Source organism: Apium graveolens, chromosome 9 (genome assembly GCF_009905375.1).
Source record: "Apium graveolens cultivar Ventura chromosome 9, ASM990537v1, whole genome shotgun sequence".
Classification (NCBI taxonomy): domain Eukaryota; kingdom Viridiplantae; phylum Streptophyta; class Magnoliopsida; order Apiales; family Apiaceae; genus Apium; species Apium graveolens.
The window spans coordinates 19,786,319-19,858,407 of NC_133655.1; the positions used below are offsets into that span (position 1 = coordinate 19,786,319).

The 72,089-nt window shown below is 34.3% G+C and overlaps 4 protein-coding genes across 4 annotated transcripts; 1 reads left to right on the plus strand and 3 right to left on the minus strand.

Moving 5' to 3' along the window:
- Positions 1-25,048: 25,048 nt before the first annotated feature.
- LOC141684778 (transcription termination factor MTERF5, chloroplastic) lies at positions 25,049-28,884 on the plus strand. Its single transcript, XM_074489897.1, has 4 exons — positions 25,049-25,321; positions 26,861-26,910; positions 27,017-27,217; positions 27,542-28,884. Exons 1-4 carry the CDS (start codon positions 25,251-25,253, stop codon positions 28,657-28,659), a joined length of 1,440 nt encoding a protein of 479 aa, XP_074345998.1. The 5' UTR covers positions 25,049-25,250; the 3' UTR covers positions 28,660-28,884.
- Positions 28,885-32,524: 3,640 nt separating this feature from the next.
- LOC141682808 (uncharacterized) lies at positions 32,525-36,378 on the minus strand. Its single transcript, XM_074487500.1, has 9 exons — positions 36,105-36,378; positions 35,809-36,026; positions 35,097-35,211; positions 34,834-34,923; positions 34,472-34,645; positions 34,218-34,337; positions 33,618-33,728; positions 32,823-32,904; positions 32,525-32,736 (listed from the first exon to the last, which is right to left on the minus strand). Exons 1-9 carry the CDS (start codon positions 36,255-36,257, stop codon positions 32,672-32,674), a joined length of 1,128 nt encoding a protein of 375 aa, XP_074343601.1. The 5' UTR covers positions 36,258-36,378; the 3' UTR covers positions 32,525-32,671.
- An 842-nt stretch (positions 36,379-37,220) lies between these two features.
- LOC141682480 (sister chromatid cohesion 1 protein 2-like) lies at positions 37,221-44,318 on the minus strand. The gene is made up of 14 exons (XM_074487174.1): positions 44,003-44,318; positions 41,485-41,749; positions 41,350-41,393; positions 41,230-41,267; positions 40,812-40,873; positions 40,348-40,721; positions 40,101-40,215; positions 39,828-39,926; positions 39,534-39,652; positions 39,086-39,456; positions 38,889-38,928; positions 38,580-38,601; positions 38,334-38,466; positions 37,221-37,641 (listed from the first exon to the last, which is right to left on the minus strand). The coding sequence occupies exons 1-14, from the start codon at positions 44,124-44,126 to the stop codon at positions 37,525-37,527; spliced, it is 1,923 nt and encodes a 640-aa protein (XP_074343275.1). The 5' UTR covers positions 44,127-44,318; the 3' UTR covers positions 37,221-37,524.
- A 1,893-nt stretch (positions 44,319-46,211) lies between these two features.
- LOC141685083 (uncharacterized) lies at positions 46,212-54,125 on the minus strand. Its single transcript, XM_074490210.1, has 24 exons — positions 53,728-54,125; positions 53,457-53,567; positions 53,049-53,124; positions 52,845-52,922; positions 52,672-52,759; positions 52,363-52,582; positions 52,127-52,242; positions 51,793-52,013; positions 51,654-51,685; positions 51,447-51,552; positions 51,235-51,343; positions 50,986-51,154; positions 49,800-50,240; positions 49,547-49,657; positions 49,176-49,251; positions 48,315-48,392; positions 48,144-48,231; positions 47,833-48,052; positions 47,573-47,688; positions 47,148-47,368; positions 46,965-46,996; positions 46,778-46,883; positions 46,584-46,692; positions 46,212-46,503 (listed from the first exon to the last, which is right to left on the minus strand). The coding sequence occupies exons 1-24, from the start codon at positions 54,043-54,045 to the stop codon at positions 46,332-46,334; spliced, it is 3,414 nt and encodes a 1,137-aa protein (XP_074346311.1). The 5' UTR covers positions 54,046-54,125; the 3' UTR covers positions 46,212-46,331.
- Between the last annotated feature and the right edge of the window lie 17,964 nt (positions 54,126-72,089).

A 72,089-nucleotide genomic window follows, 5' to 3' on the forward strand; every position in this document is an offset into this window, starting at 1 on the left:
ATGGAGACAACATGGATCATGGGGGAGCATCCAGTTCTAGAGAAAACCTTCCATCTGCAAGGAAGTGGATTAAAGCACATACACCTGACTTAATTATTGGAAATCCTGATGCAGGTGTCAGAACTAGAACAGCTACATCAAATGAATGCCTCTATCATTCTTTTCCTTCTCAGACTGAACCAAAGAAAGTGGAAGAAGCACTTCAAGATGCTGATTGGGTGCAGGCAATGCAAGAAGAGTTAAATGAATTTGAAAGAAATAAAGTATGGACCCTAGTGCCAAGACCAAAGAACAGGTCTGTTGTTGGTACAAAGTGGGTGTTCAGAAACAAAACTGAAAGTGATGGCATAATTACAAGGAACAAAGCAAGGCTGGTTGCAAAAGGATACTCTCAACAGGAGGGAATTGATTATGATGAAACATTTGCACCAGTTGCTAGATTAGAAGCCATAAGAATATTTTTGGCTTATGCTGCTCACAAGAAGTTTAAAGTCTTTCAAATGGATGTGAAAAGTGTTTTTCTCAATGGAGAATTGGAAGAAGAGGTATATGTTGAACAACCTCCAGGCTTTGTAGATCCCAAATTTCCCAATCATGTCTACAGGCTTGATAAAGCACTTTATGGCCTTAAGCAAGCTCCAATAGCATGGTATGAGACATTAACTCAGTTTCTTCTAGAAAGTGGATTTAACAGAGGGACTATTGACAAAATATTGTTCTACCTCAACCATGGAAAGGACTTACTTTTGGTGTAAATATATGTTGATGATATCATTTTTGGTTCTACAAATGACAGACTTTGTAAGAAGTTTGCCATGCTGATGCAGTCAAGATATCAAATGAGTATGATGGGAGAAATTAACTATTTTCTGGGCCTTCAAGTCAAACAGAATGAAGAAGGAACTTTTATTTGTCAATCTAAGTACACCAGAAATTTGTTGAAGAAATTTGGAATGCAGGATTGTTCAAGTGCATCCACTCCTATGGCCACTGCAACAAAGTTGGATAAGGATACTAGTAAATCAATAGATATTATTGATTACGGAGGTATGATTGGCTCTCTACTCTATCTAACTGCAAGTAGACCTGATATCATGTATGCTACCTGTCTTGGTGCAAGATTTCAAGCAGATCCAAGAGAACCTCACTTAACAGTTGTGAAAAGAATTTTCAAGTACCTTAAGGGTACAGCTAATCTGGGATTTTGGTATTCTAGAGAATCAGACTTTAAGCTAATAGGTTACTCACATGCAGATTTTGCAGGATGCAAAATTGACAGGAAAAGCACAAGTGGAAGCTGCCAATTTCTTGGAGCCAGATTGGTTTCTTGGTTTAGCAAGAAACAGAAGTCAATTTCCACATGAACTGTAGAAGCAGAATACATTGTTACAGGAAGCTGTTGTGCACAGATTCTTTGGATGAAGAATCAGTTACTGGATTATGGGTTAGAATTTTCTAAAATCCCTATTTACTGTGATAATCAAAGTGCTATTGCTATGACAGGTAATCCAGTTCAACACTCAATGACAAAGCACGTCATCATTAGGTACAACTTCATAAGGGAATATGTGAATGAAGGTACAGTGAAATTGCATTTTGTTCCCACAGATCAACAACTAGCAGATATCTTCATAAAACCACTGTGTGAAGCTACTTTTACAAGATTGGTAAATGAATTTGGAATGGTTTCAGGTTCTTTCTCTAAATCTGCTTAGTTTATGTTCTGATACATCAGACTTTATGATCAGTATTTACAGATATTACTATCTTTGTGTATTATGTGCTTAAATTGAAAATTTGCTCAAGTGTTGATTGTTGTCTGATGTGAATTTCTAAACTCTAATAGTGATATGAATGTTTATGTGACTATTCAATCCAATGAGGATAATTGTGCTAGATGTTGAACTAGTAGTCTTTAATATACTAAAGATCCCATGTTTGAAGTAATTGTTTATGTGGAAAACTTTTAACACAAGCAAATTCTGATATTGAGCTTAGTTAAGTTTACTTTGTGTATCTTATTACTAAGTCAAAAACTAGAATAATGCTTCTTATCTGTTAAGTTCTGATGTTAGTAAATCTGGTGGATGTACTAAGTGTTGATAAGCCTCACTTATCAAAAGAAAAAGAAAAGAAAAGAAATAAAAATCAGGTACTCCTTTGAGATCTAGAGTAAAAATGTGGAAGGGAAGACCCAAGTGCACTGCTAGTATTAAGTAATATGCATTAGAAAAGCAAAATAAAATTTTCTTGGTGACTTTTCACACTCTATGATTACTGGAGAAATACTCTGATAGCAGCATAAATTCTGATAAGCAGTCGTGACTCACTTACACTGAGAAGCCACTGTAAAATGGAATTTCAAAAAATGCATAAAATGAGCACAAAACAGTTGAGGTGGACTCATGCATGAACTCATTCTAAAGTAGACTTCAGAATAATGACAGATTTTGAGTAAAGTTCTCAGTTATACCTTATTTCTAAGATGTACTGAAGTGAATCAGACTTTACTCTTTGTCTGATATTTAGCTTAATGCACACACATACACTCCATATAAATGATGAAAATTACTGTGGTGATAAATGTTATTTTAGATGAACAGTTTATGTGTCAGATTGCATAAATTCTGAGGACAAGTTCTGATGGAAGTTCTTATGATTAAGTTCTGATGAAACCATATCAGTATTTGTGTGAAGAATTACAGGAATACACATTCACTTTTCGAGTTAAGGAGCCATATTCTGATGACTTTTAAATCCTGATAATAATCAAGTTCTGATGCTGACATGGCAGTATTTATTTACTTGGTTTATTTTTGGTCATTACTTGAACGATAATATTTTTACAGAATATTGGTTAATGTAAGATAAAACAGTCATAATCATTATGAATTAGTGGTTAACGTGTATGTCCTGAAAAACTGCATGTGCACGGTAATTATTGCTTATTTTACGTGCCCATTAACTCTTTTTCTAACCGTTTATTGACTGTTCACATGGTGCCAGGTGCTAAGTGTTTGTAAATTAAGTAAATCAGATACTGAGGAACAGGTTCCCATATCAGAACCTGTTGTTGTAGAAGCTGAGAAGGTTTCTTCCCAGAAAGATACTGTAACTAGGAGTTCTAGGCCCCTCAAAAGGCTTAGAAAGTTAAAATCTGATGATAAAGCTCATACAGTGTCTCCACCTTTGAAGAAATTAAAGAAACAGAGAGCTCATAGGGACATAGTTGAGTCATATTCAGATGTAGTGGAACCAGCTAAGGAATGGGATCAGGAATCTCTGATCTCAACAGAACCAATTGTTATCGAATCACTTCCTTCTGCACAACATGAAACTGCTCAAGACAAAATTCCTACACCTCATATGTCACCTATAGTTGATCCAGTACATACTGAAGAACCAGGTAAAAGTGCTGAAATTGATATTCATAACTTGATTGTGCCTGAAGTTTTGTACTTGGAAGCTCCACCAATTCAACTCACTCCACCAACAACATCAATTTTGGATGTTGATCAGAACCTGGCTGCAGATCAGAATTTAGAGGATGATGATGAAGCCTCTATAGCCTCTCATACTGTTGTTTTATCCGAGGATGCTGATACTGCAGGCACTACAAGTTCTGATGCTGCTAATGAAGAAATTACTGGTGAAACTGCTGCTAATTTAGATGTTGATGCAGCTGGTCCATCAGGACATGCACCTCAACAAACAATTACTAAAGCTGAATTAGTTAAAAAGTTTGTTATAGGGGAAGCACCGGTACCTTGGAGTGAAACTCCTAGAGGAAAGGAGTGGACTAAGGAATGGAACACAGTTAGTTTTGTTCCTTCTGAAAAGATTCTTGCTGAGCATCTGGCAAAAGCTGATGAAATGCTGATAAATGATGATTTCAAGGCACAGCTGAGAGTTACTGCATTGAGTACTAGGCACCTTCAGGGTCAACACTCAACAACTCATGCCAAGGTGAATAAAATTCAAGAAACTTTGACCAGCAAGATATGAATGTGAAACTTGAAAAGAACAGAATTTTCAAGCCAGCCTTTGACATAATTGCCTACATTGAGAAAACTCAGGAGAAGCAACAAACTCAAATTGAAGAAATTCTGAAGAATCAAGCTTCTCATCAAAATTAACTCAATGAGATCCAATCCTCAGTGGAATTGCTTGTCTCTATTCTTTTACCTGCTGATGCCAAAAAGGGGGAGAAAGTGATTAAGTCCAAATGCAAATCTATTCAGACACTGAAAGGAAAGGATGATGGAAATGATGACCAGGGAAACTCTAACAAGGGTAGAGGTCAAGGTCAAGGCAAAGGATTTTCATCAAGTAAAGCTAGAATTACAAGTCGAGGAACAAGTTCTGATACTGGGAGAAGAATAAGTTCTGATACTGGTAAAAGGATAAGTTCTGGTGAACATCTGGAACTTGATGAAGAAATTTCAAAACAGTTATTTCTTAAAGAAAATCCAGGAATGGACTTTGAGAGTCTAAAGGAAGAAGAAGCTAGACTCAAAGCAGAAGGTGTCAAGACAAAATCTAAAACTTATGTTATTGAAAAGAAATTTCCAAAGCCTAAGGGTATTGTGATAAAGGAAAGAACAAGTTCTGAGGCACCCAAAGCCAAATCACAAGTGGAAATTGATCCAAGGTCCAAGGGCAAAGAAAAAGTTGATGAACCTGTAAAGGTTTATATGCCAGTTATGGATGAAGAAATAATTGATGATGAAGAAGATGCTAATCTTACTCTGATGCAAAAGAAGATTTTTCAAACAACCTCTGACATGGCTCATATTGTTCAAAGTCAAGATATAGTAAGTTCTGATATGACAGTGAAGCAAGCAACCTCTGCATAGTTCAAGTTGGCTTGATATCAGAAGATAAGGAAAAGGAAACCTCTGACATTGCTCATGTTAAACCTTCAAAGATACTCCTACCATGATTCACCAAAGCTAAACAGACTCAACCTTTAAAGACTGCAACAAGTGATTTTGAAGTAAGAGTTGTTACAGGAAAGGAAGCAAGAGATAAATCTGGGTTGTGTAGTTCTGATGAAATAAGAGTACATAACACTACCAATGATCCGACTTCCTTAAGTGAACCAAGTGTTGGAGCAACTCCTGAAAGATTGAATCGACTTGAATCTGTACAAATGGTTTACCATACTTTTTTGAAAGAACATATCTTGTTATATTTTATGACAGATGGAAGGGTATACCAGATTAAGCAGAATGCTATACCACTGAAGTATTTTGAGGAACTGGAACATGTTCTATTCCTACTTCAAGTGAAAGACAGATTAACAGATAGTGCTGCAGGGTATTTAAAGTCTCAAATTCAAAGACAGAAGAAGCTTTATTCTGTAAAGTCTGACAGCACATACTGTCCCAAGTACAGAGATCACAAAGGTGATATTGTCGAAATGAAGCCTAACTCTGCTAAGATTATAACTACTTTTCTGGGTTACAAAGCTATGGAATTCAATCTAGAGTCTGACAAGGCATATCTGATCAGACTAGATCAGGAGATAAGAAAAGCTAAGATAAATGATCTCAGAGCAGCTATTTTTCAAACTGGAGAAGATACAGCTGAATTGATAAATGCTAAAAGGATGATGGTTAATGAACTTGAATATGTTGAGAGATGTTTGTTGAAAAACTATCTCAGAACAACTCCTGATATCAAAGAGATCAGAAATTGAAGTCAAGTCAAAGATCAAAGATCTACAACTGCTTAAATTCTGAAGTGTATACAGACTGAAGCTGTTATCAGAAGTTTAAGATGGTAAAGCTGAAAGGACTGTAAATTGTAGTTATCTAGTCAAATTCTCATGCATTTGTACTTAATGTTTTTGACATCATCAAATATCTGTTGAACTTGTATATTATGCTAATTTACAAGTTGGGGGAGATTTTTAGATATATTTGATAATGTCATGTGTAATATGATTTGTGTTTTATTTTCAGATCTTACTTAACAGGACAAATCAGTACTTAACTGGAAATCAGCACTTATACTGAAGACAGAAATTAAGTTATCAGAACTTAAGTGATCAGAAGATATTTATCAGGAGATAATATCAGGACTTAAGATGACTTTCAGATAAGACAGGCGGCTGATTGAAAGGAAAGAAGATCGAGACTAAGACTGAAAGAATTATGCATGAAGAAAGAATTCTATGAAGAATAGAATACTTGGAAGAAAAGATAACTAGTTGATATATTTTAGGAAGCAGAATTATATTCCATATCAATTAGAATTTATCTTGTAACTGTGTAGTATATAAACACAGGCATAGGGTTTACACTATAAGTATTATCATTATCGAAGTTACTATTCTTTGTAACCCTAGCAGCTCTCGTGATAATTTATTCATCACTGAGAGAGGACAGTTCCATATTGTAACAGAGTTTATTGTGTTGAATAAAATATGTTTTCTGTTACTTGAGTTCTTATATTCGATTTGATTGTGCTAAACACTGTATTCAACCCCCTTCTACAGTGTGTGTGACCTAACAAGATTGATAAGGCAAGTGCTTCTGATCTCTCTGGTAATGTATTGCAAGTACTTTTGAACTCTCTTCATTATATTGCAATTATTCCCAATAGTTCTTGTTCTATATTGCAAGTACTCTGAAGTACTTAACTCTAAACCCTGATTCTTATTGATCTTGAGCCGCAAGCCTGAATTCTTGTAAACCATTGATTATTGAATTCTTGGATATGAACCACACATATATGATACTAGTCCACAAATACATATCTATCACATACTGATTCTTAATTTGAGATTGCTTAACACACGAACCTTTATGCCTTGTATAACATAAGACCATTTCTTGTAACATTTGAAACCTCGGTCTTCTACATTCTGATTCTTTCCCTGGATTGAAAGTCAATCTTCATGTTATACCTTCATGGTATTGTGAATCACCTTATGCTTCAAGATAAATGTTGTTTATGATTCTGTTTATTGAATTACATTGTTTATCATGTTTCTATTATAGAATTGGATTGTGTTTAAATATGGATCAGATTCATGGTCGGACCAGATTCGTGGTCATGATAGGCCAATGTGTGCCTTGGATCCAGTATATAGAGCAAAGCTGAGAGCCTTGCTCGGGGTTAGTGTGTGACTGATCAGCAGCCTAACCTTGGTTTTTAAAAATGAAAGTGAATATCCAATTCTAACCATTGTTATCAGGAAACTTGATTCCTTATATCTTTTCAATTGATCGTTAATAAACTCAGTGACTGTCATTATGACTTGCTGAGCTAGTTAGCTCACTCTTGCGAATCTGTTTATGTTATTTTCCAGTTAAAAAGGAAACTGGTGGTGGCGAGGATCCCCAGTCGAGTGCGCAAGCTAGGTTTTCAGGTTGAAATGGAATGAGCTAGTGGAAGCTGTGTGGCTTAGTATGTGTTAAAAGTTTGTAATAAAGCTTGACTTCAGATGTAAGATAAATAAATTTGGGATTTGGTACATTTGTAATAAATAAGATTGTGGCTTGTGGATATACTTTGAACTGTTGCGATCCGTGGATATGGTAAGTAGGGTCATTGCATATATTGTTATTATATAAACAGGTTTATATATGGTGTGTGTGCGTTGTGGACCCCAAACGTCTAACCCGGGTTTGGAGAGCGCCACACTATCCCTCTTGGAACCCCTGTTTTTATCCCACGTTTCGTGTTTTAACGAACAACTTGCGGGTGAAAACAAATCGAAATAATTTCAAATAAATTTTAAAATTTCCAAAATAATCAAAAACTAATAAAATAAAATTTTCATAATTTTTAAAGTATTTTTGAATCGCGCATCATACCTGCATTTTATGATTAAACGAACAAACGTGCGGGTGAATATAATCCGAAAAATTTCCTTAAAAAAATTTAAAATTCTCGAAATATTCAAAACTGAAGAAAATATGAGTTTCACGATTTTTGAAACATCCTTGAACTTAATACTGAATTTACACTTAAATACAATCAGAAACTCGTTTAGGGATAAATAATTGACGAATATTACTTTCTAAATTTTATAAATTTCCATAAATATTTATGGAAATTATAAAGCCATCAAAATAATTTTAGAGATGACTCCAATATTTATAAAAATAAATCTTCCATAAAATCATTTTTAAAAGCAAAAACAATCAATACGACTCAACAATTAATAGTACAAATAATTGTCAAACACAACTGAGTTAAACTTCACATAACCACACCTTCCTCAATAGAAGCTTCATGCTTCCATTTAATTTTCATATTAGATCCTAAAAATTCTCACTTTCCCATTTTCGTTATATATACAAAAATCTGATATCTTTATCGGTCACATCTTCACTTTATTCATTTAACCGTATCAACATATACGGACCACTTAATCAGGTACTCGCATATATATTTTTATTTTCTAATACACATTTATATATAATATTCATAAATAAAAGTCGCGAAATCCTTGGATATTACAACGAAATAGTTAAATTTATCATTATTAATATTAAATTTTTAATTTAAAATAAACATAACAAATTATTATTAGAGAAATCACCAAAAATAATAACTTTTCTAAGCTTTTTTGCGATTTTACTATATTCTGAATTTTTTTGCAAAAATACGGAATCAACCAAAATCAAACAGATATGCAACTAGTTGAATCGAGTTTTTTTTGTTACACTTGAGGTTGCATGTAGTTGCAGAAACTCGTCGAAGGTTGAATTCAGTTGATTCGACTTGCAAAAAACCGTATTTCTTTTGCAAAAAAAATCTGAGAAATAGTATTTTTGCAAATAAAAAAGTACTTTTGTAAAATAATTTAAAAAAAGTTAGTATCTTTGCAAAAAAAATAAATTAACGTTGGATCTATTTTAAAAAGCCCTTGTTATTATCGATTATAATAATAAGATAAGTCTTCGGAAAATTTTAGAATAACGCAAATTACTTGCGTGGAATTTGGATTTGGATTTCATTTGAAATTCAGGACATTCAAATATTAGTATAAACATGAGAATTTGAAATGACAACTCAAATCCTGTAATTTGAAATCCCTCGTTTGAAATGAAATCCAAGTTTCCAAATGCCCTATAAAGTTAATTTAACTTTCAGCTCGCATTCTTGAAAAAAAGAAAAAACTTTCAGCTAGCCTTTTTGGATCACAGCAGTAAATTCCTTCTAGCTCGACCATTCATGGAAAAAACAGAGTAATATATCATGATGATATGAAACAAGAAGTTGTGAAAATGAATGTGTCAAAAATCGCAGGTAGAAAAACTTTAAATGCAGTAAACTTCAAATGCAGTAACTATTCGACGAAACACATCTTTGCATTTCAGGGTTGATTAGACTGTTGGAAACAATTATCCAAAACTTATGCAGACTTTTAGAAAGGGGTGAGCAGAATTAAGATAATTTGACTTTGGCGAGCCAGTTTAGGGGGGCTTTTTTTTTTTGATCGTTCCTGGATGATCGGGCGGCTTAGAAATTATTTGCGAGATAATGCCAGAATAACAAGTAACTGCTGTATTTCCAAAAAAAAAAGGAACAAGTGAATTAAACTGATGACCATCAGTAATTAGGATCTTCCACCGATAATTAGGAAAGAATAGAACTGCACTCTTCGCAACATCTTCTAAATATATATATATATATATTACATAAACGAAATGAAGATATTTAAAACAATATTTTCAAATGACATGTAATATGCCGGACTATCAAAATTCAATATATAAACGAAATGAAGATCTTCAACTGCAATTCAAGTCAAATTCATCACTTCAGCATAAATTGACTGTTCGTCACATACTATTATCATAATTTCACTTTAGAACTCATTCCAGATAGTAAAGTAATCAATGACAAACACCAAACATCAAGAATACGGTGAATCAATTTCCCGCAGCAGATCATGACAACGGAGGAAACGAGCAATTTCGCATTCAAAACAGGAGTTACTAAAATCCTTTAGCAATCGCCTCTGCCTTTTATTTGCATATATCTTCAATCGACTTGATATACTTCTTAGTGATTTCATTGACCTGAAAAAATATTTTTCAAATGAACACTTCTTTCTTCCATAATTTTTTTGGCTTTCAACTGTTTCACTATAAGAAAGATAAACCAAACTCTCATTCAAAAGTTATTATGATACTTACTTCCTTCTCTAGCTTTTTGGCATCACGGTCTGTAAAACTCGAAATTAACAAACTCGTTTCCTCTTTCTCCTTTCTCTTAGGTATTGATTTTTTTATTGTTTCCAGTGCCTGAAGGACGTGCATTGGAAGTTTGAGTAACAAGAGTAAGCTTGGAAATAAGGGGTGGATTCTTTTTTATTTTTCTATGTGCCCGGAAAAGTGCATTCAGAAAGTGAAGCAACAAGAGCGAGTTTGATAAAATCATAAACTCGCATACCTAACACTCCCCACAAACAGAATTACTAGTAACAATTATCTTGGGAGATCAAAAGTTAACGAAAGTTATAGATATATGTAATTGCTCAAAAAAAAGTTGCACTAAATTCACTTTAACATTCAGCTTGCAGTATGGGTCAAAAAAAAAACAAATTTCTGCTAGCACCGGCAATTTATGGAAAAACAAACAATACATCATGATGACTTGGAATAACACTTATAAACTTCAATCCACTTCTTTTGGCCAAGTACCTTCAATCCACTTAAATACCTTAGATAGGCAAACTTCATTTACAGTAAACATTAACTCCTCATATAATATCCATGGCAAAGCTATCTCCTACATCTATAACCTGTTAGTGTAGGTGCCCTAGAGGAAATACATTATTCTTTTAAATCTTTATGTCAGTTGATCATTCAATAAATATATTTATTATGCCCTTAATTACTGCGATATTTTGTTAGCATAATAAATGTCCTTAGAATCATGATACAAATTGTATAGTTTAAGTACATGACTTGAACTTGAGATTATATAATATATCATATTCTTAAAGGTCCCTAGTCGAGTATTATTATATAGGACAATAATAATACATAGATAGACTAGTATGTTGTTTGACAAGATAACCACATTTCATTGGTTATAGGTATGGGGATACCAAAGTCAATACATAGGTACATGTGAGAGTACATGGTACTGGACAGACCCACGGTGAGATTCTTCATGTTTAATAAAGTCATAAGAAAGACTCATAGTGATAATGGTGTAACGATCCTTTGACTTGAAATCATTATATTTCTATACGAGGATTAATATACTTTGACTACATTAAAAGTTACTTTTGATCGGGTGATGATAAAAGTGGACATCGGGTATATCATGAGTCGTATGAGAAATATGAATGATAGATAAAGGACTTAACCCTCCTATAATTAGGAGAGATATTATTGGCCTCTTGATTGAGTGAGATTATAAAAGCATGGTCATGCTCAAATAATAATTTGTCTTGATAATCTACTCATGGATCAAGTAAACCCGGATTAAATGTTGAAGAGGATGACTAAATACATGCCTCGAGTTTAATCTATAATATGTATGGTTAAAGGGATTATATTACATGAAAAACATTAATCACGAAAGGTTTTATCTAATCACGATTTAATTATTGTTTAATTGGGTAACAATGATGTATTACTAGATACCGCTCATTGTTTATAATTTTATTAGAGAATAAAATTATTGTCAATTAAATAATAGCCTATAGGGTCACACAAATAGAGCACTTAATGGAATAGTTAATTTAAATTATGGATTTAAATTAATTGATGATTATTTGAATTTTATTATAATTAAGTAAGACTTAATTGAGATAATATAAATTCGAATTAAAAGGAATGTTTTTGCCCATAATAATTAAGTATGACTTAGTTATTAATTAAAGTAATAGAAATTCGTTTTTATTATTTAATCCAATACCTACTAGGGTTGGGCTTTGCTGTTATAGGCCTTTTTTAATCAGCCATTATAAATACATAATGATAGGTTAAAGAGTCTTGTACGTTTTTGAGAAAACCCTAGCAGCAAAGAGAGGCAGAGGCAATTCAGATCGTCAAGAAGGAGGCTAGTACATCCATTCCATAGTCAAGTTCGTGAGACGTTCTTGAAGGTGCTCGTGTGGATACCATAGAGGTGTTTCTCCGAGAGGTACACACAAAGCGTGATAGCTAGGATCTCCGTTGAGTTCGTGAAAGTTAAGCTCTTGAAAGGTATGATTCGTTATCTCCATAATCTGCCCATAATTATACATGGATCCTGTTTTTGGGTTTCGAAATTTTTTGTTTTATTTACGTTTATCAGCTGCATTTTATGCCTTCGAAACCCAACATAACCATCATGACAAAGAACAATAACAGTTTCGTGTTGCAGCATAATTGTGCTTTAATTGTTTAATAAAACACATTCGCATACCAGGGTTGAAAACCATTTCGATAGAATATCAAAACTATACTCGGCCTGAAAAGGGGCGAGAAAGCTATTATCATCAGAATGTACCTTATGTCTGACTCTTCTTATGCTTTGCTTGACATGTTCACAAGATTTTCTTGCCAATCTAATAACTTTCTGATCAGAAGTAATGTCTTATTGGTTAGTCAAGTGTATCACAAGCTGAATGACATGAAGCAAATGTTAGAGAATAAATATTATTTACCTTCTTATATTCCTTGGTGAATTTGGTGAAACATACAAATGATTAAATTAGTGATCTGGCACATTTAAGTGATTGTTATTCTAATACAGATTGAGCACTGAGATCACTGCTTATTATACATAATATGACAAACAAATTTTTTTCGAAAAAATGGATATTAATCACCTCTTATGTATTGAAACTAGATAAATTAGGTTCTTACCCAGGCATATAAGCAGTTAATTTTCCATCTTTTGGTGGATATATTTCAGCCGCGGTAATAGTCGCAGTAATAGCTTTCATCAATATCCCTTTATTTTCTGAAAAAAATATACTCGTCAGAAAACTATTCAACCCAGGTGACTGATTAGCTTCTCGTACGTCCAAATTAAATATAGCTGCACACAACTAAAATATAGGGTCAATTACTAATTAAAATTGATTGAAAAAGGAAAGCGCCCAAAGGGTCAATATGATTGTGAAAAAGCTGCAGACGAGTTGCTTATATGTATAAGGTTACCATCTTTAATTCAACTTAATGAAAAAATATAGAGAACATAGTAATGACCTGACATGGTTTTCACGTTCGTAGAGTTGGAGAAGGCATACCATAGTGTACTTCGTGAAGTAATTTGGAAGATTCCAGGTACAAAATACGTTCGGAGCCTAGTGGTGACACTCAATGTATTCAAGTTGAGGTAAGGTTTAACACCAGTGATCGACCTTTAAGTTCCTTTCTCTTTGCACCAATTTTAGATGTAATCTCTAGAGTGATTAAAGAAAGTGTCGTATAGTGTTTATGTTTTTTGTTGACACTACTATGGAAGAAAAGGTGATGAAGTTGGAGCATTGTGGAGAAACACCGGAAGCACAAGGTTTGTGTGTGTGCTTAATGAGTAGTCTAACGAAGAATATCTACGTAGAAGAGATTAGTTTTGGAGAGCAAATAGTATCATGGAAGAAAATTTATAGTTTCTAAGTTTGATGATCAAAATTGATCATCCACAGGGAACACTTGAGGAGGATGTCATGCGTATCAAGACATGCTGACTAAGGTATATGGGTGCCACAAGAGTGTTTTGAGTCAGGAATATTTCACCAAAAATGAAAGGAAAATTGCATAGAACAACCATCAGCAATTGATATCAGACATGGAGACTTTAAATCGCTCCAAGGACATGATTTCATATAGAAATTTTGGGAGACAACAAGTGAGAGTATATGATCTTCGTGCAGGGTTAAGAGATTTAACAGACAAGATTCAAAGTTCATAGTATAGGGGTGGTGGGAATTAAAGACATATATGTTAGTTTCTTTAGTGTTTGTTCTAGTTTTCTACATGTTTTATCCACGCCTTTACTGTTAGATATATATTTCATCTTGTCTTTTGTAAGTTATTACTTTATGTTTGTTCAGTAATATTCTTATAGCACTAATACATAATGCCAGGGTCGTTATTGAAACATGCTCTCTACTATCAAGCTCTAAGAGCATGATATGCAAGGCAAGTTTTGTTTGGTTTATAAGTTTATAACACTTATAAACTTCAATCCACTTCTTTTGGCCAAGTACCTTCAATCCACTTAAATACCTTAGATAGGCAAACTTCATTTACAGTAAACATTAACTCCTCATATAATATCCATGGCAAAGCTATCTCCTACATCTATAACCTGTTAGTGTAGGTGCCCTAGAGGCAATACATTATTCTTTTAAATCTTTATGTCAGTTGATCATTCAATAAATATATTTATTATGCCCTTAATTACTGCGATATTTTGTTAGCATAATAAATGTCCTTAGAATCATGATACAAATTGTATAGTTTAAGTACATGACTTGAACTTGAGATTATATAATATATCATATTCTTAAAGGTCCCTAGTCGAGTATTATTATATAGGACAATAATAATACATAGATAGACTAGTATGTTGTTTGACAAGATAACCACATCTCATTGGTTATGTGAGAGTACATGGTACTGGACAGACCCACAGTGAGATTCTTCATGTTTAATAAAGTCATAAGAAAGACTCACAGTGATAATGGTGTAACGATCCTTTGACTTGAAATCATTATATTTCTATACGAGGATTAATATACTTTGACTACATTAAAAGTTACTTTTGATCGGGTGATGATAAAAGTGGACATCGGGTATATCATGAGTCGTATGAGAAATATGAATGATAGATAAAGGATTTAACCCTCCTATAATTAAGAGAGATATTATTGGCCTCTTGATTGAGTGAGATTATAAAAGCATGGTCATGCTCAAATAATGATTTGTCTTGATAATCTACTCATGGATCAAGTAAACCCGGATTAAATGTTGAAGAGGATGACTAAATACATGCCTCGAGTTTAATCTATAATATGTATGGTTAAAGGGATTATATTACACGAAAAACATTAATCACGAAAGGTTTTATCTAATCACGATTTAATTATTGTTTAATTGGGTAACAATGATGTATTACTAGATACCGCTCATTGTTTATAATTTTATTAGAGAATAAATTTATTGTCAATTAAATAATAGCCTATAGGGTCACACAAATAGAGCACTTAATGGAATAGATAATTTAAATTATGGATTTAAATTAATTGATGATTATTTGAATTTTATAATAATTAAGTAAGACTTAATTGAGATAATATAAATTCGAATTAAAAGGAATGTTTTTGCCCATAATAATTAAGTATGACTTAGTTATTAATTAAATAATAGAAATTCATTTTTATTATTTAATCCAATACCTACTAGGGTTGGGCTTTGCTGTTATGGGCCTTTTTTAATCAGCCATTATAAATACATAATGATAGGTTAAAGAGGCTTGTACGTTTTTTAGAAAACTCTAGCAGCAAAGAGAGGCAGAGGCAATTCAGATCGTCAAGAAGGAGGCTAGTACATCCATTCCATAGTCAAGATCGTGAGACGTTCTTGAAGGTGCTCGTGTGGATACCATAGAGGTGTTTCTCCGAGAGGTAGACATAAAGCGTGATAGTTAGGATCTCCGTTGAGTTCGTGAAAGTTAAGCTCTTGAAAGGTATGATTCGTTATCTCCATAATCTGCCCATAATTATATATGGATCCTGTTTTTGGGTTTCGAAATTTTTTGTTTTATTTACGTTTATCAGCTGCGTTTTATGCCTTCGGAACCCAACATAACCATCATGACAAAGAACAATAACAGTTTCGTGCTGCAGCATAATTGTGCTTTAATTGTTTAATAAAACACATTCGCATACCAGGGTTGAAAACCATTTCGATAGAATATCAAAACTATACTCGGCCTGAAAAGGGGCAAGAAAGCTATTATCATCAGAATGTACCTTATGTCTGACTCTTCTTATGCTTTGCTTGACATGTTCACAAGATTTTCTTGCCAATCTAATAACTTTCTGATCAGAAGTAATGTCTTATTGGTTAGTCAAGTGTATCACAAGCTGAATGACATGAAGCAAATGTTAGAGAATAAATATTATTTACCTTCTTATATTCCTTGGTGAATTTGTTGAAACATACAAATGATTAAATTAGTGATCTGGCACATTTAAGTGATTGTTATTCTAATACAGATTGAGCACTGAGATCACTGCTTATTATACATAATATGACAAACAAATTTTTTTCGAAAAAATGGATATTAATCACCTCTTATGTATTGAAACTAGATAAATTAGGTTCTTACCCAGGCATATAAGCAGTTAATTTTCCATCTTTTGGTGGATATATTTCAGCCGCGATAATAGTCGCAGTAATAGCTTTCACCAATATCCCTTTATTTTCTGAAAAAAATATACTCGTCAGAAAACTATTCAACCCAGGTGACTGATTAGCTTCTCGTACGTCCAAATTAAATATAGCTGCACACAACTAAAATATAGGGTCAATTACTAATTAAAATTGCTTGAAAAAGGAAAGCGCCCAAAGGGTCGATATGATTGTGAAAAAGCTGCAGACGAGTTGCTTATATGTATAAGGTTACCATCTTTAATTCAACTTAATGAAAAAATATAGAGAACATAGTAATGACCTGACATGGTTTTCACGTTCGTAGAGTTGGAGAAGGCATACCATAGTGTACTTCGTGAAGTAATTTGGAAGATTCCAGGTACAAAATACGTTCGGAGCCTAGTGGTGACACTCAATGTATTCAAGTTGAGGTAAGGTTTAACACCAGTGATCGACCTTTAAGTTCCTTTCTCTTTGCACCAATTTTAGATGTAATCTCTAGAGTGATTAAAGAAAGTGTCGTATAGTGTTTATGTTTTTTGTTGACACTACTATGGAAGAAAAGGTGATGAAGTTGGAGCATTGTGGAGAAACACCGGAAGCACAAGGTTTGTGTGTGTGCTTAATGAGTAGTCTAACGAAGAATATCTACGTAGAAGAGATTAGTTTTGGAGAGCAAATAGTATCATGGAAGAAAATTTATAGTTTCTAAGTTTGATGATCATAATTGATCATCCACAGGGAACACTTGAGGAGGATGTCATGCGTATCAAGACATGCTGACTAAGGTATATGGGTGCCACAGGAGTGTTTTGAGTCAGGAATATTTCACCAAAAATGAAAGGAAAATTGCATAGAACAACCATCAGCAATTGATATCAGACATGGAGACTTTAAATCGCTCCAAGGACATGGTTTCATATAGAAATTTTGGGAGACAACAAGTGAGAGTATATGATCTTCGTGCAGGGTTAAGAGATTTAACAGACAAGATTCAAAGTTCATAGTATAGGGGTGGTGGGAATTAAAGGCATATATGTTAGTTTCTTTAGTGTTTGTTCTAGTTTTCTACATGTTTTATCCACGCCTTTACTTTTAGATATATATTTCATCTTGTCTTTTGTAAGTTATTACTTTATGTTTGTTCAGTAATATTCTTATAACACTAATACATAATGCCAGGGTCGTTATTGAAACATGCTCTCTACTATCAAGCTCTAAGAGCATGATATGCAAGGCAAGTTTTGTTTGGTTTATAAGTTTATAACACTTATAAACTTCAATCCACTTCTTTTGGCCAAGTACCTTCAATCCACTTAAATACCTTAGATAAGCAAACTTCATTTACAGTAAACATTAACTCCACATATAATATCCATGGCAAAGCTATCTCCTACATCTATAACCTGTTAGTGTAGGTGCCCTAGAGGCAATACATTATTCTTTTAAATCTTTATGTCAGTTGATCATTCAATAAATATATTTATTATGCCCTTAATTACTGCGATATTTTGTTAGCATAATAAATGTCCTTAGAATCATGATACAAATTGTATAGTTTAAGTACATGACTTGAACTTGAGATTATATAATATATCATATTCTTAAAGGTCCCTAGTCGAGTATTATTATATAGGACAATAATAATACATAGATAGACTAGTATGTTGTTTGACAAGATAACCACATCTCATTGGTTATAGGTATGGGGATACCAAAGTCAATACATAGGTACATGTGAGAGTACATGGTACTGGACAGACCCACAGTGAGATTCTTCATGTTTAATAAAGTCATAAGAAAGACTCACAGTGATAATGGTGTAACGATCCTTTGACTTGAAATCATTATATTTCTATACGAGGATTAATATACTTTGACTACATTAAAAGTTACTTTTGATCGGGTGATGATAAAAGTGGACATCGGGTATATCATGAGTCGTATGAGAAATATGAATGATAGATAAAGGATTTAACCCTCCTATAATTAGGAGAGATATTATTGGCCTCTTGATTGAGTGAGATTATAAAAGCATGGTCATGCTCAAATAATGATTTGTCTTGATAATCTACTCATGGATCAAGTAAACCCGAATTAAATGTTGAAGAGGACGACTAAATACATGCCTCGAGTTTAATCTATAATATGTATGGTTAAAGGGATTATATTACACGAAAAACATTAATCACGAAAGGTTTTATCTAATCACGATTTAATTATTGTTTAATTGGGTAACAATGATGTATTACTAGATACCGCTCATTGTTTATAATTTTATTAGAGAATAAAATTATTGTCAATTAAATAATAGCCTATAGGGTCACACAAATAGAGCACTTAATGGAATAGTTAATTTAAATTATGGATTTAAATTAATTGATGATTATTTGAATTTTATTATAATTAAGTAAGACTTAATTGAGATAATATAAATTCGAATTAAAAGGAATGTTTTTGCCCATAATAATTAAGTATGACTTAGTTATTAATTAAATAATAGAAATTCGTTTTTATTATTTAATCCAATACCTACTAGGGTTGGGCTTTGCTGTTATGGGCCTTTTTTAATCAGCCATTATAAATACATAATGATAGGTTAAAGAGGCTTGTACGTTTTTGAGAAAACCCTAGCAGCAAAGAGAGGCAGAGGCAATTCAGATCGTCAAGAAGGAGGCTAGTACATCCATTCCATAGTCAAGTTCGTGAGACGTTCTTGAAGGTGCTCGTGTGGATACCATAGAGGTGTTTCTCCGAGAGGTAGACACAAAGCGTGATAGCTAGGATCTCCGTTGAGTTCGTGAAAGTTAAGCTCTTGAAAGGTATGATTCGTTATCTCCATAATCTGTCCATAATTATACATGGATCCTGTTTTTGGGTTTCGAAATTTTTTGTTTTATTTACGTTTATCAGCTGCGTTTTATGCCTTCGGAACCCAACATAACCATCATGACAAAGAACAATAACAGTTTCGTGCTGCAGCATAATTGTGCTTTAATTGTTTAATAAAACACATTCGCATACCAGGGTTGAAAACCATTTCGATAGAATATCAAAACTATACTCGGCCTGAAAAGGGGCGAGAAAGCTATTATCATCAGAATGTACCTTATGTCTGACTCTTCTTATGCTTTGCTTGACATGTTCACAAGATTTTCTTGCCAATCTAATAACTTTCTGATCAGAAGTAATGTCTTATTGGTTAGTCAAGTGTATCACAAGCTGAATGACATGAAGCAAATGTTAGAGAATAAATATTATTTACCTTCTTATATTCCTTGGTGAATTTGGTGAAACATACAAATGATTAAATTAGTGATCTGGCACATTTAAGTGATTGTTATTCTAATACAGATTGAGCACTGAGATCACTGCTTATTATACATAATATGACAAACAAATTTTTTTCGAAAAAATGGATATTAATCACCTCTTATGTATTGAAACTAGATAAATTAGGTTCTTACCCAGGCATATAAGCAGTTAATTTTCCATCTTTTGGTGGATATATTTCAGCCGCGGTAATAGTCGCAGTAATAGCTTTCACCAATATCCCTTTATTTTCTGAAAAAAATATACTCGTCAGAAAACTATTCAACCCAGGTGACTGATTAGCTTCTCGTACGTCCAAATTAAATATAGCTGCACACAACTAAAATATAGGGTCAATTACTAATTAAAATTGCTTGAAAAAGGAAAGCGCCCAAAGGGTCGATATGATTGTGAAAAAGCTGCAGACGAGTTGCTTATATGTATAAGGTTACCATCTTTAATTCAACTTAATGAAAAAATATAGAGAACATAGTAATGACCTGACATGGTTTTCACGTTCGTAGAGTTGGAGAAGGCATACCATAGTGTACTTCGTGAAGTAATTTGGAAGATTCCAGGTACAAAATACGTTCGGAGCCTAGTGGTGACACTCAATGTATTCAAGTTGAGGTAAGGTTTAACACCAGTGATCGACCTTTAAGTTCCTTTCTCTTTGCACCAATTTTAGATGTAATCTCTAGAGTGATTAAAGAAAGTGTCGTATAGTGTTTATGTTTTTTGTTGACACTACTATGGAAGAAAAGGTGATGAAGTTGGAGCATTGTGGAGAAACACCGGAAGCACAAGGTTTGTGTGTGTGCTTAATGAGTAGTCTAACGAAGAATATCTACGTAGAAGAGATTAGTTTTGGAGAGCAAATAGTATCATGGAAGAAAATTTATAATTTCTAAGTTTGATGATCAAAATTGATCATCCATAGGGAACACTTGAGGAGGATGTCATGCGTATCAAGACATGCTGACTAAGGTATATGGGTGCCACAGGAGTGTTTTGAGTCAGGAATATTTCACCAAAAATGAAAGGAAAATTGCATAGAACAACCATCAGCAATTGATATCAGACATGGAGACTTTAAATCGCTCCAAGGACATGGTTTCATATAGAAATTTTGGGAGACAACAAGTGAGAGTATATGATCTTCGTGCAGGGTTAAGAGATTTAACAGACAAGATTCAAAGTTCATAGTATAGGGGTGGTGGGAATTAAAGACATATATGTTAGTTTCTTTAGTGTTTGTTCTAGTTTTCTACATGTTTTATCCACGCCTTTACTGTTAGATATATATTTCATCTTGTCTTTTGTAAGTTATTACTTTATATTTGTTCAGTAATATTCTTATAGCACTAATACATAATGCCAGGGTCGTTATTGAAACATGCTCTCTACTATCAAGCTCTAAGAGCATGATATGCAAGGCAAGTTTTGTTTGGTTTATCTTTAATCTGAACTTAAAGTATAAATCATTTTGACAGTTAAGTTGATCTAACCACAATAGGTAGCAAATACATCATGCTTAACATGAGCAAAAGAACTCTAAATAAAATAACTAAACATTGCGTCCTCTTTATTTAATTAATTTTGCTAAATGGCCCTTTGCATTTTAATTACGATAAAAGGTTGCTTGCATACCATGTACGATCATGTACATTGGAGTACTGTAAAACAAACCATGAACCAACAGATCTATTGACTATTAAGATTAAAGCAAATTATTAAATTACTTAAAAAAAGAAAGAGATTAACTTGGATCGTATGGAGTTATTGAGAGCTTGTATGCGCCCTCCACTGAAACATCAGCCAGCTTTTTAAAGGGAATCTTCGACCCCTTAATAGGTACCTTGACGTGAACCAGTTTCCGCATTCCTAACAATCAACAAACAAAATATATAGCAAAGCGACCAAACTTAAACTCAAAACCACCAAGTAAACATAGAGGAAGAAAACATACCTACAACTGCATGTGTTGGCAATTTGTCCAGAACACGAGACATTGCTTCCACTGCTGCCTCCATCTGCAAGCGAGCAACAGACTTAACTGCATTCCCAAAGTCCGCACCTTCATATTTCACCCCAGCTTCATAATTACCACTGTCATTATCAGCATAAGCTGCAAACCGTACAATTTAAAGACATAATTAATCACGCACAGCCGTTTGTATCTAATTAATAAAAAGTAGCAAACTAAATGCCAAGTACTCCTTCCGTCCCAATTTATCTAATCCTTCCTGATTATAGCATTTTTATAATTGTCTTCGATCACATACAATTTAAAATTTTCATTTAAATTTAAAAAAACAATCAAACAAGACAGATAAAGTGTAACAATATGGAGGGGTATTAATTTAGCTTCTGTTTGGATCGTGAGATTTCAACCCGGAAGTGAGACTGAGATTTCAATACAAAAATGCATCAGAACCTCATTTACATTCCCGTTAACCGGACGCTCCCTTAAAAGAGAAATATAGGGTATTACTCTGGTTGTTACATCTCCCGGAGAATCCTCTAGTAGATTGGAATAGAAAAGTGGAAGCAGGATTAATGATAGGGTTGGAATTAATGGGAAAAGAGGATGAAGTGAGAGCGAAGTAGTGGGTGTGTGAATGAGAGCAGCATTTCAAAGAGAGTTGACGACAAGATGAAAACACGCGTCTCATTGAGTTGATCATCGTTATTGTTAATTTTACTACAGTTGAACTTTCGGGGTTTTATAAGTTTTAGGGTTTTGTACTTTTGTTAAACCCCCAAAAAACACACATCTGCTCAATCTTGTAATATCATATTTCTGTAATGTTGATAATTTTCTCTTTTTATTTTGTGTTTAGAGGAAGAAATGGTCATTCCTTTCCCAATTTGAATTAAAAATTATAGTTATTACGGTTCACTAAAATATAATTTAGTATCATGGGAAACGCAACTTAACTATGTGTTCATAAAAAACTCAAAATCAATAATATAATTTCTATGTTGATAAATCATAAACGCACGCTAAAGATGCGATTTCAAAAAAAATCTTGTATTGTTTTTGAAAGAATTGGTTTAGTTTCTCAAATTATTAAAAACATAAATTAAAATTACGTTTTTGTAAAAATGCAAATAATAAAGGGGTTTTTGTGAGATTTTGTATTTATAACGAAATGAAGATAATTAAAACAATATTTTCGAATGACTTGTAATGTGGCAGGCTATGAAAATTCATATATAAATGAAATAAAGATCTTCAATTCAAGTGAAATTCATCGCTTCAGCATAAATTGACTGTTCATCACGTACTAATATCATAACTTCACTCTGGACCTCATTCTAGATATCAAAGTAATCAACTAGATACACCAAACATCAAGACAACCTTGAATCACTTTCCCACAACAGATCATGACAATGGAGGAAACGAGCAATTTCGCATCAGAAACAGGAGTTACTAATTAGAGTCCTTCAGCAATCTGCTCTACCTTTAATTTGCATATATCTTCAATCGACTTGATATATTTTTTCGTCATTTCATTGACCTGCAAAAATATTTTTCAAATGAACACTTCTTTCTTTCACAATTTTTTTTGCTTTTAAGTGTTTCACTATAAGAAAGATAAACCTAATTCTCATTCGGGAGTAATTATAATACTTACCTCCTTCTCCACCTTTTTGGTATCACGGTCTGTAAAGCCCGAAATTGACAAACTCGTTCCCTCTTTCTCCTTTCTCTTAAGTTTTGCGGTATCCGAAGGAAGTGCATTTAGAAATTTGAGTAACAAGATGCACAAATTCAAGTGAAAAATTATTAGGATTTGATTTGAGAAAAATGCTCATAAATATGACGGTATTAAAATTTTTGGGTTGAATTAGAGGGTTCAGAGAAGACAATGTATCATATCTCTGTTAATAAAATTGTTCGTAAAATAATACAACAATCTTGACCTTTAGTATACTTGTATTGAACACACTGATAAAAACTTTTTTTGTTAAATATGCTAAAAACATATTTAAACGACTTAATGCAATAGTTTTTAAAAAGTATAATTTGATGGTATTAATATTAGTAATATATTATATTATGGGTTAAGTTCTATGGAGACCACTTTTTTTTGGAGACCACTTATGTTCTGCAAGTTAAATATTGCATAAAAACATTGTAAAACATATTATTTTGCGAATCATGCTCTACAAAGATCCTTATTTTATTCAAAATCATGAATATCATATATGTATTGCATATAAAATATTACAAAAATACATTTGTTCAGCTTGCAGAACATACACATTCTACTTATTAAACTTAAATGATCTTCAATAATTTTAATGTATTAGTGATACTCGTAAAACATACTTCAGAAAATAATATATTTTATAGTGTTTTGATTGAAGAACATAGTCTCCAAGGTCTCCGATGAAAATATGGTGTCCATAGAACTTTTCTCATTATATTATATATTATATTACTATTTATAAAATATAAAATATTATTTACATATTAACACGGGTTTTGGATCAGTTTCAAGTTCGGGTCGGAAAGGAACGGATTTCAGATTTTCAGCTCGAGTTCGAAATGGTATGCCTTAAATTCAAACCCGACCCGAAAATGGTTCGGGTTTAAAAGTTAAACCCAAACCCGAAACCTGAAATATTGGGATTCGATAAAATCCGATCGGAACAATACGGATCGAGTGTCCGTCAATTTGGTACAAATTGTCATCCACAATAGCTTGCCTCAAGTTGTTCTTCCTTTATGGTTTTAAAGTTTTTTAGGGTTTTGTACTTTTGTTAAACCCCCATCTTCACTCCGACAAAAGAAAAAACTCATCTCCTCAATTTTGTATTTTATTTTGATTTTTATATTTTTAGGGATGCATTTATAATATTTTTTTGAAAAAATATTAAAAATATTTTTTGTGGACAAAATGTTGAAAATATTCATTCTGAAGGCGAATGAAATGGTTGAAAATACCGTCTATGATACGTATTTATCAATTCGTTATATCATTTTGTATTAGATACATATTTGCTATAGAGGTATAAAAAAGTATGATACATATTTGATAGTTGTGTATCTCAAATGTAATATTCAAATTGGGAATGTGTATCCTTGTAATTTTTTGAATATCCAATTCAGAAATTTATATTATTAGACCCGATTAAAAAATGTGTAACTGAATAAGTATTCTTAGTCACGTGTTTTCAAATTAGGTATTTTGATGAATTACATTCAAAAAATAGATATTCACCTTCACCCTTTTTTTAACATGCAAATTGGACAATAATTTCACACAACTAAAATATGTGCGGGGAAAAGTGATTTTAAAAATATGTATAATAAATTAATAATTAGAAAATGATTTAATGATATTTTTGAGAAAGGAATTGGGTAGCACGTGCGGTGCAGGTGGCAAGTGTCTTGTTCCCTCCCACCTACGGAGTGAAAGTAGCCACCCATATCCTTCTGGAGCAGCACCATATGCAGCTGCTCATACCCCATTTTCATTACTCTCTCCATTACTCTCTCTCTCTCTCTCTCTCATGCTTGTTTATATATATAATCATCTACAGTGGCTTCTCGAATCCTGAGTTGGATTCACTATGGAAGCTTCCATTTTTATCCATTTCTTGGAGCTTTCTTCCTTACCCAGATCAACTATATCATTACCCAGGTCTCCTCTCTCTCTCTCTCTCTCTCTCTCGCTCGCTCTCTCTTAAATTTATAATTTTTCGTTATATTGTTTTGTATTTGGTGAAATTGTATTCAGAATGTTCTTGGACTTTGTAATTGTGGTTAATTGTATATATAATACACACAGTGACACAAGAATGATGAATTATTGATGCATTATCCTCTGCTCCTTGTCAAAGATCAAATCTTTTTGTGCTGTATTTTCAGTTTGGAGTTGATAATGTTTTCAAAATTGTAAAATATATTTTTTTCTATTCTTTCTTGTTGTTAGGGAAAAAAGGTTTGCCAATGTAAAATATTAGTACTCTCTGTGTACAAATGGTTGAGCACGGAGGACAAAAAACATATTAAAATAACATTAGCGTGACGAGAGATAAAGGAAAAAAATACTCCCTCCGTCCCTCCCAAATGTTTACATTTGGGTGGGGCGCGGAGTTTAAAAAAAATGATAAAATAGTGAAGAAAAGTTAAAAAAGTGAGTAAAGTAGTGGGACCGATTAATATTATACGTATAAAGTGGGTATAGTGGAGAGAAGTAGTGGATGTAGTTATTTTAAAAATTATAAAAACCTTACCATTTTTGGAAAGTTTTGAAATATAAACAATTGGAAGGGACATCCAAAAAAGGAAAGTGTAAACAAATGGGAGGGACAGAGGGAGTATAATTTAGTGAGAAAAGATATGAATTGGATAAAGTAGTGGGACCAGTCAATATTTAATGAATAAAGTGAGTGTAGTGGGAGAAAACACTGAATGTAGTTTTGGGTAAGTTTTGAAATGTATAGAATTGAATGGGATGTCTCAAAAAAGAAAGTGTATAGAAATGAATGAGATAGAAGGACTATTATTTTTCTAGAGTTAGCTCAGATGATCCAAATAGAAACCCCGATATTCTCTCGAGTCTTAACTGTGTTTACGTGCTTGACATGTGTTATTTAACTGTAGGGAGAAAGGGATTGAGAATTTAAACCATGAATGGTCATAGGGGAATGGTGTGCGGATTATGGTTTTGCAACAAGACTCGATAATTTTTGGTAGTTAAATGTACTTTTTAAGTATAGGGGGAATTAATATTTGGTTATATCTGAACCATAGACCTCTTGTTGCAGTAGGAGGATTTATGCCACCACTTGGACACTCCTTGTTTTCTAAATTGAACCATGTTCCTGTGCGCGAATATTTAAAATACTGCAATGACCTGTCTGATAGTGTAAAAGACGAGAAAGTATTATCTGGGTTCCCGGCTTGAGCAGTAGCTCACAAATTGAAAGACTACATTTTCAATTGACTTTTTAGGTTGGATATAGACTGTTAACTGTTTATACTTTCTACTGCTCCAAGGGAGTGGGAAAATGTAATTGCTTGAGTGGTGACTGTGTTGCTTTAATAATTTGCTGAACACATTTTAAGTGGCCTTATGTATGCATTGTATAAAGTGGATCAAAGATGCAAATATCTCCGTAAAGACCTGTATTATTTGTTCCATTAGTCACAAATTGCATTTCTTTCAACTTTTCAGGACTCGTATCTCATTTCCTCGAAGACACTTTTCATGCAGCGCAAAGTATGGTATGATTTTAAACTTCTCTGCTTTTTTCTATATAACTATGTGATGAAACATGTTAACGTAAATTCGTTGATGATCTAAGGCATGGTAACCTTTGTGTCATGGTAGATGGGTCTTTCAACTTGAGGGTCGTCCCTTCGAATTTGCTAGCTGCAGAAAAGGAGGAGGCCAAGGCTGTGTTAACTTTATTCTTAAAGAAACAAGGTCTGACCAATGCAGCAGCATCAAGAACTATCAACAAGTCGGATCTTTTCATTGACCACCTTATCTCCAGGCTTCACTCTGTTCATAAATCTCGGTATCTAGTAGGTTCGAATCACTATTTCTATTACTACTTCCGCTGATATAATTTCAATTTTTCTAGACATTAATATGTGTATATATCATATTTATGGGCAAGGTCAATCATAAGAAGTATAAATGAATATGAACACAGTTGTCTCCACTGAAACAAAACCCTCGACTCCACCTTTGTGACCTAGGGTGAAGAGTATCTACTGGACTACAATGCTAGGGATTATGTATATATGTATACAGTGGTACTTGCGTATATAATGGTAATGATCAGGTATAATATTTGAATCAGTAACTAATTCCTTAAGATAGAGCTGATAATTATTCACGGTAATGTAGGAAGGGAGCTTACAACTTTGGAGATTAGGGAAGCTCTTTCTCCTTATCTTGATGTTCTTGCTGAGGAGTATGGAGATATCTTGATAAATGTTGTAGAAAACTTTCCCAGTGCACCTGATAAAGAACACTGCGATGAAAGCTTACCAAAATCAACCGTCAAAGAGAGCTCAGAGACTATATCTCCACCCACTGCCCCTTTGGACTCAAAGAAGCTTAAAGCTTTGGCCCGGGTTAGTAATTTGGGCCCATCTGGGAAGCTCCCCCCACATATTGTTTACCTTGTTGATCTTGGCATGGAACTTAAAACAATAAAGGAGGTGATCCGCAAGTTCCCTGCTTTTGCCTATTACAGCTTGGAAGGAAAAATCAAGCCAGTTGTTGAGTTTCTTATTGAACTTGGTGTACCAAAATCAGATATTCCTATTATACTAACTAAAAGACCTCAACTTTGTGGAATCAGTCTCTCTGAAAATCTCATTCCTACTATGACATTTCTGGAGAATTTAGGAGTGGATAAGCGACAGTGGGCAAAAGTGATTTACCGCTTTCCTGCACTTCTCACCTATAGCAGACCAAAACTGACAGCAACTGTTGATTTTCTGTATGAAATGGGTCTCTCGGCTGAAAGTGTAAGTAAGACCCTGACTCGCTGCCCAAATATCATAAGTTACAGTGTGGAAGATAAGCTTCGACCCACAGCCGAGTACTTTGGATCGTTGGGAGTTGATGTTGCTCTTCTGCTAGCCCGAGCTCCGCAAACTTTTGGTCTAAGTATTGAAGGTAATTTGAAGCCTGTAACTGAGTTCTTCTTGGGGATGGGATACACCATTGAAGATATACGGACTATGATTTCGAGATACGGTGCTCTCTACACTTTTAGTTTAAAAGAGAATGTTATTCCAAAGTGGGAGTTCTTTCTGACGACGGGTTACCCAAAATATGAACTTGTTAAGTTTCCACAGTATTTTGGTTATAGTCTGGAAGAGAGGATTAAACCTAGATATGCAATAGTGAAGGATAGAGGAGTAAAATTGCTCTTGAACCAGGTGCTTTCTCTGTCAGATATAGAGTTTCATAAAGTTTTGAAACGCAAATCAGAGAAGTTGCTTTCAGATTAGCTGATGCACCATATGCAATAGTGAAATGATAGAGTAAGATTGCTCCCAAACCAGGTGCTTTTTCTTTCAGATATCGAGTTACATAAGGTTTTGAAATGCAAATCCGAGAAGTTGCTTTCAGATTAGCTTTGGTAATATGACATCCTGAAGATGTATATTACTGTATGTAGCAAGTTTCATATGAAGTATACGACTTTAAAAGAGATGAAACCGAGTGTTGATTCATCCAATGAAATTTTTATCTCTTTGAGGTAGTAATTTTACGACATATCATAGTATTCGCTGATGTGCTCATTTTTTTCTTCTAATATTTGAATTTCTATCCCTGTTTGTTTGGTACAAGTAGGGAAATTATCAAACTGAGAAAATAGAAAGAATGTTAAAAATAACATTTTTTGGGTGCAAATGGCTTAAAATACCCATTCGGGAGGTGGATGGCTGAAAATATCGTTTTGCATAGGTATTTGACATTTGGCTATCCTGTTTTGTACTAGATACACATTTGTCAAATGGGTATCCATTTTTTTTTAAGAAACACGTATCCTTATGATAATACAATACCCAAACTACAACTACAAATGTCTATCTTTAGTAATTTTCTTAGATAACCCATTCTCAAATGCGTATCACACTTAACCAATTACAAAATGCGTAGCCAAAACGGTATTTTTAGCCATGTTTTTTGAAAATGGGTATTTTCAACCATTATACCCAAAAAATAGTTATTTTTAAACATCACCGAGAAAATATCTCAACGGGTTAGTCATGATAAAATGTTTATAAGATTCTAGTACTGATTTGGCTCATCAGAAACTTCATTTTCTTAGTTGTAAGCCGTAAATTTCCTGTTCAACTGATTCCCATCCAAATTTATGATCCTGATCAAAACTAAACACTCAATTTCGCTGCAACAATTCTTCTTTAATCATCAATCTATCTATTAATATAGGGTAGCACTCCATGGTACCATCTTATGTAGACAATCGTGGAGAACCATTATTTAAAAAATATAAAATATATAATTTATTTTATTTTTCATCATATATAGTTAAAAAAATTTAATTATCAAGCTAAAAATCGAAGTTACACAATTTTTTATTTAAAAAATCATTGAAAAAGTTTAAATTGGTTCTATAGCAGAATCACAGTAGAATCACACTTATTAAAAATTATTCCACTGTAGAATCAAATTTAAAATCAAGTAATTTTATCAAATTTTAATTGTTAATTTTTTTAATATTTATATTCTAAATTAGCATCGAATTTTATTTTTTTTTAAAATAAAAATTTACAATTTATGATGAGATTCTATGATAAAAACAATTGGTTCTATAAAAACAATTTATAAATTCACATTTACTATAAATATAAATAATACTTTAAACACATATATATTTACATATTTGTGATTAATAATATTATTTATATACTTCGTTGCATAAATAATGAAAGAAGATATAATAAGTACACTATATATATTTGGATATCATTGTTATGAATATTTGGATATCATTGTTATCATAACAATGATAAAATATATTATATAAACATGTTTATTTTTTGCCGAACTTAAATGTTTTCAACGAAGTAATGTTTTCATAAAATATTCCATGTAAACTAATACATTTTTACGATGATCTAGTTGTTAACACATGTATTCTTCGGAATCTCTAATAATATTAGATCCGGTTTAAATTAGAAAAAAACCTGGCCCGATCCGATCCGGCCCGAAAAAAAGTCCGGTTAGGCCCACCTCGAGAGCCCAAACGGGCTTTGACATTTCCGGAAAGCCCGGCCCGGCCCGGTCAAAGTCAAAGCCCGAAAAGCCCAGCCCGGTCAAAGCCCGGGTTTTTTAAAGCCCGGTCAAAACCCGACCCGGTGGGCCATTTGTGCATATCTATCAACGGTTCTCCATATAAGATGGTTCTCCACGGAGTAAAGGCCCTATTATATATACTAACTTCACGGCGATGCACGTGTTTTCATTATTATTTTTATATTATTTAAAATTATAATAATTTTTTTTAAATCATTACCTTATCAGGTATTTATAAATAATAATATAAATATTTGTTATTGATGGGGTTTGAACCTTGTAGTTTTAGTAATATATAAATAATAATATAAATATTTGTTGTTGTCGGAGTTCGAACCTGATAGCTTGAGTAGTGTATATTTTTTTAGTATTTGAATCTAACGGTCATGATCACTTATTTAAAAAGATCCGACGATCATAAATAGGGATAATCAAACCAACCAAAAAAAGTCATACCAAATTATACCCATTCCGGTTATCATAGTACTCCCTCCGTCCCACTCGGTTCTTTACATTGGGGCACGGAAGATCGACACGCATTTTAAGACTTTTGTAAAACATAGTTTCCTAAATAATTTTAAATATATATTTTTTAATATAATTTTTAAATTTTTATACAAATTTTTTTTTAAAATAAATTATAAAAACTGTATTTTATAATAACCTTAAAATGCGTGTAAAATATAAGGGAAAAGTATATAAAGACAAAGGGAGTATAGTATAGTATAGATAATCAGAAAGTAGAAAGTGGGGGTTGAGTGAGATAATTTAATCAAGATAAAATGACTATTATATCCTCCAAGCTCTAAAATTACAATAAACTCTATCCTATTATGAAACTCATATCCTATTTATTTCATATTTAATACCTAATAATAGTCAAATTTTAAAATAATTATATATATATGAGCTACTCCAATAGAAACCAATTTAGAATAGAAACTAGAAATCAAATATTTTTTTTTTAAAATTAATTCAAAATATAATACATATGGTATGCAAATCGATCGTTGAGAGATGTAGAAAAATACAGTGAAATCGGATTTTAAAAAAAAACATACGGTTTAACGGGAAAAATCAAATTAAAAACGGAGGGGAAAAACTGAAATTGGGTGTGAGTGGGTGCAGAGTAGTTGAGTGGGGTGATTTAGGGGGAGAACATTAGATTAGGTAGATCTAATGTCTTAGATTGATTCCTAGTTTCTATTTTAATTTTAGTTTGTATTTGATCATTCCCCTATATAAATATACACCCACACATATATTTTATTTTAAGTTATATGTATCATTTAAAAAATAAAAAAATACAATTAAAAATTAGAAATTTTGAAATAATTATAAATATAACATAATTTCATTATATCACCTTTCTGATATAAAACTTTTGGGTAATGGTCCTAAGTATCACAATTTGGGAAGAAAAAGCCCAAAAGCTCACATGTCTTGTCTTGAAATATGACCCTTTAAATCACTTAAAAATGCAATATTTTTTTGCATTTTCAGTCTAGAACAAAAACGCAAATATTACTTACATTTAGTAGTGAAAATTGACTCTATATGCTTTCAAATTTATTCAAAAAACGTATTTAAAAATTGCGTTGATAGTTGAACGCATAATATTTATGCGTTTGTTCTTTTTAGCAACACATTGTTTGTTTGCGTTTGTTTTGATTAAAAAAAAATGTTTCCAAGGGATTCGAACCCCAGTCACTCAGCATGCATAACTCAAAAGTGCACCGCACAACCACTGAGCTATCAGTATCATCTATGCAAAATAATAAACGCAATTTTGATCAACGTTTGTTAGTGATAGAAAAGTATATCTTAGTGCTTGTGAGATTTTGACATCTCTTCTCAAATTGTGAAAATAAGGGCCATAATTCAAGCTTTTCTGATCGAATAAGGCGATACAAAGCTTTTGCGATATTTTTGAAAACATAAAATCTGCTCAGTATGATGTGCACTGAATTATTTATTTTCGCAACATTTGGGAGTAATGAATTGGTATTTTGGTAGGTGGAAAATGAATTTTGGCCTTTCTCTTTTAGGTAAGATGAGTTGAAAGAAATTTGGATACGCACACATATACCAAATACTTCATCTTCGATCTTCTCATCTAGTAGAGGAAAGAACATACATTGTTGCTAAAACAAAGCAAAGCAGCGCAAAAAAGTCCAAATGCTGCAGAAACAGGAATCATGGATTTGCAAGTGTACAGGCTCTAAATGAATCAAGAAGAATTTCCTCATTCAATGAATGACCTGAAAATAAGATCATCAGAGGGTGAGTCGTGTGTGCGTATGCGCGCGCGAGGAAGGGGGAGAGCGAGAGAGACATAAAGCTTTACCTATGAAAACTATCTTGTTCATTTGAGTTTCTTCAGACCTCCAGTTGCGTGTGGGAACAATCTCATATATTTCCCTGACAGCCTGGAAAACAGCTACAAGTTATGTATTTGGGCATGACACATGTAGTGAGTACATTGGCGAAAATATGGTATTGCATAAACAATGAATTTGAAATTAAAGAAATGGAGGACAACAAATAAAAATGCCACGAAGCATGGGGAAAGAGATGGTTCAAAATATACGGAGAAACAAATAACAATACCAAGAAGCGCTTAGCAAAAAACAATACCGAGAAGCACAGGAAAGAGAGGTGATGGTTCAAAATATATGGAGTAAAACTGATATACATATATGTTTGTGTGGATAACATGATTATGAAATATTGAGGTACACACTACATACTATACATGCCATTTAATTAAGTAGAATGAATGCATTTTCTCATCACATCGTGCATATGGGAATAACCTATATTCAGGACTCAGGAAGGTCCATAAAACCAATTTCGAATGTCTGATTTGGCGTGAATTCAAGCACTTAAAAAATGACAATCTAATTGAAACCACAACATCTCAGAGCATGCATAACTCATTGCCTCACATTAGATATGATCGCAATGATAACATACACACGAGGGATCAGCGACTAAAGGTTGATGTACTAGTAACCAAACCATTCATCTTAAAAAAAACTTGATCATGTTTGTTTAATCACCAACACTAGAACCAGATGGGGGAGGATGGAGCGGGGGCACTTAGAATAACATAACTTCGATTTCATGTAGACAACTTTACCTGAAGAGTGTGAAGCTGATCTGAGTTTGAAATTCTGAGAACACCTTTACACCGGTAGACATCCATTCCAAATTTCTTTTCCCAGAGAATCTCCTCAAGCCACAGACGAACCTATACATATAATCAGACAGGATGAGATACAAACATAGCTTTAAAGAAATTGATTACACATCTTGAAATAATGGTAAAAGGGTTTGTCAATAAAAACAAATATGCATTCTCCATATGCAGTGATGCATCAAAAGTACTATCCCATTTTTACAGTAACAGATTCTACCCAAAAGGCCAAAAGCTTAAAATGAAGTTTTACATAGTTATATTATATACAGCATCTTGAAACCACTCCTTGAGCATGTATATATGTGTAATACATAGGAACATATTTAAAAGATCGATAAAGTAAACAAAATATGGGTAAAAATCCATACACAAAAGACATATTCACAAACGTACTCACCAACATTATTTTTAGTGGTAGTCATCATAATTAGAAACTTTGGAAAACGAACACAGGTGATACAAAAGTCGATAAAAACAGTCACTAAAACTTTTTTCAATAGCTATTTACTATGCAGAAGTAAAAAATAAATTCACAAGTACCTTGTCTAGATCAACCTCACGAGGTTCGCATATGCACAAGGTTCTCACACCACTATCATGAAGATCTTCAGTTGTTAGAGATTTATGTTCTTCCAATAGAGCTTCAAGATGAGTAGCATGCTGGAAAACGAATTGAATATAGAATATTAAATAATAGTTGTAGAACACAATACAATCTTGTATAATACTATTATATCATCCAAACAACCAAAATGAAAAACAATGATGGATGAATTTGTACAAATATTACTAACCGAAGCATCATAGGCATGACAGTCTAAGATACTGGACAAATCAACTTGACATCTGACGGAGCGAATTATAGTAGCTAAAGAATTAATGGTGTGTATTTCCTTCTCCAGTTCCTCTACAACAGATTTCGAATCATCTGGAGAAACCAGATCAACCTTGTTTAGAATTATAACATCCTACAGCAGATTAGCAACAATTATGAGAATATGAATGATCAAAACCATGAAAGATCCCTTTACTAACAAGAACAATGCTGAAAATAAACATGGCTTGATCACAAAAGTTTACTGAAATATTGAGCACGATAAATTTAGCTAGGCAATCATCACAAATTACTGATGACAACCAAATTGTAAGACATTACCGCAAAAACTATTTGTAAAAATGCTTCAGGAAATGAGGACGAGTCACTATTCCTTTGGAGCTGATAACGAAGATTTTGGGCATCTACAACCTACCCACAAAGTAATTACAAAAATAAGATAAAAGGTTTAAGCATGAATAACCACAAAATATATATATAGAAAGACAAGCACAGGTAATTAAATACTTATTGCCCCCTGCACCAACGAGAACAAACCACAATCAACTAAAATATTTGTAATAGCAAATGACTCATATACTCACAGTAATAATAGAGTCAAGCTTAACTGCTGATTCTAACTGATCATCCAGCCAGAGAACAGATGCAAGAGGAGCAGGGTTTGCCAACCCAGTGGTCTCTAGCAATATATGATCAAGTCTACAACAAAAGATAATTAATGGAATTACAAATTCTTATTCAATATAATAAAAAATGGATAATTAAAAACATGTAGCGAAAACCATATACTGGCAAGGCAGAAATCATCCTCATATAACCCTAAAAGTGAACACATATGAGTGTGCAAAATGTCTTCTTATAGTACTTAAGTAGTTTATTTATTCTTTCAATAAAAATATCCCCGTAGAGCTCAATAACAGGATCTTTTAGTGAAAGTAATGGCTAAAATATAAATCTGATTCTCTTAAAACTGAGTACATAATGAAATTACATGCTACAATCCAATATTAGCTATAATCGAACCTCCTCTTAAAACATATATTATTTTCAAAAAAAGAAAAAAGCTTTCGAATCAGAGCTGTACAAAACCTCTAAATCGATCAATATAACAAAAGATGAATTCCTTTCTAATAACACATACATATCCACATTTTACACAAACTCTACACCTTTGCCTTACCAGTTACCATACTCATGTCATATAAAAAAACTCGAGCTCGAGCTACATTGGAGCCACATTCAGCATATAAACTAAAAACGATAAAGAAGGCAACAAAAAGAACAAAAGGAAAGAACCTTTCTTTTCGATCAACAAGTTGCTCCAAAGCTTGAACAAGACTATGCTTAACAGTACAGCAAATGCAGCCATTAGCTAACTCGACCCATTCTTCGACAAGGGCACCACCATCACCTTCATTAATCATAGCTCTCTCCACTCCAATCTCTTCTCCAAACTCATTTAAAATTACAGCTATTCTTTTCCCATGTTGGGTATTCAAAATATAATTCACTAACTGCAATAATAATCAAATAATAATAATATAAAAGAAAGAACAGAATTTCAAGAATACAGAAAGTTAAGATATGCTTACAGTGGATTTTCCAGCGCCGAGATAACCGGTGATGACGGTAACGCCGACGGTGGGAGAAGGGGTTTGGTTGATTTGGATGGCGAGTGGTGGGTCTTCGTCTTCTTCCTCCATTTTCATACTCTTTTTGCTTGAACTCTCTTCATTCTTCATCATTCAAGTTTCTGCCAAAATAATGATTAATCGAATTTCAAAAATCGAATTATTGAATTAATCCGGAATTAATAGGTTGAATTGGAATTTTTTAGAATTATAAGCTACTATATCCGTCCCCTCATTTTTTAAGGTTTTTTTTCACCCATACACATATTTTCATAATTTATTTTTAAAATTTTCTTTTTTTGTATAAAAGTTTGAATATTATATTTTTATTTAAAAAAGAGAAATTTTAAAAAAAGTTATACAACTACGTTTAATAAAAGTATTAAAGTACGTGTCGAGTCCCTGTCCCCCAGTGTAAAGAATTGAGGGGGACGGAGGGAGTATTTTTTTGTTAAAGTTTATAATAAATAATTTTAGTGTGACATTAAAATGGGTAATTTTTTAGAGCTGGGCCGAAAACTTTTATACCAATAATGTAGAAGTTCAAATTTGAAATCTAAAGTTGGACAGCAGATAGTCAAATACATCATGGTGTAATAAGTTATAGAAGCAAACAATACAGAAAGAAAGAATCAGTAGCCAGTGGGTTTATTCATTTTTTGGTTAAATCTTAATGAGTCAGATGATTTCTTGTGTATTAGTTTAATGAACTGCTAACACTTGTTATCATAATTAAATTTAAAATGCTCTTTCCCTGATATGTCTTATCTCTAGAAAATTAGCTGCCAAGTACATTTTCGCAATTGAAATAAAAAATGAGATACTCAACTGAAAAGTGAAATATTTAATTGGCTAAAACTGATTACTTTTTTTTAGAATGATTATTTTGATTAAATTTTTTAAATAATAGGCTATTTTATCATTTTTAGTACTTTTCTACACTGTCTGTTTGCAGAAATGTTTTTTCCCCAGTTAGTCTGCTGCATCCGCAGAAACAGAAGAAATTGCATTCCCTACCATTAATCTTGCTAGAATGATGAATACAGAGGTGGGCAATGCATACCGACAATTAGTCTGTGAAAAGTAAGATCAACTATAGTAGAGAAAAATTAGTTCCCAGCTTAACTGTTGGATATCACACATAATTTACATATTCTCAACACTGACGGTAATAGACTAATACTAATCTAACATGTGCTTCCGCCTAAAAACTCTTGTATGTAAACCGCTCCTCCGCTCAGCTTTCATTCCAAATGGTAGCCTACTTTCTACAGAACATAGGTATGATCCTCAGCTACAGCTTCAGTACATCTCCCTGCAACATTTACTACAACACTCTATGTATCTAATAAATACCAACAGGTGCTACAGCTTCTAATATTTACCGACCCCGTTTATCAGCTTCAAGCGACTCTTTCAATTTGGAAGTCTCCACAATTGATATATCACCATATGGCTTATCTTGCTTCACATTTAGAAAACCCCGAGTCGTCAATGCCTGAAAAATTATATAACAGTGGACAGACATGATTAGTATATTTCATGCATGCTTCCGGCTGGTCTGCAGGTGGCGCTATAGAAAACTGTAGATGTGCTCCAGAAACTGGGGTTCTAATTCAAAAGAAAGGAAATAAGAGAAACATTCATGCTCCCTGTTTTTTCAAGTCCAGAAAAAGATAATTTTGTTCTTCCAATAAACTGCTTCACCTTGGGATTGATTGGACAGGGTGAGGAATTAAGCTCACTATTTTATTTTTCAATAATTTCACAACTTCCTGTTACATATTTCTGATTGTTCTTTTCCTTTTATGTCCATGCTGTCTCCTATCTCCTTACGCTTGGGTGAATACTAGGTGAATACTAAAGAAAGTTGATTAAGATGTTTTCCTTCTCTTTTCTTTCAGTTTAGTTTTCTCCATGAAAGGCCTTTAAAAACACTGGGAGCAAATCATTACTTGATTACATAGAGAAGAAAAACTAAAAGTTCATATCCTAGAGTTCTTTCTTAAAAACTTTCTCAAGTGAAGAACATAGTTGCACATTTTTTGGAACTTACATAGAAAAGGAAATAATGAGTCTGCTTTACTAGTTCTTCATCGACAAAAAAGGAACTTGTGGAGAAACACGTAACTGTCAGAATTACAGAAAAACAAAAATTTTGTAGCAATACGAAAAGAAAAACCTTCTTACCAGTAACTCATAAAACAGCCTTGCATTTCTTTTCTTAGATTTTCCTTGCACTGCCTGCGACAACTTCACAACTTCATTTTCTCCTCTCTTCTTTTTGTCAAGAAATTCTGTGTGCAAGAATCGCGCGACAGCTCTGTATAGCATAGAATTATGAGTTTAAACTATCATATATATATATATATATATATATAAAGTACAGGCAGCACCAGAAACCAAAAACCGAATCACACAGATACTGCATCTCACCTGGTTCTTGTAGACCAATGATCTGCATCCAATGGAAGATAAATAAGAACCGAGACAAGAAAATTTACAAGAGCATTGATCAATCTGATGACTGTCCACCAAGGATAATTGTTGACCAGTTCGTGTTTTTTATATTCAAGGGAAGTGAAGGTAAAGCTGCAGCCCGTCACTCAATATACGAATGCGGAGTCCCCAACTTTTCCCTTCCCCCCTTGCTATCGGTTGTAATATTTCTATTTTTTTTTTAAAAAAAAAATATATATATATATATCAGAGAACAACATAGTTTGAGTTTATGTATGTTCTTACAATTCTCCTGCTTATCATCTCCTTTACAGAAATTGATTTCCTGCCAAAATAAATGAAAGCAAAATCAAGAGCAGATAAAAGAGCATTTAGAAGTGCATGCATTTTGTAACTACAAATTGAAGGTTCATCAAGCTCCTCCTTGGTCATGGTTGGACATGCAATTACATTTACAGTAAACAGACACTTATAACAATTACCTCCTCCTTGGTCATCAAGCTCTCATCAACTTCTTGATCCTGAACGGGAGACAGTTCACCATCAACACTATCAAAGGACATCGAGCTCACATCATATTTTGGAACTCCAACTGCAGACGGTTCTCTATCAACACTTGCAAAGGATCTTGCGCATCCCGGTCTCTCCGAATTAGTAGACCCACATGTGTTATTGCCACGTTGTGAAACTGAGTTGGTTACATGCCATGAAGGAGCAATTGAAATTTCTCCGAATGTTTCATGGCTACTAAGGGATCCTATTTCATGGCTTTTTGTACGAGTTCTGGTAGTTTCTATTTTTACTGGACTCTTTTGTTCCTTTTCACATAGGAGGGAAAAATTTATAGAAACACCTGCAGGCAACACTGTCATTATCTATAGTTGACTTCTATAAAAAAAATGGTGACATCAAAATCCAAATCCTACTCACCGGGAATCAAAGGCTGAAAAAAAACCTTCTCAGACATTTGATTTGCATTATTGAAGAGTGCAGTTTTCTTACGTTTTTTTACTAACGCACTTGGATCATCAAGCCCTGCCTTATATACCCTGGACTCAAGAATAATGAATGTGACGGTCAAATCTATAACAAAGACTTATCCCTAGAATAGCAAGTCTTTAGGACATACTACATTATTCTTTAGAGAAAAGAACAAAATCAAGAAAATAATAAAGAGATCTTTACCCAATAAATAGAACAAAATCAATATTGACATGTACTTACTCATTTGTTATTACGATTACATCAGCATCGTATAGACACTTGCACTTCTTTGAAACACGAGCACCCTTGTCTGGATAATTAAGCCCTGCCTTATATACCCTGGAACAAGAAATGAATGTGATGATTTAAACTAGAACAGAGACAATACCTAGACTGGCAGGTCTTCAGGACATAGTTGATAGTACACTATTCTTTAGAACAGAGAAGATAGCTGAGAAAATAAAGAAATTGTCACAAATAAATAGAACAGAATCAAAATTGAAATGTACATACTCGTTTGATGTGACAATTTCATTAGCATAATATAGACATTTTCGCTTCTTTGACACACGAGCACCCTCCTTAGTAGCAGGCGTACCAACAGCCATTAAACCAGGAGTTCTAGCACCTGCATTGCATTTTAACTGCAGGTTAAGGTTGATAGTGAAGATTCTCTTCCCCCTTTTAACAAAGTTAGCATCAACCTAATACATAATACAGACAGGTCCTTCCACAGAACACAAGGAAATTCAGTACGCACCTGGAGAATTTGCAACCTTTGACTCCGGTGTTGCATCAATGGAAACGTAAAGGGACACTGGAATTTTTGGTGAGATGATCTGAACCTTCTCATTCTGCAGACCCGTTAAGTTAGAAAACTCCGTATTTGCACCAGCACCCGATATTATAGGAGAATTTGGAGGAGTCATATGCACTCTATCTGTTTGGCTATATTCATGAAACACTCTACATGGATCTGCTCTCTCTTCAGCTTCATCAAATATCATAGGAGGCAAGCAGTCCTCTAAAGAGAATCTATTACTACGAAATTTCTCCATGCTTTTATCCAGGTTTTTTGAGTTACGCAATGTGCTGGCTACCATTTCCGCAGTCGTGGCAGACATTAAATTGTTACTGCAAAGAAGATTAGACAATGATATTAGGACCTCAGTAATAAGTATCCAGAGGTTGGGGTAGATATAGATCAGAGTTCAGTGTACCTACTTGTTACATGTAGCGTGAACAGAAGAATCTCCAAGATGAGAAGTATCTTCCTCCATCAAAGACTACAAGTATAAATGAAAAAAAACTAGCATTTGTAGACTATTAGGATTGTTGTACTTTATTGAAGTGTTGAAGCGAAGAGCAACTCCACATAAATTAAAGTTGATGGCGACTACTACAAAAGAACTCTGTAACATTGTTACACGAATCAACAAGTAAACCTGAAACATGGATCTACTTTTATTCAAAGCTAAAGAAACCATTGCAAGCACTATGTATTTACATATACCTATGAATTAGGCATATAATTACAACTTAATTGCTCTCGTAATATAAGATTTACAAAAGAAAATAACTCTTGCATCCAGGGAAACCATTACTTGGTAAAATTACATTTTGGAAGAAATTTGGTGCATACCTGGTGAAAAGACGGAGAGCAAGTTTCATCTTTTCTCCCTGCATATATAGCATGTGCAAGTTATAATATGCGAAGCAGCATACATGAGTATGGGATATAGGACTAAACATGATCAAATACCTTCTAGCATAAGCGTAATTTCTTCTTGCATTTTAATGTGGTCTCTGCAAGATTGCAGTTCATAAACAAACATTGAATGAAGACTGCTATAAACTTAGAAATAAAAACACTGTCCTCAAATTTTCAGAAGATCACCTGTTCAAATTTTCTATGATTTCAAGATCAAAAGCATCAAGCTCAAATCTCTCTGGCACGGTGATGGAGAAATAAGGTGCACACATGACTTCAATGTTAGCATCACATTTTTTGCTAGTAATAAAATGACGAACTTCAGAGAGCACATCATTGCAGTCATGGAACAGATACTCAACTTTCTTTGAGTATATTCTCACCACACCAAGAAGCAGGTAAGCTAGAATTCTATATGTGACTACGGGAACTTCATCTAGCAATATTTTATCTGAAAAATAAATAATAACAGAGTATTAGAGCTAGTCTGAAAGATCAACATTACATATCACTTATAAGATAGTAAGTGTTTGAACAATGTTGGAAATGATAATGTGCACATAAACCAAGAATAGACTAATTGCATCGACTTGGCTCGCAGTTTCCCCGTTGGTAGATTTTGGCTAAGCAGAGAAGATGTCCCAACATTTTTTGGTTACAATAGTGAGTATATATATATTCCCGGTGTAGAAAATTGAGTCCCACATGTTGGAATGGGGGATTGCATGTTACACTAACTACTTAAAAAATGCGGTCCAATTTTGCAATTTGACAGGGTGTTACACTAAACAGCCGGGAACGTGCGGAGAAGCTATATAGGTGATCTGGGTGTTTCATATGTTCTCATTTTAATGTACTTTGTTTATCTGTGCAAGTTTTAGTTCATTCGTTCTTAAACTTAAAAAGAAGCTGTAGGCTGGTTTGCATACAAAAGGGCAGAAGGTTCAGCAAAGGAACTTCTTGAGGTTGCAGCTAAGTAGAGTGACTCCCTTCTGCAGCAGTACCTGGGTCAGAAATGCCTCCAGAGCTGTACAGCCATCCCTATAGTTCATAATATGTAGCTCATGTATACTTCAGTTGAGAAACCCTTAAAGTATATTATTTCATTTGTCTGTGTGAAGATAAATCTAGGAACCTCAATCGAGATCCTAGATCGGTATCTAAAAAGGCCACAAACGAGTCTCAACACAGGATAATGCTGAAGCAAAACAAACTTGATAACTAAGTTTAAAATTTGTTGGTTGAGAAATACAGAGATGCTACCCAAAAGAATGGACTGCAGCGTTGTTAAATTACCAAGAGAGAGCTCTCCCAAAACCTCAAAGGTGTTAGGAGGAGGGCCTGATAAGATCATATTATATTTCTAACAGGTGCAGATTAAGTTTTCAGGTTTTATTCTTGGGGACAAGAAACATCCAAAGTAGGGAGAGGAGCGAACATTAAACACATGACTCTGAAACAAGAGGAAGTAAAAAAATTTGGCAGGTTATTAAGTTAACGCGTCATTGCGTTAAAGAAAATGTTAGTGTCAGCTGTAGAGAAAATTATTACTTTGTTTTAGATCGTTTAGATTATTAATTTTTCTGCCATTTTCACATTCAAAGTGTAGTTTTTTATATGTAAGGTAGAGTCTATTATTTTTCTTCTCTTCTTGTGCTGATGGTCTTAAATACGTGTTATATAATACTAAATACATCATGCCAGCTTACATAGTATCTAAAGGCATTAGAAAGTAATATCTGAATTATCTCGGGGATATGTACTCCTAAGTCCTAGCTCGCAGGGAGGCATTCAAAAAAAGTTACTTAAAAAAAAACTTTTTCTCCTCCCGGTTAAGGTAACGACTTCAAGGTTGGCAGGAAGCTGCTAATGTCCAGGTCCCACTCTACAATTTCCTTCTTTTTTCCCCAATTTAGGTTACCTCGAATTTTCACATTCTAAGGACTATGAGGTTCAAATCAAACTGAAACAGTCCACTAAACTAGTCCATGAAAAAAATCAAGATTCTCAACAGTCACACATAATCGAGATAATTAGAAAATCGAACAACACAAACATTGCTTAAAGAAAACAAAAATATAAATATAGAGCTAGAAACCTATAGGAAGGTTATTAAGGCATTACCAAACATAGTTTCTTTCTTGTGCTAATTGCCTTGACTATTTTACTAAATACGTCATGCTAGCAAACATAGTTTCTTAGGACATTACAACTACTATCTGAATAATCTTGGGGAAATGTAGTCTAAGCCCGCCGGGAGGCATACAAAAAAGAGAAAGAAAAGTCTTTTTGTCCTTTCCTTGCACAGTTAAGTAACGACTCTGAGGATAGCGGGAAGCTGCTAATATTCGGTTCCCCGCTCTACATTTGCCTTTAAAATTTTCTTTTTTCAATTTAGGTTACCTTGAATTGCTGCAGTTCAAAGACTAAACTCAAAACTAGTCATAACTATGAGATACGCAAAATAAACACAAATAGCTCGAAACCTCGCAGAAAACTCAACCAAAACAAGAAACAAATGAGCCCTTTAAGAAAAAAAGCAAGAATCTTTACAACAACAGCTAATCACTACTTTCCTTACCTCACTCATTACCAAAAATTCAAGAACATACCAAAAACAAAAACACAAAAAAGGGCAAAAACAGAAACACAAACATAAACATAAATAATAAAGAAATGAAGAACAAAGGGGTGGTTTATTTACCAACAGCAGAAGAAATGTTGGTGCTAAAAACATCTTCTTTCTTGAGCTTGTTGTGAGAGTGAGCAGCAAACCAAATGGTGCCTAAAGCCCCTTTCTTTGAAAGTAACTGGTGTGAGTAAAACATGTTCTCTCTGCTACCTATTTTTGCTTGTTTCAGCTGTTTATGTTTGTAAGTAGATGTGTGTCTTTGCTTGTGTTTCAGTGTTTGTTTCAGGCTGTTTATGGTTATGTTTGTAAGAATGAAAAAGAGAAGGAAGAAGAAAAAACAGTCAAGAAGTCATTTGTTTAGTACTCTCTAGTTTAAGCGGTGCCTAGTTTTATTTTCCAAGTTCTAGGCCTAGAAGTTTACTGAGTAAGCCTCGGACTGTCTGGCCATTAATTGGGGTCCTAATTCCGGATAAATGATTGTTAAATAATTATGATAAATACTCCCTCCGTCTTTAAAATATTTCTTATTTGTGTTGGACACGTTTGTCAATACACACTTTTAATTATTAATATCTTTAATTTTGTAATAGTATTAAATATAAAATTTTCATTATATTTAAGTACTCATAAATATGAATACAACGAGATCACGATTATATTTGATCTTATAAATTATATGTAAATTAACAGTCAATTGCTTAGTATGTATAGTATCCAAAATCAATATAAGAAATGTATATCGGGACGGAGGGAGTATGTATTAAAACTTACTATACTTCATATTTAATGTTTTTGTAATATATTGTAGCACATTGTGCACATAACATTTTATTCAAGTAAGCAAGTGTTAATTTGGAAAAGGTAAGGTAATCAAGTGTTAAAAAGCATACTAGAATATTAAAACTATTTTTTTATATAAAATTAAACTATGATGCAGATGTGCAGTACTTTTCATTTATTACCTTGTTACCGTTTATTACTATAGATGTCCTGAGAAATGAAATAAAACAAATACTACTATTTGCCTCCGTTATAGAAATTGCTCGATTTTTTTAAAATCGCCAATATATTTAAAAATTGGTGAAAAATATTTATCCGATTTTCGATAAATTGTCGATAAATTATCTGATTTTTATAAATCATCCAATAAATCGCAAATCTGTAACTCAACCGAATAATTCCAATTTTCCAAATATATAACACTATTACACTGCTGCTTAGTAATTTTTATTGGGATTGACACCTAATAGAAAAATTGTTTTTATTTTACTTATTTTAGAGACATAATTTCACTGTCTACGAGACGATATGCTTGAGAATACCTTCGGTTTTACCAGGCGGTGCCTGAATTTCAACTTAGTGCGTAGATCCTTATCATGTAAGAAAGACCATGATTATCTTAATTTAATTTTATTAATGAATATGAATCAATCCAAATAAATTTTGTTAACTATGAAGGCTTAGAATTGAAATAACTCAAAATTAAGTACACTTCAATTCAATTTAAGTTAAACAAATCGAGGTCACTTGAGTCCAAATAAATAATTTTAAAGCGAAATATAAAGTTAAATTCATTTCATTGGCAAAAAGAATAAAGAATTGAGTTCATTTAATGAGCTTGATTTAAATTACCATTTTACGTATTTAAATTATCAACTTTAATATATAAAAAAATAAGATTCCGAATATTAGTAAAGACAAATGTAATATTTGTTTATGAATAATTAAATTTAGTTAAATGTTTAAATTATTCGGAAAATATGCAACAATTGGACCGGTTAAATATCCTGCAAAAGAGCTGGGCCTTCCTCGTCTGTTATTAAGTAGACAAAAAAAAAAGAGTAGACAATTGTTGGGCCCTTTAAAAAATCATTCAGCTGCCCATTAACAAACGAACTTTGGACCAACAGGCAACATAGGATTACCGCTTAAGCATGTATCTTTCCAGAAATTCTAAAATTTTAAGAAAGGTTTTACTAAGGTGTGATCTTAAAAGGTCATCATCGCTTATAATACATTTTAATGACTTTATGTTAGATATAGGGAAGAGTATGTGGATGAGAGAACTTTGGTATAAAATGTATTAATGTTCCATTGATGTAGGGCAAAGGTGAGAGTATACGAGTTTGATCTTCACAATATCGGTTCGGGTCCTTACGATCGATGATTGTAATCATTGATTGTAATTATTTGTCAGCGATTTTTTTTGCAAATAACATATACACTAAAAACGAAATTGTAAACTAACAAACACGTGGTAAATGATAATCATACAGCAGAATGAAAGCAACATCATTATTACTATTATTACGCTGAAGAGATAAAAATGTCACAAAAAAAACTCAGCAGCTCAGGAAAATCAGGCACTAAAGATATGATGATACAAGGAATGTCATCTGCTTCATTTAGCTTCAGCCCAAGATTTGAACCAGCCTGCAGATTCTTTTGGAATTCTGTTCAAATTGTTGAGATAATCTGTGTAGTAGAGACCAAACCTCACATTGTAACCTTGTGCCATCTCCATGCAGTCCATCAATGCCCACATGAAGTAGCCATTTACATTAGCTCCCATTCTGCAAATCACAAATATTTGAGCATTACATTTCAACAACAAAGATACACAAGACATTTGAACAACTAGATTAAAACCTACTTCATAGCTTCATTTATTGCATAGAGATGGCTAAGAATGTGCTGAATTCTTTTAGGATCTTTTATTGCCTCATCCACCGGAATTGTGTCATCTCGCTTATCCGGATACCCTGTAGTTCATTGCAAAATTAGAATACTTCAAATGAAGTAGATTTCTAGCAGAAGAAACACATAGTGTGATGATGATTAACTAACCGTTTTCAGTAATGTATAATTTTGGGTTATTATAGTTTTTGCTTATGTAGATCAGGGCATCTCTTAGTCCTTCTGGATACACATATATAGCATCACTCCCAGGTGTCTGAAAACCAATAAGAAGTTAGTTTTACGACATGTGAATATGTGTCTGCTAGCCTTTTAAGTGCAATGTTAAATATCTTACTGCTGCTCCAATGAACACTCCATTTCGGTCGCCTGCAGCAAGGCAAGACAACACATTAACGGTAATTTGAGTACCAAATTTCTTTCTTTTTTGAAAAATGACAAAAAAGTAATGAAGGACAATGGATGTTATCAAATAATTTAAAATATGCAGGTTGGTTATTGAAAATGATGAGTTTTTTACTTGTTAAAGTCGCATGTTGAAACTGAGCACTGTTAGTGAAAGTGGCATCAGGATTATATGGAAGTGACGCTGCATAATTAGAAGTATAGTAATTGATTCCAATGAAATCATAGGAGCCTTTGATCAAAGCTTTTTCCTCTTCAGTAAATGTTGGAAGGCCATTCCCCACCAAAGCCTTCATAATGAATGGGTAATCTCCGAACACCAATGGCTCCAATAACCTACATTAATACATTATTTATAGTTAAGCAACAGCAGAGTAGTCATTAGTGGTAAGCTCAGTGGTAGCAATATTTGACATGACCAAAAACACAAATATAATCTGACTTAGTTATTAGCACGGTTTATGTAGTTGAATGAAACTCGAATACAAAACCTTATTACAACTACTAGCTATGTCAAAAGAGAGTACAATGCATACTTACCACCCCACCTGGAAGTCGAAAGCTCTCTCAGATGCATCTATGTCTTGCCTGGTATTTCCATGAGGCTCAAACCAAATTGTCACAAGTGAAATACCAATCTCTCCCTTCTGAGTGGGCTATTTAGTGGGTAGGCACAAAACAAAACAGGTGAATTACAAGCTAATATACACTATTGATACTTTTAGGCATTAACATATTATTATCATGAGTTTGATTTCGGAGTCATCTGCATCTTTCAATAATAGGAATAATTTACTCACTTGATAAGTCTGTTTATAATGTTTAGCTGCTGCAGCATGGGCTAATATAATGTTATGGGTAGCTAAAAAGGGGTCAGTGGCCGCGGTTGATCTGGCTTGCTTTAGCCCAATTCTGTAACCATACTGTCCAAAAACTTGTGGCTCATTGATAGTACTCCAGTGCTTCACTCTGTCACCAAATGTTTTGAAACATAGGTCTGCATATGCTTTGAAATCATCCCTAAAGGAACCAAACAAAATTCTTATCAGTCAGAGGAACCAAACTACAATATTTTTTAAAAAATAAATAAATGTGGAGTGGTAAGCCATACACAATCTGCTTATTCAAGAAACCACTGTATTTATCTTGGAGGGCTGTTGGTAAATCAAAATGGAACAGTGTAACAATTGGGGTTATTCCTGCATACATTAAATTTACAAGTTCAAGTGTTGAACTATAAACATGTAGAACTTAACAGCAATGGAAAATTAAACTTAATTACCATTTTTAATAAGTTCATCAATGAAGTTGTTGTAGAAATCAATGCCCTCTTGATTTATACCACCACTCACTGTCCCACCTGCATTTGGATTTTGGATCGTTCAAATAGTGGATGGACCAGGCACCATGAAAATGATTACAAATATAACGTGATAGATTTTGATGGATTCGCATGTCAATAATTTGCAATTTGTTTGCTACTGATGTTTCTTATTTCTTACTGTAATACAAGATGGAAATTATATGTAAGATGCACAGATTTACAGGTTCCGAAAACTTAAAGATTTAACTATCCCGGGTGATAATATTATAATTTTTCGTTCAGCATCAGTAGAGGTTCATAAACCATAACAACTTTGGTTAAACTGGGACTAAAGTTTTATATCTGAAGTTGAACTGAAACCAAAATCTGAACTTATCTTCCCTGCCTAGCTGCCCTCAAGTCCCCAGCTAACTTCTTTGGTGGTAATTGAATAATTGATCCTTATTAGAAACATTTGGTAGCATGTATTCAACTTGTCTTGAAATGTCAACCAAAGCCACCCATCTCTATCTTGAATTGGTAAATCTATATTCTATACTATGCAATCTGTTTTGTACTGATCTTTCTAAACTAACTTTTTAGGTGGTAATTAATAACAACTTGACACAGTTGTAAGTTCTTTTTCTGGAAAAAATGCAACTGCATATTAATTACTTACAAATTCAACTAGTGACTTGAGTTAAATAAGCAAATATTTATAATAGTCAATGCAATTACATCATTATTGAGTTTGAATGTTATCATCATATGTTTATCAACTGCTGTAATAATACTTTTATAAGAACACAGAAACAATTCATGAAACCAGAAGGCAAATACCAGGGAGGATCCTAGACCAGGACATCGAAAATCTGTAAGAATCCGCTCCCATATTCTTTAATAGTTGCACATCTTCCTGTGGATCAACTAAAAATATTATAAAACCGTACGAGGATGGCGATTAAGGAATTTAAAATTACATCTAACATGATAATTGATACATGTTGGCCTCCTGTTATACACCAACTTATTATAGTGAAGTACAGGTACTTGATATTATTACAATTTTAACACTGACAATAACTTTTTCTTAAACAATGCTGCAAGACCCTAATTGACAAATCAACTTGGTGGTTAAATGATAACAAATAAAGCAGCCAGCAGGTGATCAAAAATTAATAATGACCAAGTCCATTAAGAACATGTTGTACCTTATAGCGATGATATGAATCAACAGCAATATCAAGTCCTTCGATGTTATCCTGTATAAATCCATCCCATGTTGCCGGCCCTCTCCCTCCCTCTGTGCCTGATCCTTCTGTCTGCACATATTCATTTACATTTAAATTCATCCGATCATATATTATATTTATTTCAATGATTTAGGTAATACGGAATATAAAATTCCTGAGTCCGCCACTGCCTACGTAATGACAAGAAACTAATATAAGGGAAGATTGTGACCTGAAAAGCGGAAGTGGAGCACCCGAATTTAAAATCTTTTGGGAAGTCTTTTCTTGTAACAACCTTAGTCTTGGGGATTTTAGAAGGAATGACACCATTTTCAAAATGCTCAATCACTTCTGAAGGTGGAGCTACATGTCCTTTCCAGCTCCTTATAGTCAAAGGTGCATACCCGCCACCAGACTTGACTTTCCTATTAGCTGATGTAAACAGGGCCTTTCCGTTAAACTCTTTAGGCCTCAACAACACCTGGTGATCTCTACGAGCCGCGACAGAGGACAGACTCATCTCCGTCGCTAAGAAACTTCTTACAGCCATGGCTAACAAAATGATTTTGGTGTTACTCGTTTGTTTGTTGTGTAAGAAAGTGAAATTGCAGTGCAATATTGTTGAGTTATTTGTACTAGGACCATGTACAGTTACATGAGGGCAAATTGGCAATTACTCCAAACATATCAACTACTACATTTGGTGCACATGGCAAAATTGTAATAAAATTATAAACCTACTGAAATGGCAGGTAATAACACAGATCCACTACAAATTTAATTATTTGTGGTTTTGTTAAGACAAGTATATTAAAATCGAAAAGTTGGGGAGTATTTGTTTCGGCTATAAAACTACTTTGGCAATTGTTTGCGTTTTCATTCAAAACTATCAATTTTGGCTTCCGTACTCTTAGAGGAAGCCCCAACTGAATCTATATTCTAATCATTTCCGGAGAAACCAACTATCCCTTTTGGAAATGTGAAAGTAAAATCAAAATAACTGTCTAGCTTCGTTTCAACTAAGATTCGATATGAACCCTATGGCAATTTCAGTCTCAGCTGTGTATTATGCTGTTTCAAATATATTTCGCTGAATATTTTCCTTCTTCCGTCTTCAGCATTGTTTTTCTTGCTCAGACTTATGATGCACATTATTATCATCTGACTTTTAGCTGATGAAAATTTACCCTCAAAACAACTAACAAAAGCACAGCAAAAGCAGCAGGAAGCAACATTGTTATTACTACTAGTTAAGAAAGAAATACATCATTATTATCATGGCTCTAAAGCGAAACAAACGTCTCAAACTCCGTGGCCAGGGAAAATTACACAACAGGATACAATATTACAACAAACTCAATAGCTGAGGAAAATCGTACATTGAAGATACGATAATGCAACGAAAGTCACCGGCTTCATTTAGCGTGAACCCAATTCTTGAACCACCCTGCAGATTCTTTGGGGATTCTGTTCAAATTGTTGAGATAATCCGTGTAGTAGAGACCGAACCTCACATTGTAACCTGATCCCATCTCCATGCAGTCCATCAATGCCCACATGAAGTAACCATTTACATTTGCTCCCAGTCTGCAAACCACAAATATTTGAGCATTACATTTTATCAAAAAAAATAAACATGGCATTTAAACAATTAGATTAAAACCTACTTCATAGCTTCATTGATTGCTGTGAGGTGGTCAATAATATGCTGAATTCGTTCAGGATCTTTTATCGCTTCTTCTACTGGAAGTTTGTCATCTCGCTTACCCGGATACCCTGTTTACATAGAAAATTTGGAATATTACATTGAAATTAGAATCAACTATCAAGCAGAGCTCTTGTAGAACATATGCAATTACTATGAGGATGACTAACTAACCGTTTTCAGTAACGAATAGTTTTGGGTTATTATAGTTTTTGCTTATGTAAACCAGGGCATCTCTTAGTCCTTGTGGGTACACATATATTTGACTACTCCCGGGGGTCTGAAAATCAAGAACAAGTCAGTTCACAACATGTGTATGTGTAATTGTGAATATGTATATGCTTTTCATAGAAGTGCAATCAGCAATGTCGAATATCTTACAGCATCTCCAATGTACACTCCATTTCGGTCACCTGCAGACAAGACAAAGTCCTATTAGTTGAGCACCAAATTTCATTTATTTGTCGAAAAATCAAAAATAAAAAGGAATATGGATAAAACCAAATAACGAGATTCTTACTTGTCAATGTCGTTCGTTGGAAGTCAGCACTAGTTTTGTGAGTGGCATCAGGATTAAATGGAAGAGACAATGCATAGTTAGAAGTATAGTAATTGATTCCTATGAAATCATAGGAGCCTTTGATCAAAGCTTTTTCCTCTTCAGTAAATGTTGGAAGGCCTTTGCCTACCAAAGCCTTCATGATGAACGGGTAATCTCCGAACACCAATGGCTCCAATAACCTGCATTAATATATTGACTAGGTACATTAACCTACTCATCAGTTGAATGAAACTGGTATGATACCTTATCATAGCTACTAGCGATGCCAAAAACAGAGTAAACGTATACTTACCATCCCACCTGGAAGTCGAAAGCTCTCTCAGATGCATCTACGTCTTGCCTGGTATTTCCATGAGGCTCAAACCAAATTGTCACAAGTGAAATACCAACCTCTCCCTTCTGAGTGGGCTGAATGTAGTCCCAAAACAAAGATAGGTGAGTAACAAACTACTAATATATTAGCAGACTGGTATCATTAGTAAATACAAATCTTTTAATATTGTTAACTGATATGAACATAGTACTTACTTGATAAGTCTGTTGGTAGAGTTTAGCTGCTGCAGCATGGGCTAAAATGATGTAGTGTGTAGCTATAAAAGGGTCAGTTTCCGGGTGTGGTCTGCTTTCCTTCAACCCGATTCTGTAACCGTATTGCCCAAAAACTTGTGGCTCATTGATAGTAGTCCAGTGCTTGACTCTATCACCGAACGTTTTGAAACACAGGTCTGCATACGCTTTGAAGTCTTCCCTAAAGTAGCCAAACGAAATCTTTTAAAGTTAGAAAAATCAAAATAGTTTTTGATTATAATTGTGGTGGAGTTAAGGCTTAAGCCATACACAATCTGCTTGTTCAAGAAACCACTGTATCTGTTTTGCAGGGCTGTTGGCATGTCAAAGTGGAATAGTGTGACAATTGGGGTGATTCCTGCATGCATCAGATTTACAATGTTAAGTGTTGAACTACAAACATGTACTACAACTGAAGTACTAATAAGATCAAGCTTTCATACCATTCTTGATGAGCTCATTAATAAAGTTGTTGTAGAAATCAATGCCCTCTTGATTTATACCACCACTCACTGTCCCATCTGCATTTGTACCATTCAATTAGTTGATCATCTTATACAACACATTTATAGTATGCTTTCGAGTCTCGATGAAAATGGCTACAAATAACACAAAACAGAAATATTCATGGATGAGAAAGCAGGTACCAGGGAGGATCCTAGACCAGGAAATGGAAAATCTGTAAGTATCTGCTCCCATATTCTTTAAAAGCTGCACATCTTCCTGTTGGATTAACAGTTCCGGAGTTAGCATTAGATTGCCAGCAAAAAACATATCAAATATTAATTTCCCACCTAAACAGTTTGATCTCTCACATTCAACAGATCTACTAATGTTTTCTATAGATTTTGCCTTTACCAAATACTATGGGCTAAAAAGCGAAAAGTTTGAGTATTTAGATTATCGTAGTGACCAACTAAAACATTTTTCTTTAAGCGTCTTGCTAGGACCACAATCTTTGACAAATCGAATTGGTGATTAAATGATTGCAAGTACATCAGGTGAAATTCGCTATTGATTACTATATTGACCAAGTCCATCAAAAACATGTGCACCTCATAGCGATGGTATGAATCAACAGCAATGTCAACATCACCGATGTTATCCTGTATAAATCCATCCCATGTTGCCGGCCCTCTTCCTCCCTCTTTTCCTGATCCTTCTGTCTGCACATATCAAATTAGTACACAAACATTATAATGATTTCGATAATGCAGAATGACTAATGACATAGTCTACTTAGTAAATTAAGATGACTTGTACCAAAAAACACGTATTCTTTTAACTAATGTATACAAAGAAAGTATTAGAAGGGAGGATTGTGACCTGAAAAGCAGAAGTGGAGCATCCAAATTTGAAATCTTTCGGGAAGTCTTTTCTTTTAATAACCTCGTCCTTGGGGATTTTAGAAGGAATAACTCCATTTGTGAAATGCTCAAGCATTTCTACAGGAGGTGCAACCTGTCCTTTCCAGGACCTTATGGTCAAGGGTGCATAGCTGCCACCAGACTTGACCTTTCTGTTAGTAGAAGAAAAGAGAGCCCTGCGGTTAAACTCTCCGGGCCTCAACGACACTTCGTGATTTCGACGAGTTATGACTGAGGACAGAGTCATCTCCGTCGCAGAGAAACTACTTAGAGCCATCTCTAGTAACTTAGCTTGTTTACTGGTTTGTTTGCTGTGTAAGAGAGTGAGTTTGCAGTGCAAAATTGTTGAGAGGATCCAGGGGTATTTATAGTAAAACATGCACTACTACTTGGCTTGCACAAGTATGGCACGGTCATTAAGAATTTCAAAGTAAGAGGAGGGGCAAATTAGCAAATGGCAATTATTTAAAAGATACTGCCTCGACTTCTCAAATTGATGCACATGTCTACACTAAATAATTAGGTGTGGTTTTGCTAACATAAGTTTTAGAAATGAACTAACTGTCATTTTGAGGTTTGATCAATTAGTGCATGAACTTATTGTCATTGTTGCGGTTTGATCAAATAATGCACGTTTACGAATACATAAATGAATTGTATCGAGATATAATGTTTATATAAGAGGTTTCATTCATTCACTAAAGTTTATCATGATCTTTGGACATGTGGACATGCAGTTTCAGCTTTAGAACATTAGTATTTTAACAAAATTTCAGCACTAAGTAATGAGTTGATAATGTTCATTTGGATGTGTTTCAAAAGAGGCTACAGAATGAAAGCTTTTAAACATAGCTGGAGTTGTAGGTTTTAAGGAAGTCCATGACAACATGAGTATCAGTTTTTGATTTTTCGATGTTTAATCAGTTTATGGACAAGCAGTTAAGTCGCGTCTTTTGCACCTTTTCAAAAAAGTTTTGGTACTGCTAAATTTAGAATTGATCACACCAACCTAATAGTCAAGGTACAGGACTTGGGTAACGTTACATGTTGAACAGGTTGTTACAAAATGACTCAAGTAGAGCAACGTGTCCATATAAAATAATTTAATTAATGGTATTAATATCAATTTATGAAATTCAATTATATTCAATCAATAAAATTTGATAGTTTGTAATTATTTTATAAACTAATTTTATATTCCTAATATTTTTCATAGGACTTTATGCTAGGTTTTGATTTTCCTTAAACACTCAAATAATTAATGTATTTAGTTTTTTATTTCTAAACTGAATTACATATACAAAGTCAAAATAAAAAATTCTGTTAATTAAGCAAAATAGGTACACTTATGGTAAGAAAAAATGGTTTAATCCATTGAATTTTCATATTTCTCTTTAAAAATGCACATTTAGCTCCACTCTCAAGTTTAAATTGTTGGAGATTTTGTCTCATTATATTTTGTAATATTTTTTATTTTTTTGTGATTCTATGCGAGTAAGATGGTGACCGATTATTATGATTTCACATATTATTTGTTACGTTAATTATTACACTATTAAAAAAATAATTCTAAGTAAATTGTTTATATTTTTTTGTTGGTTGAGTCGGGAATTTTACTTTATAGATATTATTAATGTTCGCCAATTTTATAGAAATCAAACAGAACATTAATAAAAACAAACGAAATCCAGTAATTTTTTCTTTTGTTAGGTAAATTTATTCTTTTATTAGTTTAAACTCTTATTTGATTATTTTTTTCTTTAAGTTTTTCAAAGGACGTTAGATCTTTAAATGAATTGATGAAATCCGTTCGATTTAAAATAAAAGAACATCCATATTTTCATGATTTATACTAAAAATAAGTTGGCATCCTAAAAATAATTGAATATTTAATGAAAAGTTTGTACCTATCTTTTTCTTGGGTTTTTGAATAATTTTAGTTGTATAGTACTTTTTAAATTATCAATAAATTATATATTATTTCGTGAATTTCACGTGGTTAGTAAATAAAGTAACTACTCTATTTATTAGTATTATTAAATAAATAATTATATTTGGTTAGTGTAATGGGATGAAAATTGTAAGTAGGGAAGTTTTTTGATATAATGTAATTATTTTAAAATTTAAGAGTGCTATATTATTTGTAAAAAATAATTCAAAATTTGTTGATTAGTTAACTGCATATCTGGGTAGACTTGTATGTTGGAATATGATATTTTTCATGTGAGTGGTTTATTTTTTAGGTGTGGCATCGCATTGGTTAAAATTGAATAAAAAATATTTAGTTAAGTCAATAGTATGTTTTATCGAGGTTTTATTAAAAAAAAGATGTGATTATTCTAAAATTCAAGAGTGCACTTTTACTGGTTTAAAATAAAAAAAAATGATTTGTTAAAAGCATATCTAGGTAGACTTGCACGTTAGAAATATGATATGTTTAATGCGGTTTTTGGGCTCCGTTGGATTTCGGGCTACTTGAACATACGTTTTGTTAAAGTAGCCCAATTGAACATAAACTTGTAAAAATAGTCCACTACGCCACTTGAAGTGCCGCATATATCCTTATAATCTTTTTTTTGCGTAATTTTGCAGTAAAAGTACAATACTTCCACTTGACAAAAAAAATCATGGAAAAATATTAATGAAGATATATTTGTTGACACCCGAAAATGGTTCCTTAGAAGGAAATTTGAATAAGTATAATGAAGAATGATTTTTAAAATTTTTGGAAATATAGTTATTTACTCCAAATTTTAAATTTTGTGACTTTATATAGTAATATTTCTACACTACTTTGACTAAAAAAATAATTTAAGAAAAAACTTTTTAGATAAATGGTTTTTAGCCACCCGAAAATGGTGTGGAAGCATAATGAAAAGGTTTGGATAAAGTGGGTAATTTTTAATGTAATTGAAAAATTAAATTGGTTGACGAGACATATTTCTGTAATTCAAAATATTGTGTTCCCGAAAGCCATTTTAATGAATGTATAAAAATTATCACAATTAGTACAGGGTAGCTTAATAACAGTATTGTCATCAACTTTAGGAATATTAACACAATTAGTACAAAAGTTTCTGTAAAGTTGTAGACAAATAAATGTGATGACGAGTGCATTTTTCATTGAAATGGGGAACAAAGTACATTGCAAGGAAATATCGAATAAGTAAACATAAAATGAGAAAAATATATTGCAATTGAAAATGGGATAATGAAAGAAACTCTCAAATTTTGTAGTCATCCGCAAGATCAACTACGTACTGATCACTCTAAATCTGCAATCTCGTTAGCAATCTCATCATCTACATCCTCCTCCTCTTGTATCTGAGGGGATGTATGCATATGACATCCCTCCCCATATCCGTGGGCTGAGGCGTTATCCGTGGAGTGGTGTTATACTGATCGCGTCACTCAACAGTTTGGCTTTTTGCAGCGGATCCATACTGCCTCCCCACACATTGGTCATCATACTTTCCGCGGCAGTAGTAGTGGGTGGCACTTGAGTATGGAGAGTGTTATTGAGCGTTAGGAGCACCGACATGAGGGCATCATTGCAACAGAAACGTACATGCCTAGCAGGAGACCCATATCCGTTGATGGATATTGCATATGGTATGACAGAGTGACTCGCCGATACATGATAAATCCCACTCTATAGGCCTCTGAAGAAGGTTTTTTGGGGTCGCAGGGGCATCTTCCTATAGCTGTAAGTCTCTACTTTTTATTTTCAAAGTTGTATATGGTCTTTTTCCGTCAATTCATGCCCTTCTTTCAATATTTTATTTATTTTTAAACAGGCTGAGGGTTTGTCTAATGCTTACCATGAGATACAACGTTCTGAGGTGGCAGCTGATGATCCTATTGTCGATAGTGCACTACAGGGCATGGAAGTTACACTAGATGACACAGGTTTCCATCTCCTACAACAAAGATGCCCCCATCAACCTCCCATGATGCCTACTGGACGTAGAAGACCTCGTACTAGAGGTGGTAGTACTAGTGTAGCTTTTCCTCACCCTAGGCCAGCTCCCTTGGATGGATATGTACTGTTAGGTCACACTTTCACTGTAGAGGGGGTGAATACAGTGTTTATTACAATCAAATCAAACTTCAAGAACTTATGTAACAGAAAACAAACTTTATTTAAACAATAAACTCTGTTACAATCTGGAACTGTTATCTCTCAGTGATGAACAAAATATCACGAGAGCTTCTAGAGTTATATTAAATAATATTCTCGATAATGATAACACTTCTAGTGTAAACTCTATTTCTGTGTTTATATACTACACAGTTACAAGATATTCGCTAATTGATATGGAATATAATTCTGCTTCCTAAAATATATCAATCAGATATCTTCTATTCCAAGTATTCCATTCTTCACGGAATTCCTTCTTCATGCATATCTCTTCTTATGTTTATCTTGATCTTCTTAACTTTAATCAGCTACTGTCCTTATCTGATCATCCTTCAGCACTTAAGTTCTGATATCTATCTCCTGATGACATAAGTACTGATATCCCTTAAGTTCTGACTTCCAGTATAAGTACTGATCAGTTAAGTACTGATTTGTTCTGTTCAAATAAGATCTGAAATCTAAACATAAAACATATTAGCCATGACATTATCAAATATATCTAACAATCTCCCCCAACTTGTAAATTAACAAAATATACAAGTTAAACAGATATTTGATGATGTCAAAAACATTAAGTACAAATGCATGAGAAATAGACAAGATAACTACAACTTACAGTCCTTAAAGTTTTTACCAATTCAACTTCTGATAACAACTTCAATCTGTATAAATATCAGAATTTAAGCAGTTGTAGATCTTCGACTTGGCTTCATCATTTTCTGATCTCTCTGATGTCAGGAGTTGTTCTGAGATAATTCTTCAACAAACATTTCTCAGCATATCTGAGTTCATCAATCATTCTCCGTTTGACATCTTTAAGCTCTGCAGTATCTTCACCAGTTTGAAATATTGCAGCTCTGAGATCATTAATCTTTGCTTTTCTCAACTCCCGATCTAGTCTTATGACATAAGCTTTATTAGACTCTAGATTGAATTCAAGCCCCTTAATACCAAGATATGTTCTGATCTGTGCAGTATTAGGCTTCATATCAACAACATCACCATTGTGATTTCTGTACTTTGGAACATATCTGCTGTCAGACTTAACAGAATAAAGTCTTTTCTGTCTCTGAATCTGTTCCTTTAAGTAGTTTGCAGCAGTCTCTGTTATTCTGTCATCCACTTGAAGTAAGAACAATACATGCTCCAATTCTTCAAAATACTTCAACGGAATGGCATTTTGTCTTATATGATAAACCCTACCATCTGTCATGAAATACAACATGATGTATTCTTTCAAATAGGTATGGTAAACCATCTGTACAGATTCTAGTTGATTCAATCTCTCAGGAGTTGCTCCAATACCTGGTTCACTCAAGGAAGTTGGATCATCGGTAGTGTTGTGTACTCTTCTTTCATCAGCACTTCCCAATCCAGTTTTATCTCTAGCTTCCTTTCCAGTAACTACTCTTGCTTCAAAACCACTTGCAGTAGTCTTCAAAGGTTGAGTCTGTTTTGCTTTAGTGAATCCTGGTAGGAGTGTATTTGATCTTCCTTCTGATATCAAGTTAACTTGAGCTGTGTCAGAGGTTACTTGCTTCTTCTGAATATCAGAACTTACAATTTCTTGACTCTGAACAACTTGAGCCATGTCAGAGGTTGTTTTAAGAACTTTCCTTGAAGTCAGAGCAAGATTATCTTTTCCAACAGTAATTTCTTCTTCCTCAGGAGGTACATAAGGCTTGATAGGTTCACCAACCTTTTCTTTACCCTTGGATCTTGGATCTATCTGTGGTTGTGATCTAGCCAAAGTTTCTTCAGTATGTATCCTCTCTTTGATCACAATGCCTTTAGGTTTTGGAAGTAACTTTTTACCAGAAGCTTCAGATTTAGATGTGACTTTCTCTGATTTAAGTCTGGCTTCTTCTTCCTTTAAACTTTCCAAGTCCATCCCTGGATTTTCTTGAAGAAATAACTGTCTTGACATTTCCTCATCAAGATCTAGAAGTTCATCAGAACTTATCCTTTTACCAGCAGCAGAACTTATTCTTTTCCCAGTATCAGAACTTGTTCTGTGACTAGCCTGTCTTGATGTAAACCTTCTACCTTGACTATGACCACTACCCATTCCAGAGTTTCCTTGGTCAACTACCCATTCCAGAGTTTCCTTGGTCATCTTTTCCATCATCCTTTCCTTGCAGTGACTTGTTGGTTTTGCATTTGGACTTAATTACCTTCTCCCCCTTTTTGGCATCAGCAGGTAATAAAAGAGAGATAAGTAATTCCACTGAGGTCTGGATTTCAGTAAGTTGCGATTGCTGAGAAGCTTGATTTGTCAGAATTTGATCAATCTGAGCTTGTTGCTTCTCTTGAGTTTTCTCAATATAAGCAACCCTGTCAATGGTAGGTTGGAAGAACTTTTTCTTATCAAGTTTCCAAACTTGTTCCTGTGTAATAAAGTTCTCCTGAATCTTGTGTAGCTCTGCATGAGTGTTGGAATGAAGACCTTGTAGATGTTTAGTACTCAATGCAGTGACCCTAAGCTGAGTTTTAAAATCATCAGAATTTAACATTTCATCAGCTTTAGTCAAGTGCTCAGCAAGATGTAAAGCATTTGGAACACATGAAACTGAGTTCCATTCCTTAGTCCACTCCTGACCTGCAGGAGTTTCACTCCAAGGTACTGGTGTATCCCTGATAACAAACTCCTTTAGCAGTTCAGACTTAGGAAGAGTCAGTGGAGGAGTATGTCCTGAAGGACCTGCTGCATCAGCATCTACAGTTGTAGCAGCTTCACCAGTATCTCCAACATTTGCAGCATCAGAACTTAAAGAATCAGTATCTTCTGATAAGACAACTGTATGAGTAGCAATGGAGGCTTCAACATCCTCTAATTGCTGATCTGATACTAAGTTCTGATCAACAGCCATATCCTGATGCTCACCTAAAATCTGATCATCATCTTGATGCAGAGAAGGTGTTAGTGATAACTCAGGAGTTTGAACAGCATCAGTAACAGGTGTTGTGGAAGGGTTATTTGCTGTTGGAGCTTCTAAGAAAAGTATTTCAGGCACAACCAAGTTCTGAATATCAATTTCAGCACTTGTGCCTGGATCAACAAGAGATATAGAAGGTGAATTAGCCTTGTCAGATACAGGTTCCTGAGATGGAGTTGATGGAGAAGAAGTGACTGGAGCAAATTCCTTGTCTTGTGAGATCAGAGATTCCTGATCCCCTTCCTTAGCTGCTTCCTCCTCATCATCTGAAACTGGCCTCTGTGCCCTCTGTTTCTTGTACTTTCTTGTTGATTTGGATTCCTTGGGAGTAGCAGGAACCGTCATACGTCTAAGCCTCTTGAGAAGCCTAGAACCCCCAATTGCAGAATCCTTCTGAGAAGTTGCCTTCTCAGCTTCATATATCATAGGTTCTGAAGATGGAATCTGATCCTCAGAATCTGATGCATCTCTCAAAGTAATCCTCCTCTTCTTCTGAGATGTTTGAGGAACAGTCTTTGTTCTCTTTGGCTTAGAGGATGTAGGCTTCACAGTAGGTGCTGAAGAAGAAGGTTGAGCATTCTGTGAAGTAGAGAGATAGGATTTGAGATAAGTTCTGAGGGTAGGTTGAGTAGAATGAGAGGTAGGGACTGAGGTTGATGGATTTTGGTTATGGTGAGTTGGTTGAACATTTGAGTAAACAGATTTGTAAGTAGCTGGATCAGCATTTACCAGAATCTGTTTCACAGACTGAGGAATCTGTAATTGTCTCACCATTGATTTCTTTGTGTCAGCATTTATCAGGTCGTTAAAGTACCTTTTTGCAACCTTAAAAGGTGGGGTTTGAGTGCTGACTAACTGGGGTTCAGCAGTACAATACGTATAAATAAGTTGACAGAATCTAGCAAAATAAACAACATCTCGATCCTCTGTCATCCTATCCCCAATAAAACCAATTATTCCAGTTGCAAAATCAAAATGAATTTGATGGATAATAGCATACCCGATATGCTGACTCAGAATTGGGATGGCATCAAAATTTGAACACTTGTTGCCAAAGGCCTTGGTGATGCAATCGAAGAAGAAACTCCATTCTCTTCTGATATTAGCCCGTTTCAATTGTCCAAGTTTCGTCAGACTCTTTTCATATCCCAATTCAGCCATTAACTCCCGAAGGGCTGAGTCCTCTGGAACTGAGAAAGTACAATCCTCTGGAAGATGTAAAGCCCTGCGTACTGTACCAGGAGTGACTACAAAAGATGAATCACCCACTTGGAAGATAATACTGGGAGTTCCACGGTTACCACCATCATCAAAAACGCCAGTCCTCCAGAACCTCAGAACTTGTTGACTTGAAAAGAATTCAGGCTGAGTTAAGGCGTACCCAACCTCACTATGTGCAAGAAGATCTTGCACAAAATGCAATTCAGATGGAGCTTCAGTATGATCAAGAATTGCAGCATAGTTGTTTGGAACGAACTTTGCTCCATCAATGATTAAATCCTTTGGTGCCATGTGAAAAAATATTGAAATTCAAGTATGCCTGTTAGGTGTTTGAGATAATGTCTGTATGAAAAACCAACGTGAGAAAGAATGAGAAAGAGAGTAAAAGTAAGAAGAGAGATAAAGTATTAAGAAAGTAAAAGATTAAAGAAATCTTCTCTCTGTTGTTCTTATACTCGAAGAAAAATGTTACCGTTGGACACCTGTCAGACATGCAGTAATAACGGATAGTTACTGGGCTCGAGAAAACAGGAATGATTACTTATCCAGTTGCCTTGTTTCAAGGAAAAACCATTTCAGTTATCAAGAGACACAGTTTTAATTCAAAATTAAAACCGTTAGCACTGATTGAAGTATTTTTCACTGCAACATTAATATTCTGAAAATGAATCATGTTAAAAATGACCTAGATAATTTCGATGAATAAGTGCTGACAAAGAATCAGAACTTAAATAAAGACAAAATTTAAATGGTCATCAGAATATCAAGCAGGATTTAACAACACAGATAAAATAACTCAGAGACAAAATCTTGAAGTAAAAACAGTTTTCATTAATATATCAAGTCAATACATATATGAAATAGAAATTACATCAATACAAGATTTTCCCTAAGCTTCTAATCCTATCATCAACAGCTTTAGTCCTAGCTAAGAAGCCTGACAAAGCTGAGGATGAAGAAGAACAGGAAGAAGACGAGATTAAGTCCTCCTCCTCTTCCTATCTTCGACAAACAAGATAGCGAGTCGAATGATTCGCTCTTGCTGACGGATAGCTTCCCGCCTTTCCTCCTCCAGGCGCTCCAGATGGCGATGATAATCCATCTCGAAGAATAGAAGGTGAGCCAGCACCTCCTGTGGGACAGAGTCCCAGATCTCCTCAGGAATGGCTGTTATATGCCACTCCTGCCGCCACTCGGCACAACTGAGTTCCATTGTGAAGGTTTGTGTGTTCAAAAACATGTTGAATCGAACCATTTTGTTTTTGACAGAAGAAGGAGGATAAGTGTGTGAGAAGAATGTGATGGAAAGACTGATGTGAAGTGGTTGTATATATAGGCAAGAGAATGCCAAGAGACGCAAAGATATTGAATGCTGACAGGTAGAAGTAATTCTACCTCGTCTCCCTAGACTTTGAAAAAGAATAACAGTCATTGGAAAGGAATGTGCACATGTAACAAGAGTGAACTGTTCAAGGACGAGTGCCATTATGTTTTAACCATAGACTATTAATCTTCCACTTCAACATTTCGAAATTAATCTGAGACTGTTACCAAATTTTATTCATAGATAAGTCAAGTAAAGGGTTAGACTGAAAAATCAGAACTTAGACCTATACCAGAACTTAACAGTCATCAGAACATAATGTCTTAACTCGAACAAGGAATATCTATCTCAGTAATTACTCATACAAGTTCTTAGTTATGAACGTCAGAACTTAATCATCAGAACGTGTAACTAGAACTTGTCCTCAGAATTTGTGCAGAAGTGACACAATGACTGTTTATCTAAAATAACATAGACCACCACAGAAATTTCATCATTCATATGGAGTGATGTGTGTGTGCATTAAGCTAAATAACAGACAAAGAGTAAAGTCTGATCTACTTCAGTACATCTTAGAAATAAGTCATAATTAAAATTTTGCTAAAGAGCTGTCATTATCCTGAAACCTACTGATAAATGAGTTCATGCATGAGTTCACCTCTACTGTTTTTGTGCTAATTTTATGCATCTTTTGAAATTCTATTTTACAGAGGCTTCTCAGTGTAAGTGAGTCACGACTGTTTATTAGAATTTATGCTATTATCAGAGTATTTCTCCAGTAATCATAGAGTGTGAAAAGTCACCAAGAAAATATTTTGCTTTTCTAATGCATATTTACTTAATACCAGCAATGCACTTGGGTCGTCCCATTCACATTTTTACTCTAGATCTCAAAGGAGTACCTGATATTATTCTTTGATTCTTTTCTTTTTCTTTTGATAAGTGAGGTTTATCAGCACTTAGTACATTCAGCAGTTTTACTAGAATCAGAACTTAAACAGATGAGTAGCATTATTCTAATTTGTGACTTAGTAATAAGATATACAAAGTAAACTTAACTAAGCTCAGTTATCAGAATTTGCTTGTGTCATAAGATTTCCACAGAAATAATTACTTCTTTCATGGGATCATTTGTTTATTGAAGACTAGTAGGTCAGTATCTAGCACAGTTATCCTCATAGGATTGAATAGTTACTGAAACAGACATATCACTTATCAGAGTTTAGAAACATATATCAGACAACAGTCAGTACTTAAAGACATTTATCAATTAATGCACAGAATATACAAAGAGATTAATTCTGTAAATACTGATCATAAAGTCTGATAACATAGAACAAGTTTAAACAGATTTAGAGAAAGAACCTGAAATCATTCCAAGTTCATTTACCAATTTTGAAAAGGTAGCTTCACACAGTGGTTTTGTGAAGATATCTGCTACTTGTTGATCTGTGGGAACAAAATGCAATTCCACTGTACCTTCATCCACATGTTCCCTGATGAAATGGTACCTGATGCTGATGTGCTTTGTCATAGAGTGTTGAACTGGATTACCTGTCATAGCAATAGCACTTTGATTATCACAGTAAATAGGGATTTTGAAATACGTTAACCCATAATCTAGTAACTGATTCTTCATCCAAAGAATCTGTGCACAACAGCTTCCTGCAGCAATATACTCTGCTTCTGCAGTTGATGTGGAAATTGACTTTTGTTTCTTGCTATACCAAGAAACCAACCTGCCTCCAAGAAATTGGCAGCTTCCACTTGTGCTTTTCCTGTCAATTTTGCAACCTGCAAAATCTGCATCTGAGTAACCTATTAATTTAAAATCTGATTCTCTAGGATACCATAATCCTAGATCAGCTGTTCCTTTAAGATACTTAAAGATTCTTTTTACAGCTGTTAAGTGAGGTTCTCTTGGATCTGCTTGAAATCTTGCACAAAGACAGGTAGCAAACATGATATCTGGTCTACTAGCAGTTAGATAGAGAAGTGAGCCAATCATACCTCTGTAATCAGTAATATCTACTGAATTACCAGTATCCTTATCCAGTTTTGTTGCAGTGGCCATGGGAGTGGATGCACTTGAACAGTCTTGCATTCCAAATTTCTTCAGCAAGTTTCTGGTGTACTTAGATTGACAAATGAAAGTTCCTTCTTCAGTCTGCTTGACTTGAAGGCCCAGAAAATAACTAAGTTCTCCCATCATACTGATCTGATATCTTGACTGCATTAGGTTGGCAAACTTTTTGCAAAGTTTGTCATTTGGAGACCCAAAAATAATATCATCAACATAAATCTGGATCAGAAGTAAGTCCTTGCCATGGTTGAGATAGAACAATGTTTTGTCAATAGTTCCTCTATTGAATCCACTTTCCAGAAGAAACTGAGCTAAAGTCTCATACCATGCTCTAGGAGCTTGCTTAAGTCCATAAAGTGCTTTATCAAGCCTGTAGACATAATCTGGATGTTTGGAATCTATAAAGCCTGGAGGTTGTTCAACATATACTTCCTCTTCCAATTCTCCATTGAGAAAAGCACTTTTCACATCCATTTGAAAGACAGTAAACTTTTTGTGAGCTGCATAAGCCATGAATATCCTTATGGCTTCTAACCTAGCAACTGGAGCAAATGTTTCATCATAGTCAATTCCCTCCTGTTGAGAATATCCTTTTGCAACCAGCCTTGCCTTGTTCCTTACAATTATGCCATCACTGTCAGTTTTGTTTCTGAATACCCACTTTGTACCAACAACCGATCTATTCTTGGGTCTTGGCACTAAGGTCCAGACTTTGTTTCTTTCAAATTCATTCAACTCTTCCTGCATTGCTTGCACCCAATCAGCATCGTGAAGAGCTTCTTCCACTTTCTTTGGCTCAGACTGAGAGAGAAAAGAATTGTAAAGACATTCATTCGAAGTACCTGTTCTAGTTCTGACACCTGCCTCAGGATTTCCAATTATTAAATCAGGTGTATGTGATTTTGTCCACTTCCTTGCAGATGGAAGATTTTCTCTAGAACTGGATGCTCCCCCATGATTCATGCTGTCTTCGGTTTCATTTTCTGATGCTCCCCCTGAAACTATGCTATCTGAGTTGGATCCTTCAGTATTTAGATTTTCAGCACTGTCAGTACTTGGCTTATCAGAACTTGACGAATCAGAATTTGAAGAGCCAGATGTATGTTCTGATGCTTCTTGAGATGTGATAATATCTTGAGTATGCTCCCCCTGCATTGGTGCATCTTCCTTTGACGTAGTCACCACAGTTTCAATAACATCAGAGTTTAATCCATCAGAATTTACAGTATCAGGACTTAGACTGTAAGGACTTGAGGTATCAGAATATGAATCTTCATTTTCAAATCTCAGCTGATCATGATCAATGCAATCTTCAAGTCCAGTGATCTTCTTGTCATCAAAAGAGACATTGATAGATTCCATGACCACTTTTGTTCTCAAATTATAGACTCTGAAGGCTTTTGTAGAAAGTGGATATCCTACAAAGATTCCCTCATCAGCTTTTAGATCAAACTTGGATAGCTGTTCAGGATGAGTCTTGAGAACAAAACACTTACATCCAAATACATGAAAGTATTTGAGATTTGGCTTCTTGTTCTTCACCATCTCATATGGTGTTTTTCCATGCTTGTTAATGAGTGTTGCATTTTGAGTAAAACAAGCAGTCTGCACAGCTTCAGCCCAGAAATAGGTTGGAAGCTTTGCTTCTTCAAGCATTGTTCGTGCAGCTTCAATTAGAGTTCTATTCTTCCTTTCAACAACTCCATTTTGCTGTGGAGTTCCAGGAGCAGAAAATTCCTGCTTTATTCCATGATTTTTGCAGAACTCTTCCATTATCAAATTCTTGAATTCAGTGCCATTATCACTCCTCAAAATTTTCACAGAATCTTTGATCAATTTATCCAGATGTTTGACATGATCAATCAGGATAGATGCAGTTTCACTTTTTGTGTTCAAGAAATACACCCATGTGTATCTGGTAAACTCATCTACTATGACCAACGCATATTTCTTCTTTGCAATAGACATGACATTCACTGGACCAAATAGATCAACGTGAAGTAGATAATAAGGCTCAAGAATTGATGATTCAGTCTTGCTCTTGAACGAAGATTTTCTTTGTTTAGCCTTCTGACATGAGTCACAAAGACCATCAGGAACAAACACTGATTTTGGCAGTCCTCTCACAAGATCTTTCTTGATCAGTTCATTTATCTTGTTGAAGTTTAAATGAGAGAGTTTCTTGTGCCAATTCCAGCTTTCTTCAGTTGAGGCTCTACTCACTAAACAGATTGCAGAACCATCAGAACTTGTTGAAAGCTTAGCTTCATAAATGTTACCACGCCTGAATCCCTTCAGAACAATTTTTCCTTTAGATTTACTAACTATTTCATAATGTTCTGCAAAGAAATCAACATGATAACCTCTGTCACAGATTTGACTTATACTCAGTAAGTTGTGTTTAAGTCCTGAGACCAGAGCTACATCTTTAATGATGACATTCCCAAGATTGATATTGCCATATCCCAAAGTTTTTCCAATGTTGCCATCTCCATAAGAAACACTTGGGCCAGCTTTCTCCACAAAGTCTGATAGCAGGGCCTTATTTCCAGTCATGTGTCCTGAACATCCACTGTCCAGAACTAAAATATTTTTCCTGTTGCCCTGCAATCAAAAAGACCACTAATTATTAGTTTTAAGGACCCAGACTTGCTTGGATCCTTTGGCCTTTTTAGGTTTGTTAACATTTGCAGCGGATTTAACATCATATTTTATGTTAACAGTTTTCTTATCAGAACTTATACTAGAAGGAACAACAGAAACTTTCTTTAAAGAAGGTTTTATTTGATAATAATCATAGTACAAACTATGATATTCCTTACAAGTATAAATGGAATGCCATAAACTACCACAATGAAAACAAGGATTTTGTGGTTTGTATCTAACAGACTGACTCTTAACTCCTGACTTTGTAGATAAGGAGTTAATATTCTTATTCTTCCTGCAAAAAGAAGCCAGATGGTTAGAACTTCCACAGTTATGACATGCTTTCCTAGGAGCATCAGGAACAGATTTATAGTTATTGCTTTTATTCACACCTTCCTTTCCATTCCTGTTTTTCCTAGGTGATTTTACCTTGTTTGCATTCTTAACATCTTTCAGCTTATGCTTAAGCTGCTTCTTTGTCATTAAGCCTATGTTAACTTCAGCTGTCTTTTCCTGTTTTAGTTTGTCAGAAGCTAATTCCTTTTTAACTTCTGATTTCTCAGTTTCGGATTTTTCAGTTACAAACTTAACAGGTTTTAACTTCGGCTTTTGCTTATCAACAGGCTTAATTTCTTCAGTTCCTTTTTCATTATTTTCTCCATAACCTAAGCCCTCTTTCCAGTTTCCACTGCTTAGCAAATTTTGAGTTGTTTTGCCAGAGTTAGTCCAAGTTCTGATAATCTCTCTCTCCTTTTCTAACTCAGTTTTTAGAGATTCATTCATTTTTAGCACTTCATCCCTAACATAAAAAGCATCATCTCTATCCTTCTGAGTTTGATGAAACATGACTAACTCTTTTTCTAAGAAATTATTTCTTTTCTTAAAAGCAAGATTTTCAGAAGTTAATCTTTCACATGTTAAAGTTTGATCTCTATAACTGACAAACATGGTTTTAAGATATCTTCTCAACTCATTAATATCATCAGTATGAAAAGCATAAGTAGTCTGAGGTACCTTTGTTTCAGCAGCTTCAGAACTGCTCTCAGAACTTGATTTATCAGCATTTGCCATCAATGCATAGTTCTCCTCACTTTCAGAGTCTGAGGTGTCTGTCCAGCTTTTCTGCTTTGTGACAAGAGCTTTGCCTTTGTCATTCTTGGTCTTCTTGCACTCAGGAGATATGTGGCCTTTCTCACCACAATTATAACATTTAACATTAGCGTAATCTCCTCTGTCAGACTTTCCTCCTTTTCCTTCAGATCTTCTGAAATTCTTCTTATCAGAACTTATGCCTTTCCTGGAAAACTTCTTTCCCTTCCTGAACTTCCTGTATGCAATCTTTGTGATTCCTTTCACCATAAGAGCACACAGCTTCATCATCTCCTCATCAGCATCAGTTTCAGGCAAGCTTTCAGAATCTGAGTCATCATCACTCTCAGAACTTGATGACTCAGTATCAGATTTTATGATAAGAGCTTTACCCTTATCTTTCTTTGAGGAAGATGGTTTGGGGGATTCCTCTTCAGCCTTGAGAGCAACAGTTCTTGACTTTCCTCCTTTCCTCTTGCTTCTTTGTTCCATCTCAAGTTCATGAGTCTTGAGCATTCCATAGATTTCATCAAGAGTTGTTTCATCAAGATTGTAGTTGTCTCTTATTGTTGTTGCCTTCAAATCCCAACATTCAGGAAGAGCTAACAGGAATTTGAGGTTTGTATCTTCAAGATCATACTCCTTATTAACCAATGACAAGTCATTCAAGAGTTTGACAAATCTTTCATATACATCAGTCAATGACTCATTAGTCCTAGAGTCAAAGTGTTCATACTCTTGAGTGAGTATTGTCTTCCTGTTCTTCTTAACTGTTTCAGTTCCTTGACACCTTGTCTCCAGTGCATCCCATATCTCCTTAGCAGTCTTGCAGTTGATTACCCTGTTTGACATTACATTATCAATGGCACTATGCAATAAGTGACGTACCTTGGCATCCTTAGCAATAGATGCTATATCTTCAGCAGTGTAATCATTCTTTTCCTTTGGTACGGTCATTGCTGCTTCACCTGGAACTACAACAGCGAGCTTGGTAGGTTTGTGAGGCCCTTCCCTGATTCTATCAAGGTATTCTGGATCTGTTGCTTCCAGAAACATGGTCATCCTTACCTTCCATATGGGATATTCAGATGGTCTCAATATGGGAACTCTGATAGTCTCATATCGACTCTGAATTGATGTCTTTGATGATTCCTCAGTTTTGGTAGGCTTAGTTGGAGTTTCTGTGTCAGACATGATTGTGTTTGGATCTTTAACTGTATGTGTGTTAACAGATAGCTCTGATACCACTTGTTAGGTCACACTTTCACTGTAGAGGGGGTGAATACAGTGTTTATTACAATCAAATCAAACTTCAAGAACTTATGTAACAGAAAACAAACTTTATTTAAACAATAAACTCTGTTACAATCTGGAACTGTTATCTCTCAGTGATGAACAAAATATCACGAGAGCTTCTAGAGTTATATTAAATAATATTCTCGATAATGATAACACTTCTAGTGTAAACTCTATTTCTGTGTTTATATACTACACAGTTACAAGATATTCGCTAATTGATATGGAATATAATTCTGCTTCCTAAAATATATCAATCAGATATCTTCTATTCCAAGTATTCCATTCTTCACGGAATTCCTTCTTCATGCATATCTCTTCTTATGTTTATCTTGATCTTCTTAACTTTAATCAGCTACTGTCCTTATCTGATCATCCTTCAGCACTTAAGTTCTGATATCTATCTCCTGATGACATAAGTACTGATATCCCTTAAGTTCTGACTTCCAGTATAAGTACTGATCAGTTAAGTACTGATTTGTTCTGTTCAAATAAGATCTGAAATCTAAACATAAAACATATTAGCCATGACATTATCAAATATATCTAACATGTACCATGGGTTCGGGCCACGGCTAGGGACGGATTACCGGGACATGCTTTTACTGGATCTCCTTGGGAGCAGACTTCGCAGGGTCATGGATCTGCTGGATCTACTACGCAGCATACCTATCAGGGGTTTGGACAGACTTCTCAGGGGCAGGGATTTACTGGATCTCCTATGGAGCATACTCTCTGGGTCGTGGATATACTTGTTATGATAGGGAGCATACTTCTCATGGCCATGGCTCTACTGGTTCTCATAGGGAGCATACCTATCAGGGGTTTGGACAGACTACTCAGGATTTTGATGGTACTCATCCCTCCACTTTTCAGCATTCTCAGACAGGTGAGGGTTTCTGGGGCGGGACATATGCCAGTGGTTCTTCCTTTCAGACACCAGAGAGGGGTTTTCAGCCTTTCATGTCGCATGATACTTCGGGGAGTAGATATGCCTCCCATGTCATTCGTGAGAACAATGATGATAATGATGACGAAGAGCCTCATGATGTGCAGGTTAGGCAACAGCCCCCCAGAGCGGTGAAGGGCCAGGGGAGAATCTGTCACACCGGTGGCAGGTACCGTCGATGATTGTCTTCTCAGTAGTTATAACAGTTGCACCTCTTTCGTAGGCTTTCTATATGTACTTCATTATATTTGGAACTGTTATTTTAATTTGTATGACTTTTATTTGGATTTTCAAAAATGTAATCAGTAAAATGAAATGAATAGTGCGCTGCCTTGTTCTAATTATGCCTCGAAATTCAAACATAGAAATTGCACATTATGTATTACATAAAATGGGAACATGAAAAATAATTACAGCATGACCAAACAATTACATTAATTTTTAAAAACAGCAAGGTTAACAACATATTGATCAGACTCATCATCCTCACCCTTGATCTATTTTTCATTCTCATTTTCCCCAATCTGTAGATATTGCTCATGAGCTTCAACGTACCTTTCTATTAAGCTATCTTCTTGTTCGATAAGGTTAATTTCCATTTTGTCATATTTTATGTAAACTTCATCCACATGACGG

What these genes read in the sequence shown, in the direction of transcription:
- LOC141684778 (XM_074489897.1), top strand. Translation starts at nt 25,251, where the DNA reads ATGGAAGCTTCCATTTTTATCCATTTCTTGGAGCTTTCTTCCTTACCC. An exon ending in TTCATGCAGCGCAAAGTATG is followed by an intron (nt 26,911 to 27,016) that starts GTATGATTTTAA and finishes GTGTCATGGTAG; the next exon opens with ATGGGTCTTTCAACTTGAGG. An exon ending in TAAATCTCGGTATCTAGTAG is followed by an intron (nt 27,218 to 27,541) that starts GTTCGAATCACT and finishes ACGGTAATGTAG; the next exon opens with GAAGGGAGCTTACAACTTTG.
- LOC141682808 (XM_074487500.1), bottom strand. Translation starts at nt 36,257, where the DNA reads ATGATGAAGAATGAAGAGAGTTCAAGCAAAAAGAGTATGAAAATGGAG. An exon ending in CTTGTTGATCGAAAAGAAAG is followed by an intron (nt 35,212 to 35,808) that starts GTTCTTTCCTTT and finishes CTTTTGTTGTAG; the next exon opens with ACTTGATCATATATTGCTAG. An exon ending in GAACAAGATAGTTTTCATAG is followed by an intron (nt 32,737 to 32,822) that starts GTAAAGCTTTAT and finishes TCTTATTTTCAG; the next exon opens with GTCATTCATTGAATGAGGAA.
- LOC141682480 (XM_074487174.1), bottom strand. Translation starts at nt 44,126, where the DNA reads ATGTTTTACTCACACCAGTTACTTTCAAAGAAAGGGGCTTTAGGCACC. An exon ending in AATTACGCTTATGCTAGAAG is followed by an intron (nt 41,268 to 41,349) that starts GTATTTGATCAT and finishes CTATATATGCAG; the next exon opens with GGAGAAAAGATGAAACTTGC. An exon ending in GCTTGATGACCAAGGAGGAG is followed by an intron (nt 38,929 to 39,085) that starts GTAATTGTTATA and finishes TTATTTTGGCAG; the next exon opens with GAAATCAATTTCTGTAAAGG.
- LOC141685083 (XM_074490210.1), bottom strand. Translation starts at nt 54,045, where the DNA reads ATGGCTCTAAGTAGTTTCTCTGCGACGGAGATGACTCTGTCCTCAGTC. An exon ending in CTGGTCTAGGATCCTCCCTG is followed by an intron (nt 48,393 to 49,175) that starts GTATTTGCCTTC and finishes ATCCAAATGCAG; the next exon opens with GTGGGACAGTGAGTGGTGGT. An exon ending in ATTATACATTACTGAAAACG is followed by an intron (nt 46,693 to 46,777) that starts GTTAGTTAATCA and finishes AATGAACTACAG; the next exon opens with GGTATCCGGATAAGCGAGAT.